Below are 72,089 nucleotides of genomic sequence, written 5' to 3' on the forward strand. Positions count from 1 at the left end.
ACCTCGAAACAATTTTGCATATGATAATTAATACTTCTCTCGTAGTCTCTTCATAACGCAAGATATCTAGTTAGTACATCTATACATGCCCAATGTTCAATACATACCAATGCAAGTGTGCAACACACAATTATACAAAGCAATTCAATATGATCCATGCATTAATTATGGGGTATCAAACATAACTTAAATCAATTCTGACCATATATTTATGCAGTGTGTTACAACTTGTAAGGTTGAATTTATTCAATCATTTTGTTGGTTTTATTTTGTGCCAAATTTGCTTGTAATTCAGCATTTAAAAATCCTATATTTAGGTGGAAATCATGTAAGGGTAATGTGTGAGAGAGTGTGAAGGAAAGCTCAAGAGTGTACAATCAAGAAGAGCCTTAGCAAGTTGCCAGAATAGCACACGTGTGAAGCATGCAAGGAGAGCTAAAGGGTCACGCCAACTGTTGCACTATAGAACAAAACCTCTAGTCTGGCAAGGCAGTTAGTTCGCGACTCATTCCAGTCGCAAGCTCGAGTCGCCAGAACACCTTGTTTGGTTGTAACTGACTCTTCGCATTCCATACAAGCCCTACTATAAATACCCTTATACCCACAAAATGTAGAGAACTTCCAGAGACAATTTTGAGAGAGAAACCCTAGAGAAAAACAAGATTGACTCATCCACAATTTTCATCCTTTAATTCTCCAAATTCCTCTACTCTCACCCTCTCCATTGATACATCCTTGAGAAGTACATTAGCCAAATCCTTATCTCACCATAACCTTATCTATGAGAAAGTATTTTGGTGCTTGGAAGCAGTTCAGAAGGGACCAATTCGTTTTGATTGATGCAATGAGCTATTGCGGGATACGGTAAGCTAGAGAAGACAAGGTTTAGCGTAATCCTGTTGGAGCAAGAAGCTTGGAGGGTTTAGGTACATTGGGTAGATTAGGCTTGGAGGGTCTTTTGCTATTCATGTATCCCAACTTTATTCTTTAGTAGATTATTGACTGCTTTGAGGGCGGCGGAGAGGTTTTACGCCAAGGACTTCGGTTTCCTCTTCGATAACACATTACTGTGTTGTCTTTGTGTATGCATCTCTCTTCCCTTAATCTTTGCCTTTTAATTACTGCTGTGGTTGTGATTAATTATGGTTTAGATTGTTTTACCAATTCTGTTTTAGCTTATTATCATATTTCGCACATACATTGTTTGATTATAAGCTTGTGTTGGTAATTTGTAAATTGGGAGTCTAAACATTCATAGGTGTTTTATACACTATTTGAAAATTCAATTGGTATCAAAGCAGATGCACTTGCTATGGTTTAATTAACTTAGTGTGATCCTTGACCCCGTTTAAGATGGATCGATCTCAATCTCTAAATGCTCCACCATATTTTGATGGTAGCAACTATGCCTTTTGGAAAGTCCGAATGAGGGCATTCTTGTGTTCAATTGATGAAAGTGTTTGGGATGCAGTAGATGTAGGATGGACTAGGCCAGAGGCCGCTAAATCCACATGGGATAAGGCGTCTCTCACGGCAGCTAATGCAAATAGCAAAGCACTAAATGCTATTTTTTGCGGTGTTTCTCTAGATGAGTTTCACAGGATTTCTCACGTAACTATTGCCAAGGAGGCATGGCAGATATTAGAGACCACCTATGAAGGCACAAAAAAAGTAAATGACACTAAATTGCAGATGCTAACCACTCAATTTAAAGAGCTGAAAATTAGTGAAGACAAGTCATTCGACTCATTCTATAGTAAGCTGAATGAGGTGGTTATTGGCAAGTTCAATTTGGGTGAGAAAACGGAGGACTCAAAGATAGTGAGGAAAATCCTTCGATCATTGTCGAAGAGCTTCTGTGCAAATGTTACAGCAATTGAAGAGAGTAAGGATCTTGATGATATCAAAGTTCAAGAACTAATTGGCTCACTTCAAACATATGAGCTGTCATTGCCATCACAAAGGAAGAGCAAATCCCTCGCTCTTAAGACAATTAATGAGAGGGTGGAAGCTCACAACTCATCGGATGAGGATAAGGTCGATAAAGATGTGGCATATCTTATGAAGAATTTCCGAAAGTTCTTGAAGTTCAAGAAGAATGGAAAGTTTTGCTGAGAAGGGAAAATTCCTAAATTTTAGAAAGGAGAAAAAGGATTTCAAGAGGAAAGATGGGAAGGACTCTCAATCCTCTCAAGGAATCACGTACTTTGAATGCAACGGACATGGACATCTCAAGAAAGAGTGTACCAATTATTTGAGAGCAAAGGACAAAGTGTATGCCATTACTCTTAGTGATTCAGACTCCTCTAATTCAGATTCAAATGAAAGTTGTGATGGAGAGGGAAACTTCTCTGCATTCATGACCATTGCTCCTGTGGAATCTTCAGATGATTTGGGTGCGCTAGTGGAAAACCTTGGTGAACACATTGAATTGAAGTCAATTGGGATAGTAGAGGAATCTGATGATAAGGAAGATGAACGGACAATGGGACTACAAGAGACCTACAATTCCCTCCTTGAGAAGACCGATGAATATGCAAAAATGGCTAACGTAGCCATTAAAAAGATGAAGAGAGCAAAGGAAGATTATAGAAATCTTCTAATACAATACAAGAAGACAAAATGTGAAATGGAGACGTTGAACGAAGAGTTAACCGAAGCTTATTCAAAAATAAATTCCTTGAGCTTGAGGTGATTCAAGTGAATGCTAAAGTAAAGTGGGTTTCATCCAAAAAGCTTGATGATGTACTTGCTCGTCAAAAACCATTCACCGATAGAAGCGGATTGGGATACACCAGAGAGAGTAGGTTGGCTGCAAATACATCCAAGGAAATGAAGTTTGTGAAAGCCTAGGAACCGATGGTAGTCACCATTATTGCTGAGAATGTGAAGGTGGAGAAGAAGAAAAATGTGACTAACCAACGGTTTATGACTAAGCCTCCTAACCAATCAGTGGTTAAGCCTAAGGGTAAAGGGAAATCACTCCCAAAGTCACAAAGAGGCCCGAGAACCCAATACTTCTGCCATCACTATGGAATTCAAGGACACACCAGACCCAATTGTCATAAGCTTAAAGCATTGAAGAATTCAAGTGCTCAAAGGTCAAAAGGACCAAAACATGACAAAGGGAATTGGACTGCTGAGCAATCAAAAGGTCAAGAAGGTGATCCCGGAGTAAGGGATGTGATGAGGATGATTGATGCATTCACCACCTGTTTGGCAAGCTTAACCAAAAGGTTTGAAAGTCACAATGATCATACCCAATCCTCTAGGGATATCACCCCAAACACAAGTGTCGTATAGGTGAAGAAGGGTACACATGCATAAGTATTACAACATCTCCATGCATTAATACTTTCTATGTTTTGTGACATTGATTGGTTGTGTGCTTTTTGTTATCGTTCCAGCATGTGTTGAAAAATTGTGTTTGTTTACTTTTTACTTTGAATGTTTTTACATTTGTTTGTTTTTTTTATCAATCTTGTCTTGTCTTGCTTTTATGTTAAAAATTCAAAAACACATAAAAAGTAGAAAATCCAAAAAGTTTGATCGGCATTATTGAGTATTGTCACAAGCATATTTTGCCTTGTACCTTTGTACTAATGGCTTTATGCATTTAAGAGCGTAGCTTGTTCTTTATGCAATCATATCATGGTGGGAAAAATCTTGACATCTATGTGACTATTGTAAATAGATCTTCAAACTTGTCATGAATGATTAGACAATGGTTTTGTTGATCTTGAAACTTGCATAAGCTTGTGCTTATATATCTTCCCACTCTTTTATTTTTTTTTGCTTAAAGAGCTCAACAAATGTAAATCTCAAAATGAAAAAAGATAATGAGCTACAAAAGCCATCGCATATACTAGTATTTGACTAGGAAAAAGGGAATGCAACTTTTATGAAAATGTATGATGCCCAAAAAGCCAAAGGCTTGCTCATCAAATTGAAATATCAAAAACTACAGGTATCGATCTCAAAAAGAGATGTATTGATTCAAAAATATCAAATGATATGATGTATATGGAGCCAAATGAAAAGCTTCAAAGTTATGTTATCATGTTTATGTGGGAGGTCATATATGCATATTTCTATAATTGAGATTGGTCACTTTTCCTCGTGCTAATTGTGTATGTCTTGGTTGAATTGATCATTGAAGCTTCACATTAGACTAAAGACTATCTCATCTTTGATACCCACACATATCACACATGTCTATGTTCAATGAATACCTTATTCATTTGTGTGCTTGTACTTGATTAAATATGTTGCACATGCTTAATTATATGTTGATCAAACACAAAAAGATTTTTGAGTGTTTTAATTGTTTTTGGAAAGTATTTTTGTTTTGAATTATTTCAAAATTTTCAAAAATTGTGCAACCCTGTTTTGGCGACTTGCCTTGTGGGTCAAGCCAGTCGCGAGCCCCCAGTCGTGAGCTTACATAGAAGGTTTTTGTGACTCTCTGATGAGTTAAAGTCCCAGTCACGAAAAAGACTAAGAAATTTTTTCAAAAATCTAGGTTTTTAGATTTCTCGCGAATTAGTTTAGCGACTTGTTTGCGAGTGGAAGCTCCAGTCGCAAGGTGTACTCAGAAAGTTTTATGACTCCCTTCGCAACTTTCTCGTGGGTGGACCTTCCAATCGTGAAAAACACTTAGACAATTTTTTTTTTTTTTAATTTTGTCACAAGGGTTTTGGCGACTTGATCTAGCGACTTGTTTGCGACTCATCTCAGTCTCGAAAATCATGTGTTTTGCATTTTAAGGACAGTTTTTAAAAACTTTTCAATTTTCCCTCGAACATTTTGACTGTCATTGTCTTGTCCGTTCATCTCACTCACAAACTCACCATGTTTCTCTCAAAATCCACCATTGTTCCTCATCATTTCTACATCAATTTTCAAGAAAAGGTATGGGTTTTCTATTTTTCTCAAAGTACTTCATGTTTATAGCCTTTGATTTCTTGGATTTGAGTTGTTGAGATTTGAGATTTATGATGTTGAATATGAGTTGGGTTTATTTGAGTTGAGTTTGTTATATGGGTTTTGTTGATATTGATAGTATGATGGTTGTTTCACATGTTTCCATGTTTACTTCTCATTTTTTAGTATGATTCTTGATTTGAGTTGTGTTGTGCATATCATACCCATGGTGAAATGTCTTGTACACATTTACTTGTGTTTTGGGGGTTATTATGAAATACAATGTTTGTGGGGTGTCTTTGGTATACACTATTTGATATTTACATAACTGGTTATATGTTTTGCATTTTGCCCTTAGTTGTTCTTTTTTTTTTTTAGCACACACCCACATTGTGATCTGTTTGAAGTTTTTCATGTTACAACTCTATTGTGCTTTGTTGTTGTGTGTTCGCTTATGACAAGTTGTGTCTGAACTGTGCTGTAGATTGAGTCTTTGGTCTAACTCTTTGTCCTTTTTAGTGATACTAATCTATTTCTAATTTTTAGTGTTACCATATGTTGTGCCCTGTTTTGTGGTCTTTGCTACTATGTTTGTGCAGATGACTCCAAAGAAGAACACCATTGCACAAAAGGCTGACAAGAGGAAGAAAATGGACAATACAAAGTTTAGGTCTACCAAACATTTTGAGAGATACACTCAATTTTATATGAAGGCTCCCATCATCCAAGAAAGATTTGTGGATTTGGTTGATTTAAAGGACTACTTCATTCCTAGTTGTTTTCAGGACAGAGGTTGGGACAAGCTCCTTAGTGATTTGCCTAGGGTATGTGATCCATTGATCAGAGAATTCTATGACAATGCTATCTTAAGAGATGATGGGATCAACTGCTGGATAAGAGGCCATGAATTCAACATTGACTTGGAGGACATTGATGAAGTGCTTAGTTTTGAGGAGTTGGACCATGATTTCACACACTACAAGAATAGAATGCTCTCCATAGGAACTGTTCAATCTCACATTTGAGGAGTTAGAGAGGGAAGATGCCTCAACACTAATGCTTTTCCAGCTGATATGAGATGTCTTACTGTGATCATGATGTTCAACTTGTATCCGGTGAAGAAGATGACCACCATTAATAATGCTAGAGTCATTTTCCTCATGGAGCTCCGGGAGAACACTTACATTGATATTAGTGCTCATATCTACTGCATTATTGCTGACGAAAAAAAAAGAACTACTTTAAGGGTAAGGGAAAAGCTGATTTTCCCTAGTCTACTCATGAGGCTCTTTTGAGCAAATGGTGTGGAAATTCCTCAAGACGTCAATCTCATGCCTACTCCTTCAGCTATCAATGCTCTAACCATTACACGGATCAAAGTTCATCTTCCGGGTGATGAAGATGAGGGTGATCAAGAACAAGGAGAACCTATGGAAACTGAGACAAAAGCTGAAGGACAACCCTCAAGTTCAAGAGGCCGTGGCAAAAGGAGCCAAACTTCATCTTCCACTGCAACACCTCTAGACACATTCCAAATCATCCTCGAAAGGATTGATGGGCTTCATGATGTCTAGAATGAGCAATCTGACAGGCTGGCTGCTATCCAAGAGCAGATGAATCTTCTTTCATCAAAGTTTGACAGCTTCAATACCTAGAGCATATGGTTTATGTTGTTATATTTGGTTACTTTTAATATGGGTTTGCACACCACTTTGTTAAATATTTTGGTATAAACTCATGTTTGTTTGTAGTGCTTTTATTTAATGTCTTTGGTACTTTGGTTTATATGTTTAAGTTTATATTCAGTTCTTTGTATTTTGTAGCCATGCTTTGTAGCTTAGTACTTGTTGTTAATGTTATGCATTTCTTTAAGTATCACTCTTGTGGCCTTGTTGGATTTTATATCCTTGATGCAATTACTTTGGTTTTTGTATCGGTTGAGTGTTGGACATGCAAATGATACTTTGCATTAAGCTTATTAGCTTGCATGTCCAGATGATTCATTCCTTGTGTGAATGATCATTATGGTCTGATGAGAATGCAAAATAACATATTTTTCTCTCTTAATGTTTAGTCTTTTATATTTATTTGGTGCCTAAATGTACTCATTATTCTTATATTTTGATTTAGGATGCAAATGGAGGCATTAAGTGCAAAACGTAGCTAATTGGGCGATTCTGGACAGCTTTGACATTGCTTCGTAATCTGGGAATAACTCTCTCATCCAAGCTCTGATTGAGATGATTCAAGATGATATGGAAATCCAAGACAAAGCTCTACAACTTTCATGTTTTGAGTTTTGAGAGATACAGGTTGAATCAAGGTCGAAATCGGGCTTGAAGTTGCTGCACCTGCACTGTTGATGTTCTGGAATGTTCCTTTGCCTGCAATTCTAATACGCAAATCTGATGCAGTTTATTTTTGGAAGCTTCCAGATCTGATGCACGAAAATTCCAACTGAAAAACACCACTTTCCTAGTTATATTAGAACTCTGTTTTATTTTTAATATTTTTCCTTAATTAGTTAGATTTTGATATTATTATTGAGAATGTTTTTAGGAGATTTTGTAGACTTAGGAAAGGGGGAATTAACGTGCAAAAGGGGGAGGAGAAATCAGAATTGGACACACACACACCTCTCTCTCCCCTCTTCTTTGATTTTCTCCTTTGAGTTTTCGTCATGGCCCTGCGTGGCTAAACTTTTATACTTGGTCGAAGGAAACTGAAGCCTCGAAATCAATAAAACTGTGAGATCTAATTTGTTTTTATTGTTCAATTTATGCTTTGAATATCGGATGTTCTTCTGTGCCTATTTTCATGATTGTCTCGTTTAATTACTAGGAGGCTTACTAGTTTATTATTTGTTGCAATCTACTGCTAGGTTAGATATCAAATCCGTAATTGTTTGATCTCTCTAACTTATGAAGCAACCATGATTTAATGATTTGCTGCGTCAGAAATTATTAGATCTTAGGAAGAACGCTCAACTAAATTAAATACAACCGCTTGTGCTTGTGTTGTTTAGTTTCATTGATCTCTCTAATTCTTAAGGCTACTACTAAATTAAACCTTTAGCACTTGTCTTGGGTTGTTTAGTAGTTAGGGTTTATTAGATCGCTTGTTTTCTAATTAACTGCAACTAAGGAGAGATAGGAAAATAATTCCAACGGTGAATATTCAAAATGTGAATTGATATATACTTGCATCAATGATTAGTTGTAAAATTCCAATAGTGGATGTTGACTTAGACCAAGGTTTCTTCTTTTGATTGATTTCGATACTTTAATTTGAATTGTTTCTTAGTTGTTTTTTTTCTTAAAATTGTTTTCATTATACTCACCCCCCCCCCCCTCTCCTTGTTCACGTAGCATAAAACTAGGCTAGATACTCTCCGTGGGAACGATCCTTACTCGCACTACTACATATATTTTAGGAGTATAGGTTTTATTTTTGGTTTCTTGCGACAGCATACCATGGTCACTATTTATTGTGATTGTTTGTTTTTGGTCTAGCTATGCTTTATTGCTTTATTCCTTTTTGCTTGATTGCATTGTGCTTGCTCTATATGCATTTCAAGTTCTATGCTTATAATGATAGTATTGTGTTGTTTTCAGAAAATACTTGTTCGTATGGTTTAAGAGCTTCACAGATTCTAGAGTTAGGTGTGAGTGAGTTTCGTTCAACTGTTCCCAACTCACATGTTAAGTCTAGAGTCTGTTTTAGGGTTTTGTCACGAAATAGCCAAAGGGGGAGATTGTAAGATTGAATTTATTCAATCATTTTGTTGGCTTTATTCCATGCCAAATTTGCTTGTAATTCAGCATTTAGAAACCTTGTATTTAGGTGAGAATCATGTAAAGGTAGTGTGTGAAAGAGTGTAAAGTAAAGCTCAAGAGTGTGCAATCAAGAAAAGCCTCGCGATTGGCAAGTCGCCAAAATAGCACACGTGTGAAGCATGCAAGGGGAGCTAAAGGGTCACGCCAACTGTTGCACTACAGGACAAAACCTACAATTTGGCAAGGTAATTAACTTGCGACTCAAACTCGTGACTCATTCCAGTCGCGAGCTCGAGTCGCCAGAGTACCTTGTTTGGTTGTAACTGACTTTTCGCATTCCATACAAGCTCTACTATAAATATCCTTATACCCACGAAATGTAGAGAGCTTCCAGAGGGAATTTTGAGAGAGAAACCCTAGAGAAAAACAAGATTGACTCATCCACAATCTTCATCCTTTGATTCTCCAAATTCCTCTACTCTCACCGTCTCCATTGATACATCCTTGAGAGGTACATTAGCCAAATTCTTATCTCACCATACCCATATCTATGAGAAAGTATTTTGGTACTTGGGAAGCAGTTCAGAAGGGACCAATTCATTTTGGTTAATGCAATGAGCTATTGCGGGATCCGGTAAGCTAGAGAAGACAAGGTTCAACAAAACGCTGTTGGAGCAAGAAGCTTGGAGAGCTTAGGTGCACTGGGTAGATTAGGCTTGGAGGGTCTTCTGCTATTCATGTATCCCAACTTTATTCTCTAGTGGATTATTAACCGCTTGAAAGGCGGCGGAAAGGTTTTACACTGAGGACTTCGATTTTCCTCTTCAACAACACATCGCTGTGTTGTCTTTGTATTTGCATCTCTCTTCCCATAATTTTTACCTTTTAATTACTGTTGTGGTTATGATTAATTATGGTTTAGATTGTTTTACCAATTCTGTTTTAGCTTATTATCATATTCCGCACATACATTGTTTGATTATAAGCTTGTGTTAGTAATTTGTAAATTGGGGGTCTAAACATTCATAGGTGTTTTATACACTATTTGAACATTCACAACTTACAAAGCTATCTTTAAACAATTCCAGCCATCAATTATCACTTATCAATTTATAAAATATGCGTCACAAAGTTATTTCTAAAATTTTGGTGATGAAACTAAGGCCTCTTCTAAGCAGATATTGATAGATCTAACAGGTGGCATTTATACCAAATAAATGGATCATGAAGAATGTGGTGACCACCCAAGAGATAATTTATAGTTTCAAACACATGAAGAAATTCATTACAAAAAAATGAGGGTTATAGCTGTGTTTTTAAAATGCGACTATAGACCCTAAAAACGTTGTTATAGCCACATTTAGTCAATAGCCACGTTTATACGCGCAGCCTATAGACCGCGACTATAGGTCCGAAACGCAGCTATAGACCTGTTTTGGGTGCATTTTTTCAAATACAGCTATCGATCCTATTTTGCCCACATTTTAAAAACCTGCAAGGTTTTTTTTGGTCTATATTGGTTTTTTTTTTTCTTTTTTTCTTTTTTTTCCTAGCTAAATCACAAATTCCTGCCCAAATACAAAAACCATACTGCTGTCCAGTTTCTTTACAAAAATCAATTATTTTGTTTCCAATGCATTTCCAAACTACAAAGGAAGTAAAAAAATAATGTGACCTTAAATATTTTTGAGCCAATATGTGCATCAACTGCACTAAAGACATCATCAAGAAGATAAATATCACAATCCATGACCTTAAATATACAGCCCTTGCAAGTTGTATCCGCTGCTTCTACCCCTCCACTTAAATTGATTCCACGCTCTTCAATCTCAGTTTGATCTCCATACTCCATCATGTTTAAGCAACATAGGCAGTTCACAAACTCTGACCTGTTAGTAAAAGCAGAAAGATTTGTAACTCGTTAAATCCAATCAGAAAGGTTTCCAATTTGAATGCCTGGAGATTAGTGATAAAGTAATACACTAGAAAGTATAAAAGACCTATCCCTACAGTTATAGGCCTATTCAGGACTTGGGCATTGGATAGACAAATATACAATAGATAATAAAGGCCCAAACAAAATATTTAAATCCGATTGCTTCCTTAAAAGAAAATTAAAATTCCTCAAACCGACTAATAAGATTGCTTGAAAAGCCATTAAAAATCATTCTCAACTGAACTTGCTCACAAATAAAATTAACACTCCTTCAAAGAGCAGAAGGGGGACAACATTTTAGAAACCTAAGCATTCAACATGGAGTATCAGTTATAGAGAGGCTCAAGCATAACCATTACTTCAAAAGAGCAGGATCTATGATTAAAATTTGTGAATAAACATAGTAAATGAATAAAATTAGCAAATGCAGTCATAGAGTCCTCTTTTATCAAGAAAGACAGACCTTTATGACTGGAAGGGAAGTAGTTGTCCTCTTTGCTTGAGCATTTTTGAGAAAGTGTGACTCATCTGCAATCACAACCTAAATAAAAAGAATTTATAAATCATTTGTAAGAGCAAATATATATTATCAATAAGAAATTATAAGCTACATAGATATATATGTTGTTGGAAAATATAGAGATAAAAAACAAGTTTTGATTCAACAATATAAATCCTAAAGATTAGCAATGACAAAAAGTAAATAGTTAGAGTTAGAAAAATCTCACAAACTATAGAATTACACATAATGCGTTGTCCTTAATGGTTGATTCGTGCCACCCGGAGTAGAACTCGGCGTGAATGGCTCTCTTGGCCGAACAACCCCCTAAGATTAGACTATAGTGATTTCTTCAAGTTAATCACACACTCAAGCAAGAAGAACTAGGAACAATCTTAATTGCCTTTCCTTAAAACTAAAACTTAGAAGCTTAAATTTTGTGGAGATGAGCAGAAAATTAAGAGCTAAATAGAGGGAGAGTGGCGGCAGCAAGAGGCTAGGAAAAACTGAAGAGAAAGAAGTGAAAACAAGGGTTTTATATGCTAACTAAAGGAAGAATAGTGGGCTAACTAAATGGACTAGACCTCTAACGGTTACTGTGCAAATTTTATACCCAACAGGTTGTTCATTAAATGCTCAATGGGCTGCTCAGATACTCACCAACGGACATATCAAATCAAATTTGGGCTAAAAGAAAGAAAGGGAAAAAGTGAGGCCCAAGAAAGATATAACAAACCCAAGCCCAAGCCCAAGCCATCACCTAGCCCATTGTATTCCAACTTACCACTTAAGATATGCAAAGGCTTATAAACTTATAACAAGGTTTATTCCTAAATAATGTGGGACACAAAGCTAAGGTTAAGTGTTTGAAACACACATACTCCAACAATCCCCCACATGTTACAAACACTAAACTAGGAAAGGCAATAAACCCAAGAAGGCATGCATCAATATAGTACCATAAGGTTTTAACCATACTTAGGATAAATAAGTAGGAACTACTAGACAATGGTAGAGTTAGACTCTTTTAACCAAGCAATTAGATAACCAAACTTACCACCCACATACCTTTCTTTGCCAAGGTTGTTCCATAAGCGGGTTGGCGCCTTATACAGGCCATGCGCCACTGGTTTTCATGAAAGCTCTAGAGACCTACCCAAGTCTCATAGGAAGCGGCACAACTTCCACTCCCACATAAGTGGCATCCATCAAAAGTGTGTGTAGTACACCCCATCCCGACAAGTAGGGACTATGGATCCATTAAGAGTTAGAGCTCAACCTTCAATAATCTGCAACTTAGCACTGTCTCACACCATTGGAATGGACTCATCACTAATCTCCTTAATGAGATAGCGGAATACATAATAACTAACAGTGCTCATATGGACCACAAATGACCTCTACCCATTTAACCCCGGCATGGAATCACCCATCATAGAGGTTCGACATTGGCCATAGTGTCACAATTTGGGTATCAGTCGTATCCCCCTCGATGTCTCACTCACCAACCTTATAGCTAGTGGCTTGGTCAAAGGATCAGCCAATTTCCTTTCTGACCTCACAAAGTCCAAGGACATTACACCATTATCAATGACCTGCCTCACAATATTGTGCCTCAATCGGATATGTCGACTTTTCCCATTATAGATTTTGTTTTTAGCACATGCTATGGCAACTTGGCAATCATAATCTATGCAAACAGAGGCAATAGAGTTAGTATACAATGGTGTATCAATTAACAAACTCCTAAGCCACTCGGCTTTGGACCCAGCCTTCTCTAAGGCTACTAACTCTGATTCCATGGTGGATCTCGCTATGCAAGTCTACTTGGATGTTTTCCAAGAGATAGCCCCTCCAACTAGTGTGAACACATATCCACTAGTGTGCTTTACCTCATCTGTATCAGAGATTCAATTAGCATCACCATATCCTTCTAATATAGTAGGATAACCACAATATGACAAACTATAATCAAAAGTATCCTTTAAATATCTTAACAATCTAGATATTGCATCCCAATGCTCAATGCTAGGATTATGAGTATATTTACTCAATCTATCAACAGTATATGCAATATCAAGGCGAGTATAGTTTGTCAAAAACATCAAACTACCAATGATTTGTGCATATTTATCTTGTGAAACACTATCACCACGATTTTTAAACAAGTGCACCTTTGAGTCAAAAGGAGTAGACAGGTGACATATCAAAGTGTTCAAACTTTTTAAGAATTTTCTCTACATAGTGAGATTATGATAGTGAAATGCAATCATTATCCTTAAGGATCTTGATGCCCAAGATTATATTTGCCTCACCCAAATCTTTCATATTAAAATTAGAGGCAATAAAGCATTTAGTATCATGCACAACATCAAGGCTAGTTCCAAATATAAGCAAGTCATCAATATATAAACATATAATAACACCTTCATTATTGATAAACTTGCTATATATGCATATATCGGCACCATTGATCACATGCCCATGTGTAAGCATAACATTATCAAATTTTTCATGCCATTGTTTAGGTGTTTGTTTAAAACCATATAAAGATTTAACCAACTTACAAACTTTATGTTCTTATCCAAGAACTACATAACCCTCAGATTGCTCCATATAAATCCCTTCTTCTAAATTACCATTTAGAAAAGCAGTTTTAACATTCATTTGATGTACAACAAGTTTATAAATAGAAGCAATGGCAAATAAAATTCTAATAGATGCAATTCTAGTAACCGAAAAATAAGTATTAAAATAATCCACATTATATTTTTTGCTTATAGCCCTTGGCTACTAAGCGAGCTTTAAACTTATCAATTGTAGCATCCGGTTTTAATTTCCTTTTAAACACCCATTTACAACCAATAGGTTTAACCTTGGGTGGAAGCTCAACTAATTCCCAAGTATGAATAGACATAATAGATTCTAATTCATTATTAATTGCTTCCAACCAAAAAGGTGCATCGACAGATTTAATTGCATCATAGTGACTTATAGGTTCATCTTCAACGACATAGGCAAGAAAATCGTTACTGTAATCCTTTTCCTTCCTAGCTCGCTTGCTCCTTATTTCTTGCACATCATCAACAAAGTCATTAGAAATTTCAACAGAATCATGCAATTCTTTTTCCTTATTTTTCAAAGGAAACACATGCTCAAAGAATATGGCATTTTCGGATTCAATAATTGTGTATGATTCTAATATATCACTTTTGATGACAAGAAATCTATAGCATGAACTATTACAAGTATAGCCAATAAACACACAATCACATGTTCTAGAACCAAGCTTTCTCCTTTTAGGCTCAGGTGGCATGACCTTAGCCAAGCACCCCCACACTTAGAGATATTCCAAGTTAGGTTTACGCCCTTCCCAAAGTTCATAAGGAGTTTTACCAGTTTTCATATGAGGTACCTTATTTTGAATATGGCAAGCCGAAAGAATGGCCTCCCCCTACATGTTGGAAGATAGCCCAGAACTAACAAGCATAACATTCATCATCTCTTTAAGAGTTCTATTTTTCCTTTTGGCTATTCCATTAGATTCCGGTGAATAAGGTGGAGTTACCTCATGTATTATGCCATTTTGTTCACAAAATTTCTCAAAAGGATTAGACTCATATTCACCACCTCTATCGGTTCTAAGTCTTTTAATCCTTTTATTCTTTTGGTTCTCAACTTCATTTTTATACATTATAAACATCTCAAAAGCTGCATCCTTGGTTCTTAGTAAATAAAGTTTAGTGAATCTAGAGTGGTCATCAACAAAGATCACATAAAATCTTTTACCACCTCTAGTTATGGTGTGTTTTAAATCACCCAAGTCACTATGTACCAATCCAAAAAGCTCAGTTTCTCTTGTTATAGATTTACAAGATTTCTTGATGATTTTAGTTTCAGCACAAATTTCATATTTGTCCATATTAGCTTCACTTAGTGAATTAATAATTCCACATTCTTGCATTTTCTTTATATAGCCAAGATTAACATGTCCAAGTCTACCATGCCAAACATCAATGGAATCAACTAAGTAAGTACAAGAAGATGAACCATTTTCATTAATAACTTGATCAACATTAAGTACAAAAAGTCCTTCATCATCATAGCCCTTACTAACAAAGACTTCATTCTTAGTTAAAGTAAATATGCCACCATCAAATAAAACTTTTATACCAGCCTTACCAAGCAAATTTACTGAAATGAGATTGTGTCGAAAGTGAGGTACATGAAGGACATTATTGGGTGAAAGAGTTTTACCGGAAGTTAGCTTCAAGAGTACTTTCCCTTTACCACTCACTAGCATGGACCTATTGTCCCCAACATAGACACATTCAGTGCCTTCCGCCATAGGAGTGTAGGAACTAAACTCCTCTTTGAATGCACCAATGTGTCTTGTGCAAACCAAGTCAACTACCCATCCTTTCACCTTTGTCACCAAGTGTGCCTCACACACCATCCCCGCAATGATCTCTTCGGTTTGCACCACATTTGCCTTATTTGATGTAGAGCATTTGTTGTTGTTCTTATTGTTGTTGAAGTTGCATCTTGCCCTACATGTTGCCACATAATGACCTACTTTGCCACAAATAAAACAATTACCCTTTTTCTTTTGGATTTGAGGATTTGGGCCATTTTTATTATGAAATTTTCCTTTTCCCTTGAAATCATGTTTCTTGTTATGTTGTGGAGGTCTAGAGGGTCCTCCCTCTACAACATTAGCCTTGGAAGTAAATTCTTTAGCTCTAGAAACTTTTTCCGACATCCTATTTGTTTCTTCAATTTGAATATCAACGACAGTTGGTTGAAGATTCAAATAGGTTCTATGGTGGCTATACCGATGTTTATACTCTTTCCAAGAGTCTGGCAACTTAACCACAAGGTTATGAGCCACAAACCTCTAAGGCAAAACATCACCCTCTTTAGCTAGGTCGGATACTAATTTTTGAAAATCTTCAATTTGGCTAGAAACACTTTTTTCCTCAACCATTTGAAAAGACATAAATTTAGCCTTAGCAAACTTTTTAGCACCCTCATCCTCAAACCCATAACGACTATTAAGTTCATCCCATAAATCTTTAGCACAAGTAAAATGACAATAATTATCAAACAACTTGTTAGATAAACCAAACTTAATAGTATGAATACGTAATTTATTTGTTTTTTCCCACTTTGCTATATTTTTAGGATCATCTTTGAGTTTAGGCTCATAAAGAACCCGGTCAATTTCGGTAAATTCCAAGATGGGCAAAACCCTTTCTTTCCAACGTTTAAGATTATTTCCATCAAAAGCCTCAAGGTTTGTAATTTCCGAAATGACCTTAAGAGAATCAACAACTTGTTTCTTCATTTTTAAAACACAAATATCAACCTTTAAGATTGTTGGAAAATATAGAGATAAAAAACAAGTTTTGATTCAACAATATAAATCCTAAAGATTAGCAATGACAAAAAGTAAATAGATAGAGTTATAAAGATCTCACAAACTATAGAATCACACAACATGCGTTGTCCTTAAAGGTTGATTCATGCCACCCGAAGTAGAACTTGGTGTGAATAGCTCTCTTGGCCAAACAACCCCCCAAGATTAGACTATAGTGATTTCTTCGAGTTGATCACACACTCAAGCAAGAAGAACAAGGAACAGCCTTAATTGCCTTTCCTTAAAACTAAAACTTAGAAGCTGAAATTTTGTGGAGATAAGCAGAAAATTTAGAGCTGAACAAAGGGAGAGTGGCAGTAGCAAAAGGCTAGGAAAAACTTAGAGCTGAACAGAGGGAGAGTGGCGGTAGCAAGAGGCTAGGAAACATTGAAGAAAAAGAAGTGAAAACAAGGGTTTTATATGCCAACTAAAGGAAGACTAGTGGGCTAACTAAATGGGCTAAACCTCTAACGATTACTGTGCAGATTTGATGCCCAACGGGTTCATTAAATGCTTAACGGGCTGCTCAGATACTCACCAACAGACATATCAAATCAAATTTGGGCTAAAAGAAAGAAAGGGAAAAAGTGAGGCCCAAGAAAGATATAACACACTCAAGCCCAAGCCAACACCTAGCCCATTTTATTCCAACTTACCACTTAAGATATGCAAAGGCTTATAAACTTATGACAAGGTTTATTCCTAACCAATGTGGGACACAAAGCAAGGGTTAAGTGTTTGAAACACACATACTCCAACATATGTGATGTACAATCTCTCTCTCTCTTTGTCTTGCCCAAAAAATTCTGAGTTTGATAATTATCCAAGTCCAATTTCTAGAAGATAGTGTTATACAGTTTAAGACCTCATATTGAGGAAAATTATAACATGGAATAATGACCAAATCCATTGCATCATATTGTTTAATGCTTCTTCTTTTTAAAAAATAAAAGATAATAAGCTTCATAACATCTTCTTTGTTACTTAAATTTCCATGTTTAAGAGGGAAGGATTTTATCAATTTTTACACTGTAATTTGAGATATGTACTACAATATATTTTATTTAAAAAAATCTACTTGAAAGAAGTATATAAAACAAAATATATATGATATAATTATCAAATAGTTTTAAGTTCTTTAGAAAACAAAAATACGAAGTGTGTGTGTGAGAGAGAGAGAAAGAGAAGCCTCTCAACCATCAGAACCACATTTCAGCTGCTATTATTTTTCATTCACATGTTTTCGAAGATTCAGCATCATGATTACTTTATTTAAAATATTAAAAAAAATAAAATAAAATAAAGATTCAGTATCAAACTGTCTTATTTACTATCATATCTGTCATGACAAAATGATGCTACAAAAGTAACTCCCACTACTATTTCTGCACTTCCACAGGCAATGTCCTCTTTAGAGTCACCTAATTGCAAAGATCCAAGATGACAAGGAATAAACAATTGAGTATTGACTTAAAGGAAAGCTCGGTGAAAAAAATGTAGTTAAGTCAAGTAATGAGCAACACTTACCTTAAACTCAGATGCCATAAGTAGATTCTGTAGCTTAGGGACTACATCATAGGAGACTTTCTATTGCTAGCGTTTTTTGTAGTGAGACTTTAGAATGGAGTGAGACTTTCTACTGTCTATTTTAAGCCTGGTTTTAAAAATAGTTATGGTGAAAGAACCGGAAAATGAGCTAATTACTAGTTTTATGGTCGGACCGGAACCCGATTGATGGTCAATCTGGTGATATCATAAATAATTTAATTATTATTTATTTAAATTATATAACTAATTAATAATTTTTTAATATACTAAAACTCACAAACCAATAGTAATAAATATGTTTCCTTTAAAAAAAATACAAGTATATAACATCTTTTTAAAGAATTTAACATAATAACATTACAAAACAATCATCCTTAACATAATAAACTTTCAACAAAACCAAATAAATAAGTTCATTAGTCATTACATTTACATCCAAATGGCAAATAACAAATAAGTTCATTACATCCAAATAGCAAATAAGTTTTAATGTTTCAAACAAACAACTACTAAGTTTTAAGACCCAAGTCTCATTTGTTATGAAGAAAATTGAAATCAATATCATCATGTGAACCAAATGATCCACCTGAGATGAAGCCGAGAACATCAATTGAAATCTAAGATGAAACCGAGAGAAATGAAAAAAAAAAAAAAAAAAGGAGAGAGAGAAAATAATCAAAATCAAGTAATCAAGTAATCAAAATCAAAAGAAAAGAATATTAATTATAACATTATCTGATGAAGCCGAGAGAGAGAAAAAAAAAGAACTGAGAAAATCAAAATCAAAAGAAAAGAATATTACCTTCAAACGTCGAGAAGCAGAGAGCAAAGAGACTAAAAAAAAAAAAAAACACTTCAGTCTTCATAGCTTCAAACGTCGAGAGGAATGATTAGAAGGGGAAAAAAAAATTCAGAAGCGTGCGTGAGGTGAGACCGTGAGAGTGAGGCAAAGAGAGTGAGGGATATTCATGATTTCAGAGAGAGTGAGCTTGAGTTGAGTGAGGCAGAGAGGAAGAGAGGAAAAAAGCTTGATTTCAAAGAGTGAGGCGTGAGATGAGGCATTGAGGTGTCAGGCATGAGATGAGAGTGCTTAGGAGTATTTAGGGTTAGTTTATAGCCAAAACGACGTAGTTTTAGGCTAGGAAAAGGACAAAAAAATCCCAACCGGTCAGTAATCTGTTCGACCATGCCAGTTTTTGATTCTTCGGTTGAACTGGTTGGTTTTAAATTTTTTTTGGTTTTTAAGCTATTTTCAGTTTTTGGCTATAACCAGACCGGATTGAAGGCAGGTTCTCGATTGAACCCGCCAATCCGATCTGGTTTTTAAAACTATGATTTTAAGAGCTTCTAGATTTAATGAGAAATTCGTAAGGTTGGTGTACCAATGCATTTCATGTTATTCAATATACTTCGCTCCTAAATGGTTTTTCTCAAAGCATTGTATTTGTTTTTCTCAAGTGTGTAAAGTTTTTCAAAATAAATAAATAAATTATGACCTATAAAACCTAATTGTGAGCTATGATGGTTTTTAGACCCCTTAAAACACAATTGATTTAACCTAGGTAACTAACCAAGTTGTTACTTAGTCCAATTTAACAAATCTAGGTTATCACAATAACAAAGATCATATCATGCAAAGCAGCGGAAAAATAAATAACACAAGATATGATCACCCAGGAAACCAAACCGGTAAAAACCTGGGGAGGATTTGACCTAACTATCCTCAAGGTAAACTTGAATCCACTATCTTGAAAGAATCGAAGTTCATACAATAAGACTTACAAGCCTCCACGCTCGACTTCTTATTGCTACCAACCAGTAGAACTTACTAACACGACCACGTGCAAGCTTCGAATCCACGGACTCCTTCTTTCCTGGATTCACCACCAGATACAAGCATCCCCGCTTGTGTTTTCTTTAAGCTTCAATGGCAGCAACCGAGTTGATCATCAAGGTGTAGATAAATCTTTCCCTTAAAAACCCTAAGTTTGTGTAAAGGAAAGCTCTTCTAGATCTCACAAGAGATTTACACAAACCGCAATATGAGCAACACTAAAACGTGGCTAGGGTTTTGCCTTTTATACTTAGGACAAATTAGAAAACCCTAAAACGTTTTAAACAACTAGGGCTGAGTTGGAAATCTGTAGAAAAAAACATTCTGCCCGAGCTTCGATCGATCGAGCCTAAGCTTCGATCGATCGAGCCAGGCCGAAATGCATAATGCTTTCTGCATTAGCTCGATTCCAACTTTACATAAAATCCACAACTTTAAGCAAGACTAAAACACCTCTAAACACATTGTTTTAATCATGGTTTGCCAACAATACACATTAGAGTTCTAAATACATAAATACCTAAGTCTTTAAAACCTAACAAGCTATTATGTACTTTTCATATATAGATAACGTACTTAGAAAAATAAATAAATAAATAAAGAGGCGAAAAGTACTTGTCATGTGTAAATTATTCATTAGTGCGCACATAAATTCAAGATGGTTTTGATTTTGATTCTTTAAAAAGATTCTAGACTGTGTGTGTGTAAATATATATATATATTCATATATTCATGTTAGGGGTTGCAAAATCCAACACATGATATGACAAGGCATGAAATTAGTAGGTTATACATTGGGGCTTAACAGTTCGTGTCATATTCAGGTTAACATGACTAATTCATTTAATAAACGTACCATATTCTTATCTAACCCGCTTAACTCGTTTATTTAAATGTTATGTTGCCAATACCCAAGTTATATAAACTTATTAATTGTTGTGGTTTTTTTGTTTGACATATTGTGATTAATTATTTGTGATATTGAGATATGCTTCAGTTTTGAATGATTATTTGTGATGTAATTACTTGTTAATTATAAATTTTATATTATAAAAATCTATTTGTTTGGTTTTTCATAGTTCAGATTTGGGTTAGTACTAAAATTTGTATTTTTTCGCTTTGATAAAATCTGATAAACAGGTTGACACAACCCGTTTAATATATAGATTATGTTAGGGTTGATGAATCCTAACTCGTTTAATAAACATATTGGGTTAGTGTTGACCTAAATAGTTGAATACTCATGATTTGACATGACATGAACCCGAAACGCAAACAAAAAATTCTCACCCTTAAATATTAAATGTTGAATTATGAACCATGCACAAATTCCAGATATTCTATGTATTATTTTGTTAATTTGTATACAATTTTATTTCATTTTTTAATAGGAAAATTTTTATTTTATAAAATTTTAAATGCACTTTAACTTGAGTCCTTAGGATATTCATTGATGAAATCTATTACTTTACGAAAATTATACAATACTACAAGAGAACAATAATGGTGTACTCGCTCCTCTCATATGAATGGTGAGTTCCACTTTAATTAAATGAGTTTGAGTACTAGTACCGACCCCTATATGCAAAAATCATAGTAATGAGGTTGACTAGTGGCACGCCTTGCTATGTACTAGTTGTATATACCCATGGGCTTATTAAAAGCCTAAGTGGCAGTGTACCATAAGGCATGGAGCAGTATTACACAAGCGAGCCTCTTTTTTTGGTTTCTTAAAAAAAGGACACTTGGACCTACCCATTTTTTCTACTACTTACCATCAATCACTTCAGCAAATTGTAAAATTGGGTGTTAGTGTGTTGCTTTAAAAACTTAAAGGAAGTGAATAACAATATAATATGCTTCTATAAAATTGTTTTGCAATAGATGTAGGAGGTTTTGCAGCACTATGCATGAAACTTTACTAGTTCTTTCACTCCGATCTAAATTCTTTTGGATACCATGAGTTTTCACCAAGGTGAAAAGCATGAATGAGGACTACTACAGAATTTTATTCTCTTTTCTTTTTGTGGGAGGAAAAATTGAACGAACAAAAAAAAAAGAATAAAAATATGACCTATTAAAACAAATGCAATTTCCTGCTTGAAAGGGTCTGATTTGTTTAAAGTTTTTTCTTTTTTTAAGAATGAATTTTGTAGTAAGGTTGTGAGCTATAGAGTTTCCATTTCTAAGAACATGAGAAAAACTAACACTACGAAAATACAATGCAATAATTCTAGCATCCAAAATCAAATTAAAGGCCGAAAGAAGCCACTAAAGAAGAGGACTCCTTTAGAGCATTTATCATTATCTTTGTATCCTCTTCTAAAATTGCCTAACTAATGCCTATGTCAAGAGAACTCCAAAGCCCTACCAGCAACAAGGGCTTCTAGATCTGAAAGTTCAATAAGTGTATGAAACACCTTGAACGTTTAGACCCCCAATTTACAAATTACCAATTCAAGCTTAATATCAAACAATTAATGTGCGGAAAATGAACATAGGCTTAATACAGAATTGATAAACAATCTAAACCAAATAAAATCACATTCACAGTAGAAATTAAATGGAAAAGATTAAGGGAAGAGAGATGCAAACACAAGGACAACACTCGATGTGTTATCAAAGAGGAAACCGAAGCCCTCAGCGTAAAACCTCTCTGCCGCCCTCCAAGCGGTAAATAATCCACTAAAGAATGTAGTTGGGATACATGAACAATAGAAGACCCTCCAAGCTCCTACTCCAACGAGGTTACGCCGAACCTATTTCTTCTTTAGCTTGCCGAATTCCGCTACTTGACCATAGCATCTACCAATATGAAATTGGTCCCTTCTTAACTACTTCCCAAACACCAAATGGCCTCCTCACAAATATGGGTATGGTGAGAAAAAGTTTTGGTAATGTACCTCTCAAGGATTTGATAATGGAGAGGAAGAGAGTAGAGGAATTTGAAGAGTCTCTATATGAAGATTGTGGATGAATCAATCTTGTTTTTCTCTAGGATTTCTCTCTCAAAATTCTCTCTGGAAGCTCTCTGAATATCGTGGGTATAAGGGTATATATATAGTAGGGTAAGAAGGAATGTGAAAAGTCAGTTTTTCCCAAACAACGTGTTCTGGCAACTTGACCTCGCGACTGGGTTGAGTCGCAAGTTCAAGCCGCGAGCTAACGGCCTGGCCAGCCTGGGAGTTTTGTCCTGTAGTGCAACAGCTAGCGCGACTCTTCAGCTTCTGGCATGCTTGGCACATGTGCAACTTTCTGGCGACTTGCAAGCCATGAGCTACCCGTAAGAACCAATCGCAAGTCCCTGCTTCTTTGCACAATCTTGAACATTTCTTCACACTCTCTCACACACTACCCTTACATGATTCCCACCTAAATACAGGGTTACTAATTGCTAAAATACAAGCAAATTTGGCACGGAATAAAGCCAACAAGATGGTTGATAAAATTCAACCTTACAAGATCCACAATAGAATGAGGGAGAGAAACATGAAACACAATGATTTGAGACGATTAAGAGCTAAATTGATCTAATTAAATAAGTAAACTATGTTTTCTTACTCCTAAAAGAAATTGAAAAAATAAAAGGTTATAGCATGCATAGTTGTCATGTGACTCATTTCATTTTGTTTTTATTGTAATTATCTACCCCACCTCCGTCCCCACGTCTCAAACCGGAGGCGCCATTTGACTATCAAGTAACATTGGCTAGTTGTTATGTCATTTGAATATTATTATACAGTTTCTCAAAAATTAATGGGTTTTAGTTAGCTCAACTGATAAAGTCTCTGGTGGTTGAACAAAAGATTTGAGATTCAATCCCCTCCTACACCAAAAACCGATTAGTGTCTTGGTCTGATAATATTTGTATATTATTATACAAATATACAGTAATAATTATTTTTGTATAATAAAAAAAATGATTTATAGGGCGCAGTATCATTGCTTTAGCATGCTTAATAATAATTATCATTATTATTATGGGAGGGCTTTTACCAACAAAAATAAAATTATATTTAAAGGAGGGTTCAAGTGGCAGTTTTGTGCCAAAAATAACGGCCTTACCCTAAAAGCATTCACAATCAGAAATGCCATCCTATTCTATTTTACCATCCCAAAAAGCTACTTTATCAATTATACCATACCATTTTATAACACACCCAACATCCCAACTTTTATTTTCCCATCCAATATATCAAAATAATATATCTACAAATAAAATAATATATCCCAAATCCATCTCTATTCTCTCCCATCTCTCTTCCCCTGCCACTACAACCACCTACTCCTACCACCCCCACCACAAACAAACCCAAAAAAAACTACCAAACTGAAACAAATCACCACTACATCATTGCCTAAAAACTAAACTTTCAAGCAGCTAAATTAAACATTTAAACAACCACAACAAATTAGCAAGTAATCGACAACCATTAAAACCACCACCATCAATCACCACCTCCACCACCATCAATCACAAACCCAACCACACCCACACTCATCAAACCCACCATCACCAGAAAAAGAAAAAAGAAAAAGAAGCAAACCCAACACCACCCACGGCAAGCAAACCCATCACCCACAACAAGCAAACCCAACCCATTAGCAAGCAAACCCAACACCACCCATACTCACAGCCAACACTACCATGCCGATCCACGCCAAAACCCATCACCCACGGCCAACACTACCATGCCGATCCATGCCAAAACCCATCACCCACAACCCACCACCACAACACACCGATCTAGAAACCCAGAAACCCAATTGATCTCCACCGTCAGAAACCCACAAGAATGCACCGATCTTCATCGCTCGAAACCCACAAGAACTAACCGATCTCCACCGCCAGAAACCCATGGCCCACCATGTCGATCCACCACAATCCTCAGCCCTAGACCCACCAAGCAAACCCACCAAAATCCGATTAGCAATCCTCAGCCCCTTGACCACAATGATCTTGCCTCTGTAATCGTCCCCACAAAACTCTCCTTCACTGCCTCTCCAACACCTTTTATTTAGGCCCAAAGCTCCAACACCTTCCCTAAAGACAGAGAGAGGGAGACGAGAGAAGTTAAAGACAAATTGAGAAAGAGAGAGTTGAGAAAGAAAGAGTCTAACACAGAGAGGAGAGAGAAAGAATAAAAGGGATTAAAATGTTATTATTTTGTTTTGGCATAGTGCTACAGTACCATCATACATTTACGATGGTACTGTAACACTACGCCAAAAAAATTTACAATTTTCCAAGTTTACAGTTCCGACTGTTGAGACAAATTGAGCTGAATGCTAAAATATGCTTATATTTGGCATTTGCAAGCCCAGCTGTGAATGCTCTAAGGGCAAAAAGTTTTTGAATTTAACATTTTCTACATTACATGCGCTCACGTCAAAAAATATATTGTTCTCAAATTGTCAAAATTTATATTAGGCTTAATTATACCAAACTTCAACTTAGCACTCTTTTGAAATTTGTGATTAAGGTAACATGCAAGTCATTGTCCTCTACAATGTCTCCATTTATTCTCCAATGACCTTTCGGCTAAATTGGTTTTTCTTTTTCTTTGCTTTTCTTTTTTTAAGAGAAAGACGTCAAAAGTTAAAATTCATCTACTCCCACTTGAAATATTAAAAAATATATATTTAAAAAATTATAACTATAATATAATTAAGAGTATTCATATCAGCTCATACAAAAATTTCTACCTATTTTAGCATAAAAAGTTACTTTTTCTATTTTTTTAACCAAAAAAAAAATTCTATTTTACATACTTACTTTTTAAAATACCCTTACATCAGATTATTTATTTTATACTACATTTATTAAAATATCAATATTTTTATTTTTTAATTCTTTCTCTTTTTTCACACACAATAACCACTATCAACTCTCTTTCTTTATCTTTGAGATACGTAAAAAAGAATAAACAACTAAATGTAAAATAAATTGTGTCAATATAAATTTACAAGATTATTGTAGCAAACTTGTAAATTTGCACAATTATATACAGGCTGATGTAGATAATTTTTTATTAAAATTGTGTAAATCTTACACATTTTTCTATTATACAGAGAGGTGAATACTTTAATATTAGCCATTGTTATACTCTCTCTCTCTCTCTCTCTCTCTCTCTCTCTCTCTCTCTCTCTCTCTCTCTCTCTCTCTCTCTCTCTCTCTCTCTCTCTCTCTCTCTCTCTCTCTCTCTCTCTCTCTCTCTCTCTCTCTCTCTGAGTGTGCGTGTTGTTTTGTTTTGCTTGTTGTCTATAAAGGAGAACGGTGAAGGATAGTGTTGTATTGTATCATTCTTCACTTTGCTCTTTTCTCCTGGAGATCAGAGTTCATAAATAAAAATGGATTTCTTGAGCGGTACAATATGTCTTTGCCTCACTTGGCTCTTAATCCAAGCCCTGCATATAATTTTTAGAAGCAAAGCAATCCCCAAAAAACATCCACCAGGTCCAAAACCTTTTCCATTGGTTGGAAACCTCTTAGAGGTTGGTGACAAACCCCACAAGTCCCTAACAAAACTTTCCAAGGTCCATGTAATGAGCGTAAAACTAGGCCAAGTAGCGACAATAGTCATTTCTTCAGCAGCTATGGCCAAAGAAGTCCTTCAAATACATGACCAACAATTGTCCAATCAAACCATCCTAGATGCACTCCGAGCCCACAGACACGAGGAGTTTAGCTTGGCAAGTATACCTGTTTCAACCCGGTGGAGAAACCTTTCACAGAATATGCATGGAACAACTATTTGCCAACAAGACACTTGATGCTAACCAAGCTATAAGGCATGAGAAGGTGCAAGACCTCCCAGCTGATACTCATCAAAGCATCCTAAATGGTGAAGCAGTAGATATTGGGAGAGCTGCTTTCAAGACCACGCTTAATCTATTATCAAACACCATTTTTTCTGTGGATTTGGCTAACTCCAATTTTAACACAGCTAGAGAGTACAAGGAGATCATTTGGAATATCATGAAAGAGGTTGGGAGACCAAACTTGGCAGATTATTTTCTTGTGTTAAAAAAGAACGCGTAAGGCAACGTATGGAAGTTCACTTTGGAAAGATGTTAGACCTCTTTGACCTCATGATTACCCAACGGCTCCACTTGAGAAAAGTGTGGTTCTAACACAAGTGAGGATATATTATGTAAGGTTGAATTTTATCAACCATTTTGTTGGCTTTATTTCGTGCCAAATTTACTTGTATTTTAGCAATTAGTAACTCTGTATTTAGGTGGGAATCATGTAAAGGTAGTGTGTGAGAGAGTGTGAAGAAATGCTCAAGATTGTACAAAGAAGCAGGGACTCACGACTGGATCTCACGGGTGGCTCACGGCTTGCAAGCCGCCAGAAGTTGCACATGTGCCAAGCATGCCAGAAGCTGAAGAGTCACGCCAGCTGTTGCACTACAGGACAAAACTCCCAGGCTGGCCAGGCCGTTAGCTCGCGGCTTGAACTCGCAACTCAACCCAGTCACAAGGTCAAGTCGCCAGAACACCCTGTTTGGGAAAAACTGACTTTTCACATTCATTCTCACCCTACTATATATATACCCTTATACCCACGATATTCAGAGAGCTTCCAGAGAGAATTTTGAGAGAGAAACCCTAGAAAAAAACAAGATTGATTCATCCACAATCTTCACATAGAAACTCTTCAACTTCCTCTACTCTCTTCCTCTCCATTGTCAAACCCTTAAGATGTACATTACCAAAACCTTTTCTCACCATACCCATATCTATGAGGAGGCCATTTGGTGTTTGGGAAGCAGTTAAGAAGGGACCAATTTCATATTGGTAGATGCTATGGTCAAGTAGCAGAATCCGGCAAGCTAAAGAAGAAATAGGTTCGGTGTAACCTCGTTGGAATACGAGCTTGGAGGGTTTAGGTACATTGGATAGATTAGGCTTGGAGGGTCCTCTGCTGTTCATATATCCCAACCACATTCTTTAGTGGATTGTTTACCGCTTGGAGGGCGGCGGAGAGGTTTTACACCGAGGGCTTCGGTTTTCTCTTCGATAACACATCGAGTGTTGTCCTTGTGTTTGCATCTCTCTTCCCTTAATATTTTCCATTTAATTTCTGTTGTGGATGTGATTTTATTTGATTTAGATTTTTTATCAATTCTGTATTGAGCTTATGTTCATTTTTCGCACATTAATTGTTTGATATTAAGCTTGAATTGGTAATTTGTAAATTGGGGGTCTAAACGTTCAAGGTGTTTTATACACTTATTGAACTTTCATATTAGACACCCTTCTCAACATCAGTGAAAAAAGAAACAGTGAGGAGATGGACAAAACTAAGATAGTACGATTGTTCCTGGTCAGTATTATTTATTGAGTATTGTTTATTACACACAAACTATTTTATATAATTTGATACACATCTCAACAGTATTTGAAGTCTTGGCTTGAAGTCATAATTTTCATAATTATGTAAAACAGTTTGTATACAACAAATTACCCTTATATGTTACCCTCTTTGCTTTGTCTTGAATTTCTTTCATAATTTTTGCTTTCTTTGGAAGAAGAAGAAATTTTATTCAAATTCAAAGAACAGTACCTGTTGCAGCAAGTAGAGAGTTTTGCTCTAGAGCACCTTCACACTCTCGTATACTATAAAAAAATTTGTCTCATATTTTGTGTTCAATGTTATGCTCTATCACATTTCTAGATTTAGGTTGGCAAACCATAGGTAAAAGTGTCTTATTTTGTGCTTTGAGAGTGTTCAAGTGTTATCAAGATTGCTACCCAGGTGCTAAAGTTTATTGTGCTAATCAAAGTTGTTCGACACTTGCTCAGTCGATTAAAAAGGCCTGAATTCGACAAATCGTGCTTAAACTCAACCAATCGAAAATTAGGTCTAATGAATTGTGATTTCAACTCATTAAATGACTAGGGTTTCGTGCAAAAAAATTCAAATGCATTTAAACAAACCCTAATGCACATTTAAAATACTTTTGGAGCTACTCTCATATAGATTTAAAGGATTTGTGCCTCTTGCTCTCAAAATCCTCTACCGATTCTTGGAGTAATAAACTAGAGGTTCACGATGCAACATATCCATAATTGAGGAACTTTGTGGACTCAAAACTATATTGGGTAATTTTAGTAAGATTTTCTTGGAATATGGTTATTTGTTATTGTAAGGTTGAATTTTATCAACCATCTTGTTGGCTTTATTCCATGCCAAATTTGCTTGTATTTTAGCAATTAGTAACCTTGTATTTAGATGGGAATCATGTAAGGGTAGTGAGTGAGAGAGTGTGAAGAAATGCTCAAGATTGTGCAAGGATGCAAAGACTCGCGGCTAGAACTCGCAGGTGACTCGCGACTGGCAAGCTGCCAAAGCTAGCACACGTGTGAAGCATGCATGGGAGCTGAAGAGTCATGCCAGCTGTTGTACTACAGGACAAAAGTCCCAGGCTAGCCAGGCCGTTAGCTCGCGGCTTGAACTCGCGACTTAGCCCAGTTGTGAGGCCAAGTCGCCAGACCACCCTGTTTGAGAAAAACTAACTTTTCGCATTCCTTCTCACCTTACTATATATAGACCCTTATACCCACGAAATGTAGAGAGCTTTCAGAGAGAATTTTGAGAGAGAAACCCTAGAGAAAAACAAGATTGATTCATCCACAATCTTCACATAGAAACTCTTCAACTTCCTCTACTCTCTTCCTCTCCATTGTCAAATCCTTGAGAGGTACATTACCAAAACCTTTTCTCACCATTCCAATATCTGTGAGAAAGCCATTTGGTGTTTGGGAAGCAGTTAAGAAAGGACCAATTTCATATTGGTTGATGCTATGGTCAAGTAGCGGAATCCGATAAGCTAAAAAAGAAATAGGTTCGGCATAACCTCGTTGGAGTAGGAGCTTGGAGGACTTAGGTACATTGGATAGATTAGGCTTTGAGGGTCTTCTGCTGTTCATGTATCCCAACTACATTCTTTAGTGGATTGTTTACCGCTTGGAGGGCGGCGGAGGAGAGGTTTTACGCTGAGGGCTTCGATTTCCTCTTCGATAACACATCGTGTGTTGTCCTTGTGTTTGCATCTCTCTTCTCTTAATCTTTGCCATTTAATTTCTACTGTGGATGTGATTTTATTTGGTTTAGATTGTTTATCAATTTTGTTTTAAGCTTATGTTCATATTTCGCGCATTAATTATTTAACATTAAGCTTGAATTGGTAATTTGTAAATTGGGGGTCTAAACGTTCAAAGTGTTTTATACACTAATTGAACTTTCAATTGGTATCAGAGCGGGTTCACTTATATTGGTTTCATTACCTTAGTGTGATCCTTAACCCCAAATTGAGATGGACAGGTCTCAATCTTTAAATGCTCCACCATATTTTAATGGTAGCAACTATGCCTTTTGGAAGGTAAGGATGAGAGCATTTCTGTGTTCTATAGATGAGGCTGTTTGGGATGCTGTTGAAATAGGTTGGACAAAGCCGGAGGCAGCCAAATTCATTTGGGATAAGGCAGCCCTCGCGGCATCAAATGCTAATTGTAAAGCACTTAATGCAATTTTTTTGTGGTGTGTCCCCAGATGAATTCCATCAGATTTCTCATATCATCGTTGCCTAAGAAGCATGGTAGATTTTGGAGACCACTTATGAGGGTACAAAGGAAGTTAAGAACACAAAGCTACAGATGCTGACTACCCGGTTTGAGGAGCTCAGGATGAGCAAGGATGAGTCCTTTGACTCTTTCTATAGTAAGCTAAATGAAGTGGTCATCGACAAGTTTAACTTGGGAGAGAAAACGGAGGACTCGAAAGTTGTATGAAAAATTCTTTGTTCATTGCCGGAGAGCTTCTGTGCAAAGGTGACTGCAATTGAGAAGAGCAAAGACCTTGATGAAATCAAAGTCCAAGAGCTGATTGGTTCTCTCCAAACGTATGAACTTTCATTACCAAATCAAAGAAAGAGCAAATCACTGGCTCTTAAGACAATAAATGAAAGGATAGAAGGTCATGGTTCATCAGATGAGGATGTAGTAGAAAAAAATGTTGCCTACCTTGCAAAGAATTTCTACAAATTTCTAAAGTTCAAGAATAGTGAGAAATTTAGTGATAAAGGGAAATTCATGAGTTCCGGAAAAGAGAAGAAGGACTTCAAAAGGAGAGAAGGGAAGGAGTCCCAATCTACACAAGGAGTCACTTGTTTTGAGTGTAATGGACAGGGCCATTTTAAAAAGGAATGTTCTAATTACCTGAGATCGAAGGGCAAGGTGTATGCCACCACTCTCAGCGACTCAGATTCCTCCACTTCTGATTCAGAAGAAAGCTGTGATGAAGAAGGGAATTTCTCAGCATTCATGACTGTTGCTCATGTTGAGTCTTTGGAAGACTTGAATTTGCTTGTGGAAGAACTTGGGGAGCGTAGTGATGAGGAATTCATGGGAACTATAGAAGAATCAGATGCTTAAGAAGATGAAGATACAGTTGGTCTTAAAGATAACTACAATTCTCTACTTGAGAAGTCAGGAGAATATGCAAGGGTTGCCAAGGCAGTTGTGAAAAAGATGAAGAAAGCTAAGGAGGACTATAGAAGTCTCCTAGTGAGATATAAGGAGGCCAAGTGTGAGATAGAGACGCTAAATGGCGACCTAACCGAAGCTTACACCTGGAATTCCTTGAGCTTAAGGTGGTTCAAGCAAATGCCAAGGTAGAGCGAGTCTCCACAAAAAAGCTTGATGATGTCCTTTCCTCTCAAGAGACCTTCTCCGACAAAACCAGATTAGGATACACTGGAGAAAGTAGTTCAGCTATGAACATCTCCAAAGAAGTGAAGTTTGTGAAGGCCAAAGAGCCGGTTGTAGTTACCCCTACTGTTGAAAAGGCAAATGTTAAGAAGAAGAAGAATGTAACTGACCAGCGGGTGTTGAACAAGCCCCGTAATCAATCGGTGGTCAGGTTTGAAGCCAGAGCAAAATCTCTTCCACGATCGCAAAGAGGTCCTAGAACGAACCATGTGTGTCATCACTGCGGACTTCAAGGGCACACCCGACCCAATTGTCATAAGCTGAGAGCATTGAGGAATGCTAGTGATCAAAGGTCAAGAAAGCCAAGAAATGACAAGAGGACTTGGGCTGTTGAGCCATCAAGTGATCGAAATGGTGATCCCGGAATGATGGACGTGATGAAGATGATTGGTGCATTCACCAACTGCTTGGAAAGCTTCACTAAAAGGTTTGAAAGTCCTAACTCTCGTACCTAATCCTATAAGGATATCACCCCAAACGCATGTGACGTGTGGGTGATGAAGGATACTCATGCATAAGCATTACAACTGAAAGTTCAAATAGTGTATAAAACACCCTTGAACATTTAGACCCCCAAAAACAAAATTACCAATTCAAGCTTTATGACAAATAATAAGTGTGCGGAAAATGAACAAAAGCTATAAACAGAATTGGTAAACAATTTAAGCCAATTAAAATCATATCCACAGCAGAAAATAAAAGGCAAAGATTAAGGGAAGAGAGATGCAAACACAAGGACAATACAACGATATGTTATCGAAGAGGAAACCGAAGCCCTTGACGTAAAACCTCTCCGCCGCCCTCCAAGCGGTAAGTAATCCACTAGAAAATGTAGTTGGGATACATGAACAGCAATAAACCCTCCAAGCCTAATCTACCCAGTGTACCTAAGCCCTCCAAGCTTCTTGCTCCAACGAGGTTGCGCCGAACCTATTTCTTTTCTAACTTCCCGGATTCCGCTACTTGACCATTGCATCAACCAATGTGAAATTGGTTCCTTCCTAAATGCTTCCCAAAGCACCAAATAGCCCTCTCACAGAAATGGATATGGTGAGAAAAGGTTTTGGTAAAAAGCCTATCAAGGATTTAACAATGGAGAGGAAGAGAGTTGAGGAATTTGAAGAGTCTCTTAATGAAGATTAGGGATGAATCAATCTTGTTTTTCTCTAGGGTTTCTCTCCCAAAATTATCTCTGGAAGCTCTCTTTCTTTCGTGGGTATAAGGGGTATTAATACTGGGGTGAGAATAGAATGTGAAGAGTCAAGTTTTTCAAAACAGGGTTGGCTCGCGGCTTGACTGAGTCGCGAGATCCAGCCGCGAGATAACTGAACGGACAGTTGTCCTATTTTGTCCTGTAATGCTCCAGCTAGCATGACGCTTCAACTTCTGGCATGCCTGGCACGTGTGCAGCTTCTGACGGCTTGCAGTCGCAAGTCACCCGCAAGATCCAGTCGTAAGTCTCTGTTTTTCTTGCACACTCTTGAGCATTTCTTCACACTATCTCACTCACTACCCTTACAAAAATCCCACCTAAATACAAGGTTACTAATTGCTGAAATACAAGCAAATTTGACATGGAATAAAGCCAACAAGATGGTTGATAAAATTCAACCTTACAACATGTCCATGCATTAATACTTCCTATGTTGTGTGACTGTTGGTTTGTTTTTTTTATGTGAATTGAAAACTGTTTGTTTTTGCTTTCATTCATTTAAAATGTTTTTACATTGTTGCCTTTGATTAATCTCTTTCTTCTTGTGTGTCAAAAATCCAAAAACCACATAAAAAGTAGAAAATCCAAAAAATTTGATCAACATTGCTGAGTTTTGTCTCAAAATTTGTTTTATCTTGTACCTTTGTGCAAATGGCTTTGTGCACCTACGAGCATAGCTTGTTCTCTATGCACTCATATCATTGTGGGAGAAATTTTGAAATCTATGTGACTGTTGTAAATAGATCTTCAACCTTGTCATGAATGATTAGTGAATGGTTTTGTTAATCTTAAGACATACATAGACTTGTATCTATATATCTTCTCACTCTTTATTTTATTGTTTTCAGCTAAAAAAGCTCACCAAATGTAAATCTCCAAATGAAAAGAGATATTGAGCTGCAAAAGCCTGTCACACATACTAATATTTGACTAGGAAAAAGGGAAAGCGACCAAAAATTAAAATTGTATGATGCCCAAAAAGCAAAAGGCTAACTCATCAAAGTGAAATATCAAAAATTTCAGGTATCAATCTCACAATGAGATGTGTTGATTCAAAAAGATCAAATGATATGTCAAAAATGGAGCTAAATGAAAAACTTCAAAGATATTATAAGGTTGAATTTAATCAACCATTTTATTGGCTTTATTCCGTGCCAAATTTGCTTGTATTTCAGCATTTAGTAATCCTGTATTTAGGTGGGATTGTTGTAAGGGTAGTGAGTGAGATAGAGTGTTGATTGCTCAAGAGTGTGCAAGAAAACAGAGACTCGCGGCTTGTTCTCGCGGGTGGCTCGCAGCTTCAAGCCGCCAGACGCAGAACACGTGCCAAGCGTGCCAGAAGGTGAACAGTCATGCTAGCTGGAACACTACAGGACAAAACAGGACAACTGGCCATACGGTTATCTCGCGACTGGATCTCGCGACTCAGTCAAGTCGCAAGGTCAAGCCGCGAGCGACCCCTGTTTTGTAAATCCTGACGTTTCACATTCCTCTCTCACTCTAGTATAAATACCCCTTATACCCACAAATGAAAGAGAGCTTCCAGAGAGAATTTTGAGAGAGAAACCCTAAAGAAAAACAAGATTGATTCATCCACAATCTATACATTAGAGTCTTTTCAAATTCCTCAACTCTCTTCCTCTCCATTGTCAAATCCTTGAGAGGCATTTTACCAAACCTTGTTCTCACCATATTCATCACTGTGAGAGGGCTATTTGGATTTCTAGGAAGCAGTTAGGAAGGAACCAATCTACATTGGTTGATGCTACGGTCTAGTAGCGGAATCCGGGAAGCTAGAAAAGAAAAAGGTTCGGTGCAACCTCGTTGGAGCAAGAAGCTTGGAGGGCTTAGGTGCACTGGGTAGATTAGACTTGGAGGGTCTATTGCTGTCCTTGTATCCCAACTACATTTTCTAGTGGATTGTTTACCGCTTAGAGGGCGGCGGAGAAGTTTTACGCCGAGGGCTTCGGTTTCCTCTTCGATAACACATCGCGTGTTGTCTTTCTATTTGCATCTTCCTTCCCTTTTATCTTTGCCTTTTATTATCTGTTGTGGGTTGTGATTTTAATTTGGCTTAGATAGTTTATCCAATTCTATATTATAGCTTACGTTCATTTTCCGCACACTAGTTGTTTGACATAAAGCTTGAATTGGTTAATTTATAAATTGGGGGTCTAAACGTTCAAGGGTGTTTATACACATATTTGAACTTTCAATTGGTATCAGAGCAGGTACACTTCTAGTGGTTTCATTACCATTGTGTGATCCTTGACTCCCTTTTGAGATGGATCGATCTCAATCCCTAAATGCACCTCCATATTTTGATGGTAGTAATTATGCTTTTTGGAAGGTTCACATGAGAGCTTTTCTGTGTTCTATTGATGAATCTGTTTGGGATCCTGTTGAGATAGGTTGGACCAGGCCTGAGGAAGCCAAATCCACATGGGATAAGGCAGCACTTGCTGCATCTAATGCTAACAGTAAAGCACTCAATGCTATTTTCTGTGGTGTGTCTCCAGATGAATTTCACAGGATCTCTCACATTACCGTTGCTAAAGAAGCATGGGAGATATTGGAGACCACTTATGAAGGCACGAAGAAGGTAAAAGACACCAAGCTGCAGATGCTAACCACTCGGTTTGAGGAATTAAAAATGAGTGAGGATGAGTCCTTTGACTCTTTCTATAGCAAGCTGAATGAGGTGATTGTAAGCAAGTTCAATTTGGGAGAGAAATAGGACGACTCTAAAATTGTAAGGAAGATCCTTCAATCTTTTCCTGAAAGTTTTCGTGTTAAAATGACAGCGATTGAAGAGAGCAAGGATCTTGATGACATCAAAGTCCAGGAGCTGGTTGGTTCTCTTCAGACCTATGAGATGTCGCTGCCCAATCAACGGAAGAGTAAATCACTTGCTCTTAAGACCATTAATGAGAAGGTGGAAGATCATGACTCATCGGGAGAAGATGTGGTTGACAAAGATGTTACTTACCTTGTAAAAAATTTCAGAAAATTCTTGAAATTCAAAAATAATGGCAAATTTAGTGATAAAGGAAAATTCCAAAGTTCAGGAAGGGAGAAAAGTGAATTCAAAAATAAAGATGGAAAAGAATCACAACCTACACAAGGTGTCACTTGTTTCGAATGTAACGGGCATGGACACTTTCAGAAAGAATGTCCGAATTATTTGAAATCGAAAGGCAAAGTGTATGCCACGACATTGAGTGACTCAGATTCATCCGACTCAGAATCTGAGGAAAGCTGTGATGGAGAGGGGAACTACTCAGCTTTTATGACTATTACTCATGTTGAGTCTTCAGACGAGTTGAATCTGCTTATACGAGATCTTGGAGAACATAGTGATGAAGAATCACTGGGAATTGTTGAAGAATCAGATGCTGAAGAAGATGAAAACACAACCAATCTTCAAGAGAATTATAACTCACTCCTAGAGAAGTCGGGTGAGTACACAAGGGTGGTCAAGGCTGCTGTGAGAAAAATGAAGAAGGCAGAGAAGGACTATAAAAGTCTCCTAATCCGATATAGGGAGGCCAAATGTGAGATAGAGACACTGAATGGTGAGCTGTCAGAAGCTTACACAAAAGTGAGATTTCTTGAACAAGAGGTTGTGCAAGCAAATGCTAAAATAGAGAGGGTCACCACCAAGAAGCTAGATGATGTTATTTCATCTCAAAAGAGCTTTTCAGACAAATCTGGGTTGGGATATACCGGAGGAAGTAGCTCATCTGGAAATGTCACTAAAGAAGTGAAGTTTATAAAGGCCAAAGAATCAGCTGATGTTGGTCCTACTGTTGAGAAGCCCAAGATAGAGGAGAAGAGAAATGTGGGGAACGAACGGTTGTTGAATTCCCGTAATCAATCTGTGGGCAGGTCTGAATCTCGAGCCCAGTCTCGTCCACGACCACAAAGAGGACCTAGATCAACTTATGTGTGTCATCATTGCGGACTTCAAGGGCATACTCGACCAAATTGCCAAAAACTGAGAGCAAAGAATAATGCAACTCCTTAAAGGTCACGAGGACCCAGAAATGATAGAAGAATTTGGGCAGGAGAACCATCGAGAGATCACAATGGTGATCCCGGAATGATAAACGTGATGAAGATGATTGGTGCATTCACCAACTGCTTGGAAAGCTTCTCACGAAGGTTTGAAAGCTCTAACTCCCGTACCCAATCCTATAAGGAAATCACCCCAAACGCAAGTGACGTGTGGGTGAAAAAGGGTACTCATGCATAAGCATTACAACATGTCCATGCATTAATACTTCCTATGCTTTGTGACGATGTTTGATTGATTGCTTGTTGTTTATGTTGATGGTTGTTTATTTGTCTATTTGCGCATATTTTTGGTTTTTTTTTTTCCTGTTTTTGATCAATATTTTTCTTCTAGTGTCAAAAATCCAAAAATGACATAAAAATTAGAAAATCAAAAAGTTTGATTGACATTGTTGAGTTTTTGTTTCAAAACTTATTTTGCCTTGTACCTTTGTGCTAATGGCTTTGTGCATTTTCGAGCATAGCTTGTTTCATTACACTCTAATCACTGTGGGAGAAATCTTGAAATCTATGTGATTGTTGTAAATAGATCTTCAAACTTGTCATGCATGATTAGTCAATGGTTATGATGATCTTGAGACATACATAGACTTGTGTCTATATATCTTCCCACTCTTTATTTTTGTTTTTGCTAAAAAGAGCTCACCAAATGTAAATCTCCAAATGAAAAGAGATATTGAGCTGCAAAACCCTGTCGCACATTCTAGTATTCGACTAGGAAAAATGGTAAGCGACCTAAAATTAAAGTGAATATTTATTCAAAAAGCCAAAGGCTAGTTCATTAAAGTGAAATATCATATATCACTCTCACAATGAGAGGTAATTGTCTCAAAGGATCAAAAAGATCAAATGTCATGATTGAAAGTGGAGTCAAATGTAAAGTTCCAAGATATGTTATCAAGTTTTGTGGGAAGTCATATATACATATTTCTATAATTGAGATGGATCACTTAATCTAGTGCTAATTGTGTATGCCTTGGTTGAATTGATCATTGAAACTTCACATTAGACTAAAGACTATCTCATTGTTGATATCCACACACAACATACAAGTTTGTGTTCAACAAATGCCATAATCATTTGTGTGATTGTACTTGATGAAATGTGTTTTCACATGCTCAATCTTTGTTAATTCAAGCACAAAAAGATTTTTGAGTGTTTTAGGTGTTTTTAGAAAGTATTTTGTTCGCAAAATTTGAAAATTTCAAAAATCCATTTTTGCCCTGTTTTGGTGACTCAGTCGCGGGTTAGTCAAGTCACGAGCCTCAGTCGCGTGTTCGCGGCTCATTTTTGGCGACTTGTTCACGAGTGGAAGGTCCAATTACGAGGGTTACTCAGAGATTTTCGCGGCTCAGCTTGCGACTCTCTCGCAGGTAAACCTTCCATACGCGAAAAACACTTAGAAAATTTTTTCAAAATTCTGTCTTTAAGTGTTTTGGCGGCTTGACCTGGCGACTTGGTGGCGACTCACTTCAGTCGCGAAAAACGCTTGTTTGGCAAAAATAGGGGCAGTTTTTAAATCTTTTTCAGTTTTTCCCTCGAACTTTTGTGACTGTTCATCTTCTTTCTCAACTGTCTCCTTCCCAAACGCTCCGTGTACCCATTTTCAAACTTCATTGGTGCTTCATTTCTTCTCAAAATCATCTTGAAAAGGTATGGGTCTTGTTTTCCTCATCTCATTTTCCCTGCTTCATGAATGTTTTTATTGACATTTGGATAGATACTATGTTCGAAACATTCCTCTCTTTGTTTGATGGGTATGGCTTATTGTGTTTGTTGTGGATTTCATCCGTTTTCATATTGTTAGGTCACAATGTGCTTTTTTTTTGTTCTGATATTTGCCTGTTGTTGATTCTCAAACTCTTTTATTAAATGGGTTTGGTATTTTTGTGACTTGCTCCTTTCTCTTGTTTGTGTTGTTGAAGTTGGCTTGCGGCTTTGGATTACTGTGTTTTTATGATATCATATTGGGTGCTCTGATCCTTCATTTTGAAATTTTATCCATGTTCATATCTTATGTGATCTGTTTTATGCTAGCCGTTCTTAATGTTCGAATGATGTCTTTGTGTGCATATCATGGTCATGGTAGACTATCTCATTGACAGTTATTTTTGAATTTGTGTCTATCTATGCTCTATTGCACTATCACCATTTTGCTGCACCTGTCGTATTGTGCACTTTAGCATTGATGGAAGTTTGTTTGGGTCTGAACTGTCTTAAGTTTGTAGTTATGTATTAAAATCTCTGGTTTTCTCTCTTATTTGCATCGAATCATGTTGATATTTATCTTGTGTGGTGCTGTTTTTGGTTCTTTGCTGTGGGCCTATTCTCTTGCAGATGTCTCGTCGATCTTCTAAGGGTAAAGATATTGTTGCTAACGATCCAGTAACCCCAGTTGCTAAAAGGACTCGACTCTCATCACAAGCATCTCAAGACTCCAATGAGGAGAGGTTTAGAACCCCGCTTACCTCACACATCTACTCAAACATCTTTGACAAGTCAACTCCTATAGTGGAACGGGTGGTGGAGTTTAACACCTTAGGGACCACTTTTATCCCTCGAATCTTTGAGCCATGAGATTGGGCAAACTTGTTTGGGAACTTTGTCGATCCAATGGATGAATTGGTTAAGGAATACTTCTCCAATGCAAGTGATCTTGGAGTTGAACTTATTTTCTGGGTCATAGGAAAGGAATTTGGCGTTTCCCCAAACTCCATAGCCAATGTTCTCGGCATCACTAGACCTCAGAATGTGGATCTAACTCCGTACGATGATCGAACTCCAGAGATTCAAGACATTCTACAAATCCTAGGTTCTGATCATGAAGTATCCAATGCAGGCACATCCATCAGCACCGCAAAGTTTGCACCAGAGCTGACCACACTGAAGTTGATCATGTTCACTAATCTCTACCCACTGTCCAACACTACATTCATAAATCTTGGGAGAGCTCAATTCCTTTGTGATCTTATTACAGGAGCCCCCATTGATATATGTGCTCACATCTTTTACACCATGAGAAATACTGCAGTTCGAACTGCAGCTCGAGGAATTATTCCATTTTGCAGTCTCATCATGAAGCTCATTCTTCGTGAAGGCATTGTTCCTCCTACAGATGGAAAAATGTTGACCCGTCAGTGTCCTATTTCCATGTACTCTCTTCAAGCTAACAGAAGTCACTCCTCTAAAACTCCAAAGAGTGCACACATCTCTTTGGTTACTCCATCTGCCCCTGAGTCAGAGACACCTGCACATACCACACCTACTTCGCATGCTATTCCTGAAGTTCCACAAGCTAGTACTCCGCAAGCACAAACTGATCCTCATACTGATAGAGTGGGTAGTTTACTTGAACATATTCAGAAACGCATTGATGAGATTGTGACACTTCTCTACTCCACAAACAACCATGTTCAAATGCGTCTCGAGACTATGGAGAATCAGTTAGACGCTATTCAACGAAAGTTGGACGACAGCCTTTAGCTATTCGTGCCAAAAAGGGGGAGAGCATTCAGTAAGGGGGAGAAAGTTCAAAGGGAAGTATGCATAGTGATAGGGGGAGTACACACATACTTTTGACATACTTTTGTTTTAAGTCTTATCCTTTAAACTTATAGGTTTATGTTTTTGGATTTTTAGTATTTATATGGGTTTGATACACTGTGGTTTTAGTGTTTTCTTGTTTCTAACTCATAACTTATAATCTTGGTTTAATATTTTATATATATTGTTGATGTTATTCAGGATATATTGTGTTTTGTACCCATGTTGCTTTTGTAAGCTTTTAGGGTTATGTTTTTATGCATATTTTGTAGGCTTTACGGTTTGTACCTTGCTTAATGCAGCCTTTTATGCTATGTTGAAATCAGTACTTCTATCTAAATGCCTTGCATTTTGTTTTATGTACTGTCACTCTTGTGCCCTTGTAGGATTGTTCCTAGATGCATATACTTAGTGTATTATGCATTGGTTGAATGTTGGGCATACAAGTATCTTGCTTTGTTCTTGTTAACTTGTATGTTCAAGTGTTCATTCCAAGTGTGAATGAGCACTGTGATCACTACCTTGTGGTGATTACTTGGTTGATCAAGCCATGATTTGAATCTTCACTTCATCTTTGCTTGATCATCTTTAGCTTGTTTCATATGCATTTCATGCTTTTCTGCATACAATGATCATGGTGTATTGTTGTGTTTCAGGAGTTTCATGTTCTTATGATTCAAGTGCTTCACAGCTTCTAGAGTTAGGTGTGAGTGAGTTTTGTTCAACTGTTCCCAACTCACATGTTAAGTCTAGAGTCTGTTTTAGGGTTTTGTCACGGAATAGCCAAAGGGGGAGATTGTAAGGTTGAATTTAATCAACCATTTTATTAGCTTTATTCCGTACCAAATTTGCTTGTATTTCAGCATTTAGTAACCTTGTATTTAGGTGGGATTGTTGTAAGGGTAGTGAGTGAGATAGAGTGTTGATTGCTCAAGAGTGTGCAAGAAAACAGAGACTCGCGGCTTGTTCTCGCGGGTGGCTCGCGACTTCAAGCCGCCAGACGCAGCACACGTGCCAAGCGTGCCAAAAGGTGAACAGTCATGCTAGCTGGAACACTACAGGACAAAACAGGACAACTGGTCATACGGTTATCTCGCAACTAGATCTCGCGACTCAATCAAGTTGCGAGGTCAAGCCGCGAGCGACCCCTGTTTTGTAAATCCTGACGTTTCACATTCCTCTCTCACTCTAGTATAAATACCCCCTTATACCCACAAATGAAAGAGAGCTTCCAGAGAGAATTTTGAGAGAGAAACCCTAAAGAAAAACAAGATTGATTCATCCACAATCTATACATTAGAGTCTCTTCAAATTCCTCAACTCTCTTCCTCTCCATTGTCAAATACTTGAGAGGCATTTTACCAAACCTTGTTCTCACCATATTCATCACTGTGAGAGGGCTGTTTGGATTTCTAGGAAGCAGTTAGGAAGGAACCAATCTACATTGGTTGATGCTACGATCTAGTAGCGGAATCAGGGAAGCTAGAAAAGAAAAAGGTTCGGCGCAACCTCGTTAGAGCAAGAAGCTTGGAGGGCTTAGGTGCACTAGGTAGATTAGGCTTGGAGGGTCTATTGCTGTCCTTGTATCCCAACTACATTTTCTAGTGGATTGTTTACTGCTTGGAGGGCGGCGGAGAGGTTTTACGCCGAGGGCTTCGGTTTCCTCTTCGAAAACACATCGCGTGTTGTCTTTGTGTTTGTATCTTCCTTCCCTTTTATCTTTGCCTTTTATTATCTGTTGTGGGTTGTGATTTTAATTTGGCTTAGATAGTTTATCCAATTCTATATTATAGCTTATGTTCATTTTCCGCACACTAGTTGTTTGACATAAAGTTTGAATTGGTTAATTTGTAAATTGGAGGTCTAAACGTTCAAGGGTGTTTATACACATATTTGAACTTTCAGATATTGTACTTAAGCCTATGTGGGAGGTCATATATGCATACTTCTATAATTGAGATTGGTCACATTATCTAGTGCTAGTTGTGTATGCCTTGATTTGAATTGATCATTGAAACTTCACATTAGACTAAGGACTATCTCGTTTTTGATATTCACACACAACACACATGTCTATGTTCAATGAATGCCATATTCATTCATGTGATTGTACTTGATTAAATGTGTTTTCACATGCTCAATTTTTGTTGATCAATCACAAAAAGATTTTTGAGTGTTTTAGTTGTTTTTGGAAAGTACTTTGTTTCTGCAAAAATTGTCAAAAATTCAAAAATTGTGTTGCCCTGTTCTGGCAACTTAGTCGCGGGTAGAACCAGTCGCATGCCCAAGTCGCAAGTCCATAACAGAGATTTTTCATGACTCACTAGCAACTCATTGGCGGGTAAATGCTTCAGTCGCAAAAAAGACTTAAAATATTTTTCAAAATTTTGGAATTTCATGCTTTTCACGGCTCAGGTTGGCGACTTGTTCATGGGTGGAAGGTCCAATCACGAGAGGTACACAGAGATTTTCGCGACTCAGTTCGCGATCTCTTGCGAGTGGAACTTCCAATCGCGAAAAACACTTAGAAAATTTTTTCAAAAGTTTTCTTCCAAGTGTTCTAGCGGCTGGCCTTGGCAACTGGAACACGACTTGTTTCAGTCACGAAAATCGCGTGTTTTGCATAAAATGGGTCAATTTTTAAACCTTTTCAGTTTTCCCTCGAACATTTCTGATTGTTCAACTCCTTCCTTACCTGAAACACTCTCAAACTCACCGTGTCACTCTCAAACAATCTTTAATTTTTGAATCATTTCATTCTCAAATCTTCAAGGAAAAAGGTATGGGTTTCTATTTTCTCACTCTATTTTACATATTTATCCGTGTATTTCCTCATTTTGTGAGATTTTGTTTGAGTTTGCGTGTTTTGCATTGTTCGAACATGGGTCTACTTCAAATATTGGTTTTGGTTGTTTGGGGTTGGTTATTTTTGTTGCTAGACTGCTAAATATGTTTGCTATCATGATTATATTTCATTGAGCTAGTTTGCTATCCGACCGTGGTTGTTTGAAATATGTCATACCCATAAGATATGTATTTAGGCTCTCTGTGATTTACTCTAAGTGTGAGTATGATTGGTTCAGAATGACTGTATTGCTCTGGTCATATCATGTTCATGGTGGAATGTCACAATGACAAGATATTTGTGATTGTGTAATTCTCATTGATTACTTTGCTCTGAATTGTAATTGATCAATCATCATTTTTGGACACCTACTAAATTCATAAATATACAATCCATAAGTGTTGCTTATGATTTCTTGTTGCTGACCTGGTTCAAGTTCTGTGATTGATTGAGTGAGTTCTCTCTCTGAATTTCATTTTGTTTATAAATCAAATCAAGTTGATGTTTGTGTCTTATGCTGTTGCAATTGGTTCTCTGCTGTGTGTCTTATCTTTTGCAGATGTCACGTCGTTCATCTAAAGGAAAGGAGATTGACATTGATGTTCCATCCCCTGTGGCTAGAAGGACTCATCAATCAACTCAGTCATCTCAGGTCTCGAACAATGAGAGATTCAGGACTCCTTTTGACTCACAGACCTTCTTAAGCATTTTTATAGATGCTACTCCTATTATGGAATGTGTAGTAAAATTCAATACCTTGAGCACAACGTTTGTTCCTAGGATTTTTAAAGCACGGGATTGGGCTGATCTATTCGGGAATTTCGAGGACCCAGTTGATGAATTAGTTAAGGAATTCTACTCTAATGCCAGATACACTGGAGTAGAGTTGAAATGTTGGGTAAGAGGAACCGAGTTCTCCATTGTAAGGTTCAATTTATTCAACCATCTAATTGGCTTTATTCCGTACCAAATTTGCTTGTAATTCAGCATTTAGTAACCCTGTATTTAGGTGGGTTTGTTGTAAGGGTAGTGAGTGAGATAGAGTGAAGATTGCTCAAGAGTGTGCAAGAAAACAGAGACTCGCGGCTGGGACTCGCGGCTGACTCGCGGCTGCAATCCGCCAAAAGCAGCACACGTGCCAAGCATACTGGAAGATGAACAGTCATGCTAGCTGGAGCACTACAGGACAACTGGCCATACGGTTAACTTGCGACTGGATCTCGCGACTTAGTCAAGCCGCGAGCCATCCCTGTTTTGTAAAACCTGACGTTTCACATTCCTCTCCCACTCCAGTATAAATACCCCTTTTACCCACGATTGATAGAGAGCTTCTAGAGAGAATTTTGAGAGAGAAACCCTAAAGAAAAACAAGATTGTTTCACCCACAATCTATACCTTAGAGTCTCTTCAAATTCCTCTACTCTCTTCCTCTCCATTGTCAAATCCTTGAGAGGCATTATATCAAACCTGGTTCTCACCATCATCATCACTGTGAGACAGTTGTTTGGATTTCTGGGAAGCAGTTAGGAAGGAACCAATCTTCATTGGTTGATGCTACGGTCTAGTAGCGGAATCCGGGAAGCTAGAAAAGAAAAAGGTTCGGCGCAACCTCGTTGGAGCAAGAAGCTTGGAGGGCTTAGGTGCACTGGGTAGATTAGGCTTGGAGGGTCTATTGCTGTCCTTGTATCCCAACTGTATTTTCTAGTGGATTGTTTACCGCTTGGAGGGCGGCGGAGAGGTTTTTCGCCGAGGACTTCGGTTTCCTCTTCGATAACACATCGCGTGTTGTCTTTGTGTTTGCATCTTCCTTCCTCTCTATCTTTGCCTTTTTATTATCTGCTGTGGTTTTATTTTGTTATGGCTTAGATAGTCTTTAACCAATTTCGTATTATAGCATGTGTTAAGTTTCCGCACACTAGTTGTTTGACATATTGCTTGTATTGGTTAAGTTGTAATTTGGGGGTCTAAACGTTCAAAGGTGTTTTGTACACGTTTTTGAACTTTCATCCATCAATGCAGACTACATTGCATAGGTTCTTCGCATTACTAGACCAGCAAATGTGGACCTCACTCCGTATGATGACAAATCACTTCAGGTACAAGACATTATCCAGGTACTTGGGCCTAATCATGAGGTTAGAAGAAAAGGATCATCTATCGGCACTGCACAATCTTTGCCTAAACTGACGACTCTAAAATTGATCATGTTCTCAAATCTCTACCCACTGTCTAACATCGCCTTCATAAATCTTGGAAGAGCACAATTTCTGTGTGATCTTATTACCGAAGTTCCAATTGACATTTGTGCTCACATCCTTCAGACAATTAGGAAAATAGCGGCTCGATCAGCAACACAAACCAATATTCCTTTTTGTAGTCTCATCATGAAGATTTTGCTCCGTGAAGGTGTTCGTCCACCAACAAATGGAAAAGTTATTTCACGTCCTCGACCAATTTCCATGAAAACTCTCCAAGCAAGCAAGAGTCACTCCTCTAAATCACCTAAGAGTGAGCCATTCTCCCATGCCACTCCATCTGGCCATGATTTTGCTACACCGATGCATACTACAACTGTTTCACCTATTCCTTCTGAGAAGCAAACTACCGACACTCCATCTGCACCTAGCTCTCAAGATGATAAATTGAGCACTTTATTTGAGGGGCTACATCTGCGTATTTCCAGATTAGAAAGATCTCTCTACTCCACCAACAATCATGTTCAAATGCATCTCACTACAATTGAGGCACAGTTAGATGCTATTTAACAAAAGATCAAGGACAGCCTTTAGCTATTCGTGCCAAAAAGGGGGAGAGAGAGCATATAGCAAGGGGAAGATAGCAATGTGCACTTTGAAAAGGGAACACTAAAAGGGGGAGTTATATGCTCAAGAAGAGGTTGATACATATATACACTCACATATACTTTTAAGTAGTCTAATTTTTCTTGCATGTTTATAGTTGTTTATATAAACTCTACTCTTGTGTGGATATGGTTCTAATAGTTTGGTTTAAACTCATGGATGTGTCTGACAGTGATATTATTAATATTTAAAGTTGTTATTCAGTATTTTTTTTGTTTTGTGCCTATGTTGCTTTTGTAAACTTTTAGTGTTTGTTTCCATTTGTTGTTTTGTAGGCTTTTATGGTTTGTACCATGCTTATGCAGCCTTGCCTAGTACTTCTAACTAAATGTTATGCATTTTCTTTTAGTACTCTCACTCTTGTGCCCTTGTAGGATTTTGTTCCTAGATGCATATACTTTATGTATTGTGCATTGGTTGAGTGTTGGGCATGTAAGTGATTTGCATTGTGCTTATTGGCTTGTATGTCCGAATGTTCAGTCCAAGTGTGAATGAGCATTGTGGTCACTATTTTATAGTGATTGTTTGTTTGGTCAAGCCATGGTTTATTTCTCATTCCATTTTGCTTGATCACATTATGCTCATATGCATTACAAGTTTTTCTACATACAATGATCATATTGTGTTATTGTGTTTCAGGAGATTCTTGTTCATATGATTCAAGAGCTTATCAGATTCTAGAGTTAGGTGTGAGTGAGTTTTGTTCAACTGTTCCCAACTCACATGTTAAGTCTAGAGTTTGTTTTAGGATTTTGTCACGGAATAGCCAAAGGGGGAGATTGTAAGGTTGAAATTTATCAACCATCTTGTTGGCTTTATTCTGTGCCAAATTTGTTTGTATTTTAGCAATTAGTAACCCTGTATTTAGGTGGGAATCATGTAAGGGTAGCGAGTGAGAAAGTGTGAAGAAATGCTCAAGATTGTGCAAGGATGCAGAGACTCGCGGCTGGAACTTGCGGGTGACTCACGATTGGCAAGCCGCCAAAACTAGCACACATGTGAAGCATGGAGGGGAGCTAAAGAGTCATGATAGTTGTTGCACTACAGGACAAAAGTCTCAGGCTAGCCAGGCCGTTAGCTCGCGGCTTGAACTCGCAACTCAGCCCAGTCGTGAGGCCAAGTCGCCAGACCACCCTGTTTCGAAAAAACTAACTTTTCGCATTCCTTCTCACCCTACTATATATAAACCCTTATACCCACGAAATGTAAAGAGCTTCCAGAGAGAATTTTGAGAGAGAAACCCTAGAGAAAAACAAGATTGATTCATCCCCAATCTTCACATAGAGACTCTTCAAATTCCTCAACTCTCTTCCTCTCCATTGTCAAATCCTTGAAAGATACATTACCAAAACCTTTTCTCACCATACCCATATCTGTGAGAAGACCATTTGGTGTTTGGGAAGCAGTTAAGAAGGGACCAATTTCATATTGGTTGATGCAATGGTCAAGTAGCGGAATCCGGTAAGCTAAAGAAGAAATAGGTTCGGCGTAACCTCGTTGGAGTAGGAGCTTGGAGGGCTTAGGTACATTGGGTAGATTAGGCTTGGAGGGTCTTCTGCTGTTCATGTTTCCCAACTACATTCTTTAGTGGATTGTTTACCACTTGGAAGGCAGCGGAGAGGTTTTACGCCGAGGACTTCAATTTCCTCTTCGATAACACATCGTGTGTTGTCCTTGTGTTTGCATCTCTCTTCCCTTAATCTTTTCTATTTAATTTCTGCTGTGGATGTAATTTTATTTGATTTAGATTGTTTATCAATTATGTTTTAAGCTTATGTTCATATTCCGCACATTAATTGTTTGACATTAAGCTTGAATTGGTAATTTATAAATTGGGAGTCTAAATGTTCAAAGTGTTTTATACACTAATTAAACTTTCAGTTATTGTAAAACTTCTAATGAATTAGTGGATTTGGTTTACCTTGGGATTAATAAGTTAAATCCTTCCTTGGTTTTTACTGTGGAATTTCGATTCTATTGGTTTTTCTGGACATCATATATTATCGTCTTCTAAATTTCTGCAACTTTACTATATGCTCAATATTGGTAATTGTTTGATTAACCAAAGTTGTTCATAATTTATTTAATTAACAACTTGGCCTGAAAATTGGTTAATAACTATTTTGACAAGGTCTAAAAACCAATCATGCTCCACCAACCACAACTTAAAATATTTTTTTTCTTTCTTTATAAAATAATAAAAGTTTAAAATGGAAATAAATCATACACAGGGAAAGTTTTGATTAAAGGAATATAAAGTGAAACACAAAAAATAAGATAGAGGATTTTATTCCTTACATTACTTGCACCCCACCAGAAAAATAACACCATACTTCCTTTATATATAGAAATAGTACATTCACATTTCGTTGATCTAAATAGAAATTAAAATTTTAAGACAAAATCTGTTTACGTACAACCCATTAAGGTCCAAATAAAAAGTATCTAAAACGTTCACATGCAGAGATTTAGAAAAACTGTAAAATCAACAAGTTGAATTGTCCCTTTCCTAGCAAATAAGATGTCTCCACACTTCTTCGCTTCCCTGTAACAATGGTCCACATTCACTTAAGGAATTTGGGAAATCAACATCCTGCAGTCATCAACAAGATAAGAAAATGGGCCATTAGTGGAATTAGTGTTCAATATCACAACTGCTACAGATTTAGCAACTCTGCTGTAGACAAAATAATCTGACAAATTCTTTCATATAATTAGTTATTTATTTACTTTACTTATGAATGATGAAAATAGTTTGTGCTACAAAAAGAAATTCCAACTTCTTTTCGTTATGGATTAGGACCCATTTGTTGCGGGCACTAATTCAACTTCAGCCACACTGGAATGGGCAATGGAAGAGCTACTCCACAATCCAAAAGCATTGTCAGGAGCGAAAGCAGAGCTAGAGCAAGTAATTGGCAAAGGCAACCATTGGCAGTTCCAGGAATTTTTCTCAGGATGTTCTTTAAGAAACATAAATTACACAATCTAATAAAAAGAGAAATTCATATATTAACAACAACAACAATCAAAAAACACGCAAATACATAAAGTTTACAATTGCCTTCTACAAGTTTTCATATTTTGAAATCATTGCATGATAGTCTCATTATCAATGTTACAAGCTACATCTCTTTCAATGTATACAACCAAGTGTAAGAAATAGAAATTTGTAGCAGAATATAAGTAATCGGTTTTTCGGCATACCTCTCTTGGCCTGAACCGATGATCACACAGGCGCTCTGAGATTGTTCTACATTGTCTAGAGCCAGCCCCCACGCAAACCAGCTATTCAAACACATTCTAAATTCCAGTTTGTATGATCCACAAACCAAAAACATTTCTCCAACGATGTTGCACACTACTAGAGTGATGCAAACATAACCCATAACCTAAGAGCCTCACAACACTCTGTAGACACTATGAGAAATGCAGAATTCGTTCACAATACAATGGGTACCACTATTGGTGTTTATATACACACCACTCCATTAATACTGAGTGGAATAGTGGACTTAGTGGGGTAAAGTAACGGTCCAAACCATTACTCTATAATTCCTGGACGTTACAATCATTCTAAGGCAAATAGAGGGACATACTCACTTTGGGTGTCTGTCCATATTCTTTTCAATTTCTAACACCAAGCAATCATTCATCCACAGATCTCCCATTCGATTGTGCAGTTCATTCTTTATCTATTTCATTACTGAAAAACTTCTTTTTACTATTGCAGTAGTGATAGGAAGGGTCAAAACTTCTTTCTAATGGATAAGTCTCATGTTTTCCTGTCTTCACTAACTTTTCAACAAGTTCACCAACTCCTTGAAGCTCTAAAAACAAGTCATTGTTGTGCATATCAAAAATGTAATTCTGAAAGTTGAGAGCCAAGTGCCAAGATAACTATCCCAAGAAAATCAAATGGATAGAACTTTGCTAGACGTGTCAACTTTTCCTTATCAAAAGCTACAAATGAATTACTTGGACTCAAGCAAGCCATACAAAGTGGAAAATCGGTATTCACCTCTGAAAAACGATTGTTAAGCTCTTAAAGTTGCAAATTTATAACTGTGTAGAATAGCTCAACACGATAATGATGTAAATTTGGATTTTGTTGGGTGTTGCAACGCGGCCTCCCATTAACTACAAATATTTCATCCATATTAAAGATAGGAATATCATGTGTGATACAAAATGAAGACACTTCAATCAATAAAGATATACATTCATCATCTCTCATCACTTGTAATCGTTACTTAGACACTTTAACAAGATTCATAGCATTTACTATATCTTAATTTTTTTTTTTTTTTTTTTTTTTGGCAATGCTATTAACAACTCATTTATGATCCCTAAAATGTTTTTCATCAAGTGTAGAGCAAAGACAAATTCAAAAGATAGAATTGACCTCATAAAAGGTCGAGCTTCAACTTTTTGGTCGTAGAGGCCATCTTCTTCAATAATCTCAAGTATATCAACAACAGCAAAGAACATCAAAATCAAGTTGAGAATAGTCTCATAATATGATCCCCAACATGTATCACTAGGACGTTTAAGATTTGTCTCTTAATTCAAACCTTGCCCACTTCTACATACACCATTCTCTAATTCTTCTTTAATTTTGGCAAATTGTGCATCTCGAAGAGCATCTCGTTTCTTACAAGAGCCTCCAACAATAGTTACTAAATTACAAACCACATAAAAAAATTCAGCAATGTTAATGTGATTTTTAGCAACAGCAACAAGAGTCAATTGAAATTGATGAGCAAAACAATGGATATAAAATGCTGACTTATTCTCTTTCAAAATTAAAGTTTTGAAACCATTGATATCACCTTGCATATTACTAGCTCATCAATAACCTTGCCCATGTAGTTTCGATAAACTCAAATTATGTTCACAAAGTAAACATTCAATAGCATATTTGAGTGACAAAGCGGTGGTACTTGCTACATGTACAATACCAAGGAACCGCTCTATAATAATTCATTTTTTGTTCACATAACGAAGAACAAGGGCCATTTGCTCTTTCACTAAGATATCACGTGACTCATCAACTAATATTGAAAAGAACTCATTGTCAAGATCCTTGATGATGGCTTTGGATGTTTTACGTGCAATTGCATTCACAGTGTCTTTTTAAATTTTATGGTAGGTAAGTTTGCAATTTTTTGAAACTTTTTGCAACACTCCATTGATAGATTCATTGTGATCCCCCAAATATTGTAAAAGCTCAAGGAAATTTCCTTTTATCACTTAAACCTTGAGATTTATCGTGACCACAAAACACTAATCCCCGGCATAAAAGGAATCTTATGCAATCAATTATTGCATTTAATTGAACCCGATATTCAATTTTATCTTAATTTGATTACTTAACCAAAACACTTTGAATGTGTTGCTTTTCCATCATTAGATCTTCACTCTTCTTGACAGCTTGGTTATGAGCACTATTAAGTCCTTCAACATGGGAATTTAACTTCTCTTTCTAATTCCAAAGTTTGAATCCCTTTGTTACAAAAGTCTCACCTCCTCCTTGCTTACCAACATCTTGCCCAAATAAGTAGTAATATAAACAAAATACTGCATCCTTATCTATACTATATTCCAACCAGTTTCTATTTACATACCATTCGGATCTAAATTGACAAAGCTTTCTAGAAAAATCTGTTAGAGGGTAACATGGTTTTGGAGAACAGGTCGACAAGGGCCTTTTTGTAAATAAAATCTTCTTATTTCATCATGATTATTAAGATGGTAAGATAATATCTTTTCTCGTAGCCTAGGATCTAAAGGAAGATTTTCTAAGTTAAAGTCAACACGAATTCCCTTAGAAGATGAAGATGAATCTTGCACAAGAAATGAATTTTGCACAGGAGATGAATCTTGAGTTCGTGGTTTTCTTATCAAATATTTGTCCATAATTCTAACAAAAGAATAAACAATAAACTATAAGTTCATTTGAAATATTAATAAAATTATTAATTATTGTTGTTTAGTTATTTCATTAATTTATTTGTCTTTTATAAACTATAATTTGTTGTATTGTTGTTTCATTAATTATAAAATTATTAATTGTTGTTTAACCTAACATAATTTAATTTGTTTGTCTTTTATAATGTATTGGTTAATTCAATTATTAATTATTGTTATTTAGTTGCTTCATTATTTTTCTTTACTAACTACTAGCAGTCTAGCACACACCCCACTGTGCAATAACACATACCCCATGTGCATTATCCACGACTCAACCCATTGCCTAATGCCTAACATAATTTAATTTTTTGTCTTTTATAATGTATTGTCCAGTTAGCCTTTACTGCCTTTGCATGCCTTTACTACCTCTACCTATCCACTTCCCCAATTCAAATATCCCACCCTACAGCCCCATGGTCCCCATCCACCGCCCACTCAACAGATAAAAGTAACAAAAGCCAATCAACATTACACAAAATATTAAAGATATAAAACATTCATAACACACAATTCACAATACACAAAACGACAAACTCACAAACGGATAAAGTCAAAATGTCAAATAAAGTTATAAAGTCAAGGAAATTACAGTTCAAAAAGAAAGAGAGAGAATCAGATAAAGAGAGAGAGAGAGAGTCTTACTTCAGTTCAAAGAGAAAGAGAGAGAGAGCTCCGCACTCACTCTCAGAGCAAAGCAAACCCAAAGAAGTAAGAGAGAAAAAGATAGAGAAGTAAAGAACTGAAATACCTTGAAGGAGGCCCGAGGGGCAGCACTACGGTAGCATGTCAAGGCGAGGACTCAAGGCCAAGCATCTCAAGCAAAGCAATCTCTGATCCAATCGAACCGATCTTCGATCTCGCTGTTGCCGATGACCGATGTGCTCCGTTGCTCGAGTTTGAGGCAGAGGTGCCATCGCACTGATGTGCTTGGTCTGTTAGTCGTTGTTGTTGATGAGGTTTTTGATAGGCCAAAAACATATTGACCCCTTGTGATAAATTAATTGATTAATTAGCCAAGTTTATTAGTTATTCAAATTAACATGCAATGTACGTGGCAGCACAAACAAATCACCAATTAAACTAAGTATGCAGCAGAAATTAAATTGACACAGTGATTTGTTTACAAATGGGGAAAACTTACACGATAAAAACCCCATCGGGTGATTTTAAGGTCTTCACTCCCGAGAATCCACTATTATCAAAACAAGCAGTTACAAATAAAGGAATCTCAGTACCTTATACCAACCTACAGTTGAACCCTTACCCCAATACCCACTTGGATTTGTTCTGTAGTAACAATCTCTCCTTTTAATACACGACTCCCAGTACATGATTAACTAATTGCGCGGAGTACGCGACTTCAATCACCAACTAGAGAAAGTTATTGGCTGCAAAGTTCTTCAATTCATCACACGATGAATATCGAGAAGCTCCTTGGTTACAAAACCCTACGGTACACAAATACAGCAGCTTTTTCACAAAAAAGATGAACTAGGACAAATTCTGTCTCTGGTCACAATTTGCTTGAATAAAACTTTACTCAACACTCGTGCAACTTGTGTCACCTTTGACAGCCCTTAAAATAATCTTTTTATATGTTTAGGGTTGTGAGAAAAGAAAATCCAAACATACAATCATGGATTGGATGAAAAACAGTCTTGAAAAACTGAACTTCATAAACCTCGACAGATACCCTATCTGTCGAGCTGTTGTCGAGCCACGGGCTGGAACAGCTCTTCAAGGCTCGATAGATGCTAGCTGTTGAGTTTTAATGAACATCACTTTTCACACTTGAATCTTAGACAAACTTACGTGACTTTAACACTTGAACTTGAAACATGGTTTCTTGAAGCATCAAACACATCCTAGATCTACCCAAATACAAGTAAAGTGCATTTTGTCATAGAATTAGCCAATTACATAAAATAGTGACATATGTTCCTAACAAGTGAATCACATATGTCCTTACAGTTTTTTTCCTTTAGGTTAGGATTTCTGATTTCAGTTTTGCTTTACCATTTAATCAATTGGCGAACGCGTATTGGGTTTTGGTTGGGTTTTTTTTTTTTTTTTTTAAGAATCCTTTTGGGTTAGCCCGGTTGGGTATTTAGTTAATAAAAATTTAATTATTTTGATTTAAAAATCTGTTTGGGGTTAGTTTTTGTTTAGGATTGATTTTGGGCTTTTTTCCCTTGGGGTGGGCTTGCTATGTTACAATTTTTTTTTTTTTTTTTCAGATTTTAGTTCAAAAATTTTTTTGGGGCTTTTTCTTTTTGCTTGAAAGTAGAACAAATAATGGAGCAAAATTTAATTTTATTGGCATTAAAAAAAAAATGAGGGTGTTTCCAAATTTTTTTTGACAAATAAAAAAATTTTAATTATTATATAAAAATAAAAATTCAGGTCAGGGTGGTCCCAGGACCACCCTGGCCTGAACGTGGTGCCACTCCTGAAGGCAACCCAGTTCAAGAATCAGACATTTCTCGGTTACCTTACTTACAAGCAATAGTCAAAGAAACATTGCGGTTACATCCATTAATTCCTTTCTTAGTTCCTAGGAAAGCCCAAGTAGATGTTGAGATCAGTGGCTACATTATTCCAAAAGGTGCACCAGTGCTAGTGAATGCATGGGTTATAGGGCGAGACCCAAGGTCATGGAACAATGCAAAATCATTCATGCCAGAGAGGTTTTTGGGGTCGGAAATTGATGTTATAGGACTGAACTTTGAGCTAATACCATTTGGTGGTGGAAGAAGAACATGTCCTGGTTTGCTACTGGCAATTCGAATGTTACACTTGATGTTGGGTTCACTCATCCAGGCCTTCAATTGGAAGCTTGAAGATGGGTTTAAACCTGTGGACATGAACATGAATGATAAGATTGGCAAAACCTTTCGAAGAGTTCATCCACAAAGAGCTGTCCCTATTCCAGTGTAAAAGTAATGTAAAACGGGTTGAATAATGTAGTTTATTGGTTGTCGCTTAAATTACTACTGGCCCCTACCCCTACCATACAATATTAATCATAAGGGTAATTCTGTTTTTGTTGTTTTTTTTTTTTAAGGAAAAAGTAAGTAGTTTTTATTAATGTATAAATCATCCAAAATTACAGGAATAAGATCTTATGGGATGTCTTCTAACCAAACATTCATCAGTTCATGAGCTAAAGCATTTCCCTAACGTGTAAGTGGGAAAACTGGTGCAACCTCAAGTACTGAGCAACAAACTATGATTCATGAAATCACATGAGACCATGCCTGGTAAGTATTGCTAGGCATGGGTTAAATAACCAAATTGATGATAGCTTAAAAAAATATTTCCCCTTTCGAGGTTTTTTTTTAATAAAAAATCAAAATCAAACTTGGATATCAAGAAAAGAAAAAAAGTTCATTTATTGTATCATGCGTTGTTGACATCCACTGATCATGTTTATTATAAGGTCAATTTATAAACTTTTTATAATAAATCGGTCGGAGCTTTAACATTTCCCTATTAGGAAACAAATTAACTATATTTCATATATTGCTCCAAAGTCAATAGGATTTAATGATCTCAATTAATAAAATTAATGAAAAATAAAGTATATTGCTAATTTACTATAAGTTTTAGTACCAAATTATTTAGGCCTTAAGATACCTAAATTCGTTAGTGAATGAAAGTTACGTCCAAAATTCATCCCTTTTGGGTCGTTCAAGGAGGCTTCCATTGTCTTTCTTGTCATAATGTAATTAACGAAAGTAAAATGAATACGTAAAAGATAGTAAATGAATTTAATTTGTTGAAAAAATTATTAAAAATATAAAGTTAAAGGATTTAAATAACACAATACTTAGAGATATCACAAAATAGTCTCATAGAAGCAAAAACATAAAAATATGAAATAGTTTAAGGCAAACCAAAAAAATCCTTAGTTGTACTCTAGCATCTGCTGTTTATAACTCCAGTCTACAATTACAAAAGTTAGACCCTTTTGTAGTTATACTCTGTCTGATTATGTAATGTATTATAAACCCGATTTAAAACATTATTATTATTTTCGTATGTGTTCTAATAAGTATTACTATTTACTCAAAAAAAAAAATCCTTATTTTATAGCTTCTTCTCAATAAGAAAACAAAAAATAAAAATAAATAAATAAAAAGGTGCTAATTACTATATGATGTTTAGTGGCAATCGAGATGTTTTGTGGTAGTCTTACACATTTTATACCAACTTTGGGCATTTAACAGTAACTTTAGACATTCAACGTACAGCAAAACTTAGGCAATTTCCACAGTAAACCCAAGTGTCAAATCATTTATAGAGCAACGACTCACTGATAGTCATAGATCAACAGCATAGCACTTGAAGCAGGTGCGAGAAGCATGAGATTGGTTGTGATGTCTAACAGCGGCAATCATATAAATTAATCCAATCTAATCCATGCACACTCATTATTCTAGTGTTTAATTGCAACCTTGAAAATAAGCTGAAAAATATTTTTAATGCTGGACTCATATGGAAAAGCATTAATATTTCTCATAATTCCAAATAATTATATAATTATATGAACCAAAACTTTCATTCACAACATGAAGGAAAATGCTGAAGGCACTACAAGTTTTACAACATAAAGCTTATAAACTAATGTGGTATTAAATGTAATTAGTGGCACCTCAACAAATAATAAATGAGTGTTTAAATTATTTTTTATGATTAGTGACACATCTGTATATAAGACCTATGTAGAATAATTGTAGTATCCCTAGCATCGTTCTAACATGAATATCATGTAGAGACTAGAAATTCCAATGAAAAAAAAAATTTTAATACACACATTTACAAGTTCACAAACATTTTTTTTTTTAATTCAAAATATAACCCCACTTCAGCATGAAACCTATCAACAACATTTTGTTGACTAATCATCAAAGAAACTACAAAGAAACCTTGAACAATTCAAGCAACATGTATCCAACCATGCCAACTGAATATGACATTGACAAGTTTGAGAGCATCAATTTAATTTCAACACCAATATCATTATCTAATTGTACATAATCATTCGATAACAAAAAATACAGAACGTAATAATCTAATAATCTAACAACACTTTCCTTGTAATAGGAAATAGCCTTTGGGTAGACAACAAGGTTCTCACCAAAGATTATATTCCTTCTCAAATGCAACTAAATCTGTCTTCAATGATCTTCCCAATTTATTTGGGACTATCCGCTCATAAGAACTTCCAAACCAAAACAATCCAAATATAATGATTCCAAGAACATATCAAACAACCCAAGCTAGTAGCCTAGCTGTAAACAGGATAAGCTTCCATAGGATGAAGAAAAGAAACATCAAATTGCCTTTCTTATCCAAACTCACCTGGAATGTTAAAGAAATTAACATTAACATATCAAAGCCACAGAATGACATGAACAAATTAATTTGACAAATGTCGTAGAAGGATCTAGTTAAATGATTTTGTTTGCACAACTGTGCATCTTTATGTTTGAAAGCCATAATGGATTTCAATATAGATAAACATAATCCATTAACACCATAAAAATTTTACTTATATTGATAGAGCGCCCGATTGGTACAGCTTAAAAAAGTTGTCCCTAAAAGAATTGGATTTTAAAAAAGTTGTACTTTGAGAAAATGTGGTTTGAAACTGCTTTAATGAGCGGGCACTAAACATAACAGTTTTCCCACTCCCATTCAATGCCCATTTGGCAATGCTATAGGAAGTAGAGCTTTCTCAATATAGATCTTTAACTAAAAACAGTGAATTGTAAAGTTTTTTTCCTAAAAACTGCAAATATCATCTTTAGCATTAAAGTTGTTTTCAGGTTTTAAGGACCCCTTTAAAGCTCTCTAGCAAAATTGCCAAGAACGGCCTGTCTGGTTTTGTTTTTGGAGGAGTCGAAAAGTGCTTTAAGGGGGCTAAAGCTCTTTTAGCTGAAATTGCCAAACGTTAGGCAATTTCCTGACCTCGCCAAAAGCAAAACCAAACAAACCCTTCTAGTCAGCACAATGGCATTTTGTTTCACACGTTTGAACACCTGAACTTCCACATAAATCAGTTAAAAACAGAAGACAAGTAAAAGAAAGTCATTAGTAAACATAATTCTGTCAACCTTTCATATTGAAACTTTAAGTCTGATCTTTCTACTTTGTGAACATGAAGCAGTTGATAATAAACATCAGCATGTTAAAAACAAATTTAAAAGGTGGAAACAAATTACAAATTTATATCAACTACTGAAGACATCAGGTGAAAGAAAAAAATGTAGATGAGTTTTGAATGTGGAAGTTAAAATCAATAAACAGGTTCTAATAGCCCATGCACTAAGCAATCTTCCACAAAAAACAAAGCATAGCTCCACTAAGTCTAAGCCTCCATGACTCATTTGGCAAAAGCCAGCTTGTGAAAATATTTAAACAAGCCTCGCTATGTCAAACAGCTCAAGCATCCAAGATAAGATTTGCACAAAACAACCTTGGCATATGATGGTATCCAAAATTTAACATTTACTAGATAGACCCCAAATCCCCACTGGAATTGCACAAAACTGTAAGAATTCAAACCCCAATAGGCTACCCAAAAAGGCTCTTGAGTTACAATTGAAATGCCAAATATCTTTCCCATTGGTCTTACAGCACAAGGAATACAGATGTAGAAATTTTCCATTTTCACATATTTCCCATCCCCGTTACATATAGAGACTCTACAGTCTACATTTGTTTCTACAACATACTTCAAAACATCTGATAATAAGAGGTAAACACTTTTAATTGAAAAATGGACTACGGCAAAAATACGAAATCAACTTCAATAATTCCTTCATTATTATGCACTCATTATTTTCCACCACATACCCTATATATTTTTTTTTTATTACAATGTTTAATTAGTACTTTTTCATCTAACAGCTTCTACAAACTACAACTAGCATGCCAATTATTCCCCCAATCAACAAGTGTTGATTATTAACCAATAATATTCTGTGGCAGTCATCATTTGCAATTCATAACACAAACAGAATGGCCATTTCCCAGTACTAAGTTCCGAGGTGTTAGAAAGGGAAAACTTATTTTTACAGAAATAAAACGTTGGGAGGGTGGGTCTCTAATAGATCAAGATAACGGAGAATTCCCAGATCCAAACCAAAAATGCACAGATCAGAACAAAAACACAACAAAAAGCCAGCCAAATAATCCCAAATTTGACAAACATACAAAGAAAATTCAGCAAAAAAAGGTTTTTAATATACAAAAATAGAAAAGAGGCGAAGATTTTACCTGGATGCCATGCTCAGGAGTGACTGAGAGAGTGGAACGATGAGTTTACCGTTGGGAACAGAGATGGCGACTAGATAGATGGGAGAAGAGAGAGAAAAGGAAGACACATGTTTCTGTCGAGCGAAATATTTGTGTGCCCGTGATCTTTGTCAAGAGAAAAGGAAGATACATGTTTCTTTCTGCTGATAAAAAGCAGAAAACATTTTCCACTGAGAAGAGTTGATTTTCCATTGATCAATTGTAAAATTTTTCCGTTGACATTTAATTATTTTCTGTCCTACCTAAAACCAAAAAATGTGAAATGTTTTCCTTTCCATCAAAAGAAATGAAGCATTAGCATGTACAAATTGCCTCAAAAGTGAAATATGAAAAGCAAGATAAGAAAACCATATTTATATTTAATTCTTTCTCTGCAAGCAAAATACTGTCTACAAGATGGCCAAGTTCAGATATTCCCTCTATAAAGTATGACTTCGATCTGCAATCAACTAATATATATATACACCATCAAGTTTACACCCACAAACTGACAAATTTATACCCTCAGAAGTCTGGGTTTCTAGAGGTTGGCACTGGAAATGCTTAAGTACTAATCCCAGAACACAAGCCGAAAACAGAAAGAAAAACCATTCATGTATATATATGAATAAATGTAGATCATCATTTTTTAACTACAGTGTTAAGATGAGTGGTAAAGTATGAACATATAGAAACTACAAGTGATTTATGTATTTATTGCATTAGTGAGGTGAACAAGAATATAACTGATGCAAGTTCATATTTCTATATATTACTCCTGAAAACATACTGAGATATTCAGCAACAAGCACTAGACACACAAAAGAATTAAGGAACAAAAGTCCATCAAAAGGAGGGGAGGGTAATCCAAAATCTGCACCGCAATGTCTCAAAGTCGTGCATTTAGTCTAGTAAGGCTTAATGAGTCTGTGCTATGTGCAGAAGTCATGTTCACTTCTTTTTGCACCCCTTTGGGGGTGGAACTTTCGCTTGTAGCTTGAGCACAAAGGTAAGACAGTGACTGCAGCCATGAAACTAAAGTCGGCTTGCGTGTAACATCATCAGACTCTGCAACCTGTGAATATAACTCATTAAGAACCATATTTTGACTATCTTTTGGTAACTGGACAATCAATTGTGCCAACAACTTCATCAAGTTTGGCAGCACCTGGACAAATACACAAATGCAGATATTAATAAGTCGAACAATGGGAGGGAATAGACAAGATGCAGTAAGTCCTTTCTACAACTTCTATTTTGAGAACTTCCAATATCTGAAATTTGCTATATATAGCTTCAGTTTAATTGCAATATCTTCCTCTGAAACCTAAAACTTTAGCACACCATAACGATTGTTTGAGGTGGAATAATAATAAATTATAAGGGACCTACTTTTCACATGGTAAACAGAAACGAAGGGGAGAATCAACTGGAATTTTATGAGGAATTGCAAATAAAAATAAAAAAGAATAAAATGACCTGTATATCAACAAGGGAAATAAGCCGTAGAAGCAACTCTAGGATTTTCTTGCAAGCATCTGAATCTCCTTGCCTGTTCCTCAACAAATCAGCCTCCTGAGCATAGATTTCACCACAGAGTGTGCTGCCCTTATCCACAAGACTGTGAATACAATAGAATATGGCTGGACTTCCAGCAGGAAGATTTCGGACCAAGGCTGCAACCCCAGAAGCCATACCCTCAAAAGGAGTGATGGCAGGATATCCCTACATTACAACTAAAAATGTGTGAGCATCCAACCTTTGATGATCAAGCTCATGTTTGATTAATATTATTTTAATTGCTTTCAATACCAATAAAGATCTCTGCATGTAATAGAAAACAAGCTGCTCCTTTAATGACACTCTCTCATCCTGATCAAGATCCTTCCCAGAGGACATGAATGCCGCAAACATGGAATGTGAGGCTCGAGCAACTTTTCCATTTGGATGTCCCATGTATCTAGTTGAGTTTGTAATAAGGAAGCAAAATGTTCACCATGACATATAATAGCTGAAATTCTTATAAAATTGAGCTGTTTTGTGTAAGGATACAAGAACATAGTTGGAGCTACAACCTTCCTAAGTGTAAGGCAAGGAACATGTTCAATGCAAGTTGGAATCACTCGTAGGTAAAATAATATGCGAGCAGTTTGCACATCATCATTGGACCATACATACTCCACTTTTTGAGATAATGAAAACTCTACAAGACAAAAATTCAAATCTTATCAAGGTTAGCAATGTCTACACATAAAAAATTTGGGTGGGGGGGAGAGGGGATCATTAGGGGCCTCAAAGTGGAGAATAAAAATTTAATCAACAGTTAAAATGGTAGACAACCATACTTGTTCCATTGGTCATATCCATGTAAGAGGGCATAGATTCCACAAAAGAGACACAGGCAGACTCATTCCCCTGAACACTTGCAACAACCCCTCGAATTGTATCCATATACTCTGGTAAACGAATGCGCCGAAAATACTCTAAACAAGAAAATGAAACTAGTATATGTACTGATACGTCCCACTGAGTTTCCTGGGTGGATTTAGAATTAAACTTGTGCTTCGTGACAGCCAATGCAAAAAGTACAACCATAAGGAAAGCAGATTCAGCAATTTTCTCTGTATCCCCAAGTAGTTCATTCTCTTTACCTCGTAGCATCAAAGCTACTTGTCGATGCCCCAAATAGATATCTTGACAGTAATCCCATATTAGATTCTCCACCACACCCTTGCTCTCTACATCTACTGAAACATATTGACTGCAGAAAACACTAGTTATGGCCCCTGCTTCCTTAAAAAGAACACTTTCCAAATGCTTTTTGACCTCATCATGCCATAGTCTAGCTGAATTTCTATGTGGGAAGTCAAGTACTTTTGTATATAAATGTCGTAAGGGAAAGATTTCATTCAACAATGCAGAAGCAAGGCACATTAGCAGAGGGGCACGGGATGAAACCGGGCCACTTCGAGCCAGTGCTAATGAAATGCACTGAAGTAGAAGACTGCATGTGGGATCATTATCTGCATTCGTAACACAATTTCTAGAAATAATAGCTCTTGCAAAAGATTCTACCCGATCCTCTGCAAAGCCCCTTAATTTGGAAACAGTATCTAGCCCCAGACCATTCATTTTAGATCTATTGACAATCCTCAACACTCCAGCTGCAGCCATGACAACGGCAAATGGGACATAGTTTGCCTTTGAAGTCTCTAAAGCCTCGTGGGCAAAAACATTTATTTTCTCAGAACAACGGATATTGATCAAACTAGACAACACCCATTCAATCAAATGCAGAATCATGAGCCCATGAGTAATACTACCACAAGGCCCACCTTCTTTGCCCCAAATCCCCAATAAAGAATCTAAAATTCTAACATAATGAACATTCACAGAAGAAGATAGAGCATACCCAATTCCAGCAAGAACATCCGAAATATGCTCTCCGGATGAGCCAATCAATCGGTACTCCTCTTCCAACAGCCTACAGAGCATGTCCAAGCAGACTGTTTTAGAGCCTCCAGACAAAGAAGGCACAAAAGCAAATGCACCCAGAAGGAGAACACCTTCGGAAAACAAGAGAGGACTCTTCCTAGAATCAAATTGAGCATTAAGAAGGTGAGAGAGGACCTCCACAGCAGAATCAATAAGAACCAAAGAGGGTTTGAAGGATTTCCTGACCCAGATATAAAGAAGTCTAAGAAAGAGAGGATATGATTCATTTGGAAGAGATATGTGTGGAGAGGAAAGAATGGAAAGAACAATTTTTGCTTGTGGGTCAGCAACATGAAGAGAAGTTTGAGAGTTAAGGAGGGTTTTTAAGGATTGGAGGTGATGTGGTTGAAATGATTGGTTTTGAAGGGAGTCTCTAAGCTCAGCCCATGCTTGAATAATAGCTCGGGCCGATGAGGAAGAAGAATTTGTGGAGTAAACATTACTGCTACAGCCACTAATGCTCCTCAGCCATTCTTCAAGGAAAAGAGTACTAGCTTGTTTTGCCATCTTTACAACTCCTCGCCGAAAAGAAAAGAAGAAAAAACCGACTTACAGTGAAAGGCTTATAAGATCGTTCGCATTGGTCATGTAGAAATGTAAAACAACCCTCGAATTAATCCTTCTCCAGTACCCCCTATATTTTTAGTGGGTATGGTACCCACACAAATCTCAGCCATTAAAACTATGTTGTTTTAATCTTAACCGTTAATTTTAGTTTAGTGGAAAACCTATTACCGGTAGACCAAGTAAACATATAAAAGCCAAAAAGGAAAACTGCGGTTCCTCTTCTCCAACCTTCTCCCGTCCTCCCTCTCTGGTGTTCTCTTAAAAAACCCAGATTCCTTCTTTTCAAATGGGTTCCTTATGTCCATCAATTTCACTTTCATCTCGTCGGTATATCCCCATTTACCAACCGCTGAAGGTTTCTTAAAGGATCAAATCTTTTGATTTTTAAGGTAAAGATCAAATAAAACCCTATTTTCTTTGTTGGGTTTTGAGAATTTTTTTTGATTTTGCTCTTAAATTTCATTGTACCACAATGTAGGCAATACTTCTGTGCTGAAGAGGTACTAATTTTGTTATTTCTTTTCAGGTGGCACATAAAGTGCTTGTTGAAATGCTTCATAAGGATTCGGTTTTTCCAAACTTGTTATGTCTATGTTTTTGATGACCAGGGGGTTTGGGTTCTTGTTAGTGTGGTGTTGAAATTTGGGTTTTTTTTTTTTTTTTTTGGTTAGCGGAGGGAAATGCTCTTCCTGATACATTTGGTCCGCTTGATAATTTGACCAAACTCAACCTGGACCAAAATCCTCTTGTAATACCAATAGTGGAGATTGTCAAGGAAGGGGTTAAAGCTATCAAAGTTTTTATGGCTAAGAGGTGGCTAGATATACTGTTGGATGAAGAAAGGAAAAACATGCTTGAAATGCAAGAACTGACTCAGACTGGATGGTTGACTCACAGCACCTCCTGGTTTAAAAATTATGTTACAAATGTTTCAGAATACTTGGGATCTCCTAAAGACCTGTTTCTTGATCAGCAGCTATGATGCTCTGATAATTCATGATTCATTTTGAGTGTCACACTTTTCTTTGCTCAAATGCCAAAGCTAAGAAAGATCAAACTGGTGGCTTTGGTCTGCTGCAATTTTTGTACTTGTTTCTTTTCTACTGCATACATTTCAAGCTTGAGGGTGATGAATATCTTACCAAATTTTGTTCTTTTTTTCCAGTTCAATTGTTAGGAAATATGAGTTTTGTAGGAAAAAATAATAGGTAGCCTGCTGTGCATCCTGTTTCTGATGACAACAGTTGAATGCTTATAATTGTACTTGTACATTCACTAAATCTGGAGTGTCAAATTTTGGCACCAATCTTGCAATTTTCATTACCATAATCAAAATTGTTTCAACTTCTTATATAGAACATCATGCATCGAGGAGCTATGTCATCACTCTTATATATTCGCTCATCGATGAAATGATCAGAAATGTATTTATAGCTTTTGTTCCTAGATAGGTATTTACAGTTGCAACTAAAAAAGATGTCCAACAAATTTGGGCCATTATTTTCTTTGCCTTTTGTTGTTATTGTTGTTGTAGTTTCTTATAAATATTTCAGTTTTACCAAGGCTTTTGCACTACTTTCACAGCGAGTTTAGGTAAAAGAACAAGCATAAGCACCTACTTTCAAATGTGACATAAGTATTGTCTAATGTTGACAATGGAACCATCAAACATAAAAATAAAAAATAAAAATAAATAAGGAAACCACCGAATGTGACAAAAATACAATTACATGTGATATTGATACTACATAATGTGTGAATAGAACCGTCAAATTTGAGGGGGGAAAAAAAGAATCACTAAATGTGACAAAAGTACTGTCAAATGTGATGTTAGAATTGCACAATGTGAGGATGAAACTATCAAATGTGAAAAAATAAAAAAATAAAGGAACCACCGAATGTGATAAAAGTACAGTCACATGTGATGTTGTACTGCATAATGTGAGGATGAAACCGTTAAATGTGAGAAAAAAAAACCACCAAATATAACAAAAGTATTGTCAAATGTGATATTAGAACTATACAATGTGAGAATGGAACTCTCAAATGTGAAGAAAAAAAAATAAGGGAACCACCAAATGTAACAAAAGAAATGTTACATGTAATGTTGGTACTACACAATGTGAAGATGAAAGCGTCAAATGTGAGAAAAATAAGGGGAACCACCAAATGTGATAAAAGTACTATCAAATATGATGTTGGAACTGCACAATGTGAGGATAGAACTGGCAAATGTGAGAAAAAAATAAAAGAACCACCAAATGTGACAAAAGAACTATCACATGTGATGTTGGAACTACACAATGTGATGATGGAACCATCAAATGTGAGAAAAAGATAACCCGATATAATAGGTTACCTATTAGTGGATACCGTACCCCCTCTTTTTTTTGGGGGATACGATAGAATTACCCCGAATCCCAATAATATATATGTCATGTTATGTGTAATTTACATGATTCACTTAGTTGATTGGATTAAATGACTCATGACAAGAACTAATTAATGTCAGCTCTTATTGATCATTAAAGCCCAATACTTCAAACATGGTTAGAGCCGAACTTTGTCCTTAACATAATTAAGTACCAAATATGTATGCCATGGTTTTGTAACTTAATTGGCTCCTCCTGGTGTTTCTAACGGAAACGTCCATAGTTAAAATTCTACTCCCATGACATAATCAAATATGTATATTAAGTTCTTAGCAATTTTCTTTTTAATATAAACAACTAAATTATTTTCAATAAAACTTGTCCTTGGAGATCCTTAAGATGTTCTTTGGGAATTGAAGTTTCAAATGTTTTCTAAATTGTCAACATCTTTATTTTAAATAATGTATCAATACTTCTTAATTTGTGTATACTTACAATATATAAGGATTAATAGTGAAATATCCAAATTGAAGGAATTATTAGTGGCTTTAAATTTAATTATCCTTAGCAAAGATAATATTATTTGTACTTTATTAATCAATATAACTATATTTTAATTAAATTAAAGAACTTAATATATTGTACCTAAATTTTTCGCTCATGAAAAAACTCCAAGCTTAGTCAAGCCCGGGTTATGGCCACTTGGCCCCTTAAGCCACTGATCAGGAAACATAATACACAAAAGTGTGTGTAATTCTGCATAAAAATGAAGGTAAAACCATTAGTTCATGAAAAAGATTTAAGAGCACACACTTTGTCACAATTTACACACGTATTAAGTGGTCATTGAATTACTTTTCATTAAGTACCAATAATGTGGAATCCATGTGTAAGTGTTATAATTAAATTACAAGTTGACATATGCACAAGTTGTGGTAAAAGGTATGGCTCTAGAACAGCTGTTAGTTTAGGGATCTGTTTCTTCTTTTGTGGGTCTTGCTTAGGGTTTTATTTAGTAATCGTCGCTCTAGATAGGTTCTTGCAGATGGTTTGGAGGAGAAGAATTTGAGAGAGAAGAAACTTAAGAGAGAAAAGTAGACTATAGAAAAACTGAGAGAGAGGAGAAGAAAGTTAGAGAATCAGAAAATGAGTACTCCCCAATGTGAAGATGGTACCATTCAAGTGGGGAAAAAATAAAGGAACCATAAAATGTGACAAAAGAGCAATTACATATGATGTTGGCACTCCATAATATGAGAATGGTACCATCAAATGTGAGAAATAAATAAGAGAACTATCAAATGTGACAAAAGTACAGTCACATGTGTTATTAGTACTGCGCTTTGAGAGACTGGTACCATAAAATGTGAGGAAAAAAAAATAAAGGAACCATCGAATGTGACAAAAGTACAGTCACATGTGATGTTGGTACTACGCAATGTGAGGATAGTATCATAAAATGTGAAAAAAAAAATAAGGAAACTATCAAATGTGACAAAAGTACAGTCACATGTGGTGTTGGTTGCGCAACATGTGAATGGTGCCATCAAATGTGAGAAAAAATAAGGGAACTACAGAATGTGACAAAAGTACAGTCACATGTAATGTTGGTACTGTGCAATGTGAGGATGGTACCATCAAATATGAGAAAAAATAAGGGAACCACCGAATGTGACAAAAGTACAGTCACGTGTGATGTTAGTACTGCGCAACGTAAGACTGGTACCATAAAATGTGAGGAAAAAAAATAAGGGAACCACCGAATGTGACAAAAGTACAGTCACATGTGATGTTGGTACTGCGCAATGTGAGGATGGTATAATCAAATGTGAGAAAAAAAAAATAAAGAAATTACCAAATGTGGCAAAATACAATCACATGTAATGTTGGTACCGCACAATGTGAGGATGGTACAATCAAACGTGAGGAAAAAAAATAAAGGAACCACCAAATGTGGCAAAATACAGTCATATGTGATGTTGGTACTGCGCAATGTGAGAATGATACCATCAAATGTGAGAAAAAAAATAAATGAACCACCAAATGTGGCAAAATACAGTCACATGTGATATTGGTATTGCATAATATAAGGATGGTATAATCAAATGTGAGAAAAAAAAATAAAGGAACCACCAAATGTGGCAAAATACAGTCACATGTGATGTTGGTATTATACAATGTGAGAATTGTACCATCAAATGTGAGAAAAAAAAAATAAAGGAACCACCGAATGTGATAAAAGTACAGTCACATGTGATGCTGGTACTACGTAATGTGAGAATGGTACCATCAAATGTGAGAAAAAATAAGGGAACTATCGAATGTGACATAAGTACAATCACATGTGATGTTAGTACTACACAATGTGAAGATGGTACCATCAAATGTGAGAAAAAAATAAAGGAACCACCAAATGTGACAAAAGTATAGTCGCATGTGATGCTAGTACTACACAATGTGAGAATGGTACCATCAAATGTGAGAAAAAATAAGGGATCCACCAAATGCGACAAAAGTACAATCACATGTGATGTTAATACTACACAATGTGAGGATGGTACCATCAAATGTGAGAAAAAAATAAAGGAACCATCGAATGTAACAAAAGTACAGTCACATGTGATGTTGGTGCTGCACAATGTGAAGATGGTACTGATAGGGGAGCAGAAAATTAGTCAAACTCCGATTCGTCCAAAAGTGTCGTCTAGAGCCAATTGAGCAAGCTCGACCAAGAATCACCCCAGAAGAAGTAAAAGTGTTCATGGACAATAATACTACTCTTGATTAATGAAGTCTCCCATAGACGATAAAATCGTCCATGAAGGTCGTCCATGGACGACCTTCAGATGTCCATGGACGACCAAACAGTCCTCCACCAGACGGACGAATACGCAACACTTGGAAGACTTTCGACTCTCTGTAGCGGTTGTTAAACCCATAAATATCACCATGAATCCATCAAATAAGTTAGCTTCCATTAGCAGTTACAATTTTAATAGCCGTTGAGGAAGTTAACTCCAGACTCGCTGGCTTCCACAAATCCTGGGGAGGTTATTTGGACAAATAACCGTCCCCAGGATCCCTATATAAAGGACCGGTCTAAACCCGAGAGAGGTAAGAACTTTTCTAAAACGCTACTCCCAAATACTTGGAACTCCCTTCTCTGCGAGGCTAACTTTTTCATCGGAAGGGGTTTGGCCGGTCTTCTTCGGTCTCCTCTTTGACTATGTTTGTTTCTTGTAGGCTTTCAACCACTTCAGTAGCCCACCGAAGCCGGATCATCCACCTTACTGATTCTGAGCGATATCAGTTGGCGCCGTCTGTGGGAACAGATTGTTTTGCAACTTTCTTTTCCGCGACAAAGGGTTAGGATGGTCAGGACCAGGTCGAGGGCAACTAGCCCAAGCCGTCAGGGAAGCAGAGGCGCTTCAAGTGATCCCCAGCGTGATCGCCAATCCGCACCAGTCATGCAGACATCGTCTGTTCAGCATGTGCAATCTATGGCGGCTGCAATGGCGGAGTTGACTCGCCAAAACCAAGAGTTAAGAATGGAGATCAATCAGAGAAGACAGACACGTGAGGAACATGAAGGAGGAGGACAAACACAAGGTCATGGCGACAAAGAAAATCCTGAGATTGGAAGTCAATTAAGAGGCACCACTTCACGGACGGTACCACACTTGAAAGAAGAAATGGACCAAATAAAGAAAGTCATGGAGGAAATGAAAGAGAACATAAGGAGGATGAATCCTATAGAAGATTTGGTCCACAGAATTGACTCTCCCTTTACGGCTTCCATCAACGGTCATCCTCTACCATCAAAATTCAAATTGCCTTCCCTAGATTCGTACGATGGAACGCGTGACCCATTTGACCACATTGCTACTTTCAAGACAACTATGCACCTTCAAGGGGTCCCTGATGAAATCATGTGTAGAGCCTTCCCTACCACCCTTAAAGGCCCGGCGCGAGTTTGGTTCAGCAAAATACCTCCAAGTTCTGTAGGTTCTTTCGAAGAGTTAAGCAAATTGTTTGTTAACAACTTCATCGGGGGGCAAAGACACAAGTGTTCTTCGTCCAGCTTGCTGACCATAGAGCAAGGGGAGAACGAAAGCCTACGGTCATTCATCACTCGCTTCAACAGAGAAGCCCTTAGTATGGACAAGGTAGACGACAAGCTTCTATTGGCGGCCTTCCACAACGAGATTAATTCTGATTTATTTATCCACAAGCTATATGAGAAGGAGCCTCAAACTATGGCTGAGCTCGTCCATTCGGCTCAGAACTTCATGAATGCAGAAGATGCGATCGTAGCCAAGAAGAGGAAAAGGGCTGAAAGGATGGAAGCGCACCCAGCATGCCACTCAGAACAAGGCCCTCGTCTAAAGAAGGGACAGACGGAAGATAAGAAGGAACGAGATAACAGGAAGACGGGTCCTTTGGGAAGAAGCCATAACTATACACCCCTGAACGCTCCATTTGATCAGGTGCTCATGCAAATCAAAGATGACCCTTCCCTAAAATGGCCAGAAAAGATGAAGGGAGATCCCAATAAGCGCAATAAAAGTAAATATTGTCGCTTCCACAGGGACCATGGGCATGACACGGATAAATGTTATGACCTGAAACAGCAGATTGAGAATCTTATTAGACAAGGAAAGCTGAGGCACTTCATTGGAAGGGATCATAGAGATGAGAAGTTGAAAGGAAAAATGGAGGAATCGTCCCGGCCCCCACTAGGAGAGATAAGGATTATCATTGGAGGGAGCTCGACGGGGCAATCTTCCAAGTCGAAGAAGACGTATCTCAAAGTGGTGCAAAACGTCCAGCTCTCTGGACGATCACCAAGGACGAGACAAATGGACGAGCCGGCCATTTCCTTCATCGACGAAGATGCTGAGAGGATCCATCACCCGCATGACGATGCGATTGTCATTACTCTGCTTATTGCAGATTATACAACTAGAAGAGTGTTAGTTGACAACGGAAGCTCAGCAGACATATTGTACTACCCAGCCTTCCAACAGATGAGGCTTGGGCGGGATCAACTTCGTCCAGTTTGCTCACCATTGATAGGGTTCGGAGGAATGAAGGTGCAGCCTGTAGACACCATTACATTACCAGTAGTGGTAGGGTCATACCCGCAGTAGATATCTAGGGAAGTCAATTTCCTCGTGGTGGACTGTTTGTCTTCATACAATGCCATTATTGGAAGACCAACTCTGAACAGTTGGAAGACGATAACATCTACCTACCATCTATCAGTCAAATTCCCTATGGAGTACGGGATAGGACAAGCACAAGGAGATCAGTTGGCAGCTAGAGAATGCTATTTAGCCATGATGGCTTTGGACGAACAGGTGCAGACAATGAGCATTGAGGAAAAAAGGGTTGTTGCAAAGCCTACAGAAGTATTGGAAAATGTTCTTTTGCAAGAAGATGATCCCGAGAAATTCACCAGAATTGGAACAGGTATGAAGGAGAAGGCAAGAAAAGACCTCCTCTAGTTCCTGAGAAAGAGTATCGATGTTTTTGCATGGAGCCATGACGACATGCTGAGAATCGACCCAAGTGTAATCACTCATCGATTGAATGTGTACCCTTTTTTTAAGCCTGTTCGTCAGAAGAAGAGGGTGTTTGCCCCTGAGCGAGATAAGGCAATCAAGGAAGAGGTTCAGAAACTGACCACGATACAGTTCATTAAGGAAGTCTATTACCCGGATTGGTTAGCCAATGTTGTGATGGTGAAGAAAGCAAATGGCAAGTGGAGAATGTGCATAGATTTCACTGACTTGAACAAGGCTTGTCCCAAGGATAGTTATCCTTTGCCACGCATCGCTCAATTAATGGGCTCTACGGCTGGCCATCAGTTGCTGAGCTTCATGGACGCCTTCTTAGGATATAATCAGATCAAGATAGACGAAGCTGATCAGGAAAAAACTTCCTTCATCACCAGCCAAGGCTTGTTTTGTTACAAAGTGATGCCCTTCGGTTTGAAGAACGCGGGGGCAACTTATCAAAAGTTGGTAAATCACATGTTTTGTCCACAGAGAGGACGAAATGTAGAGGTTTATGTCGACGACATGCTTGTGAAGAGCATAGACGAGGGAAGCCATTTGGACGACCTACAG

General features: G+C 36.9%; 2 protein-coding genes and 1 pseudogene across 4 annotated transcripts; 2 read left to right on the forward strand and 1 right to left on the reverse strand.

Annotated features, from left to right (window-relative positions):
• The first annotated feature begins 26,286 nt into the window (after positions 1-26,286).
• On the forward strand, positions 26,287-55,227 carry LOC126709232 (geraniol 8-hydroxylase-like; annotated as a pseudogene).
• A 4,984-nt stretch (positions 55,228-60,211) lies between these two features.
• LOC126708615 (uncharacterized) lies at positions 60,212-63,637 on the reverse strand. 3 transcript variants are annotated; one of them, XM_050408427.1, is made up of 5 exons: positions 61,870-63,636; positions 61,577-61,727; positions 61,337-61,484; positions 61,004-61,249; positions 60,212-60,599 (listed from the first exon to the last, which is right to left on the reverse strand). In XM_050408427.1, the coding sequence occupies exons 1-5, from the start codon at positions 63,524-63,526 to the stop codon at positions 60,414-60,416; spliced, it is 2,388 nt and encodes a 795-aa protein (XP_050264384.1). In that variant the 5' UTR covers positions 63,527-63,636; the 3' UTR covers positions 60,212-60,413. The 3 variants fall into 3 exon arrangements, with proteins under 3 accessions (XP_050264384.1, XP_050264383.1, XP_050264385.1); XM_050408426.1 differs by having other exon boundaries at positions 60,212-60,692; positions 61,870-63,635; XM_050408428.1 differs by lacking the exon at positions 60,212-60,599 and having other exon boundaries at positions 61,058-61,260; positions 61,870-63,637.
• Positions 63,638-70,298: 6,661 nt separating this feature from the next.
• Positions 70,299-71,108, forward strand: LOC126708359 (uncharacterized). The gene has a single exon (XM_050408148.1). The coding sequence runs from the start codon at positions 70,299-70,301 to the stop codon at positions 71,106-71,108; it is 810 nt and encodes a 269-aa protein (XP_050264105.1).
• The last annotated feature ends 981 nt before the right edge of the window (positions 71,109-72,089 follow it).

This window comes from Quercus robur, chromosome 12 (assembly GCF_932294415.1).
Source record: "Quercus robur chromosome 12, dhQueRobu3.1, whole genome shotgun sequence".
Classification (NCBI taxonomy): Eukaryota; Viridiplantae; Streptophyta; class Magnoliopsida; order Fagales; family Fagaceae; genus Quercus; species Quercus robur.

Excerpts from the sequence above, each read along its gene's own strand:
- LOC126708359 (XM_050408148.1), top strand. The coding sequence starts at position 70,299 with ATGGAAGCGCACCCAGCATGCCACTCAGAACAAGGCCCTCGTCTAAAG.
- LOC126708615 (XM_050408426.1), bottom strand. The coding sequence starts at position 63,526 with ATGGCAAAACAAGCTAGTACTCTTTTCCTTGAAGAATGGCTGAGGAGC. Across the intron at positions 61,485-61,576 it reads GTAGCTCCAACTATGTTCTT|ATACATGGGACATCCAAATG; the intron begins GTATCCTTACAC and ends AAACTCAACTAG. Across the intron at positions 61,250-61,336 it reads ACATGCAGAGATCTTTATTG|GGATATCCTGCCATCACTCC; the intron begins GTATTGAAAGCA and ends GTTGTAATGTAG.